We start from the raw sequence: 72,089 nt of genomic DNA on the forward strand, positions 1-72,089 counted from the left end.
GAACCACCCAAGCGGGACTCAATCCCGATTTAAATGTTAAAAATTCAATCTCAATTTATACGTATTATTGTGTGATCTGCTTAAATATTCTAATCCAGATAAACTTGTTTGAAGAACCAAATTAGCCAGAGTTCAGTTATCACGATTAGAAGATCTGGCATTTGTCAGATCATCTCAGTGAGGTACAAGGAACAGACTCCAGGGTTCCCACTAATATCACATCTTAACAATTCTGCCACAAGCACAGATTTTAGAAACTTTTAAGTAAGATTTGATTGAGTTCGTTTTACTTACAACTAATATGCAGATGAACAGTTTTAATAATGGAGTAACTGTACGAGTGTCCGCTGATCCAAACTCCACATAAATAAACTCCTCCATCATCTGGTGTCACAGCTGTAATTCTCACAGTCATGAGTTTATTATGTCTGTCATCAGAAACACTCAATCTTTCTTTCTTCTTCAATGTGCTGTAAATCGTCTCAATGGAGTCTCTTCCTTCTTTGAATATGATCTTGGGATCATTAATATGATTCTGTGAATATTCACAGCTGAAGGCGGCAGTTTCTCCACTGTTCACCATCACTCGCTTTGACAGATTACAGCAGGAATCTGTTTACATAAAAATAAAAACTTTTATACAGGCTTTAAAAATGATCAGGAATTTCAGTGCACCACCGAGACTTTGATGTTAAAATGGCTGACCTTCTTCCACATGTAAAGTCATATCTACGCCCCACTTGTAAAGAACACCAATCCAGTATTCTCCAGCGTCACGTTGGTTCAGTTCTCTGATGTAGATCATGAGGTTTCCCTCACTGTTACAAAACAGTGTGAATCGTCCATCGCTGATCCATTTATCATGTTTTGTATCATTTATTATTTTTCTCCACTCAGGTAATTTATTAAAGCGTTTAGTATTTGCACTAAACCAAAGTTTCTGTGAATCAACCAGCAGACTTGCTCCAGAATATCCAGTGACGCTAAAGCATCTCACTGCACCTGTCAATCAGATTGATACTGTGATCAGAAACCTCATGAACAGAAAACAGCATCATTACTGCAGTGATGAAAGAGAAAAGCTCTGACCTGAGATCAGGTAGAAAGTCAAGAAGATGAGGAGGATCTTCATTGTGAGTTGAGTTCAGTCTTCTTTCTGCTGAATCTCTCTGTCTCTACATCTGTCTGCTTTAGTTCCTTCCTCTTTCTTCAGCTCTTTATCAGTAATGAGCAGCTTTACTGGCCCCTCCCACCATCAGCACTGACTGAATATGACATAATCACACTGAAAGAGCGCCACCTAGAGGAGGTTACAGTGAAGGATACTGAGAGCTCACACAGGCTTCATCTTCTCTAAAGAAGGACACATGACACTGATCTGCATTATATTAACATTCCTCTAGAGGGCGACAGTATCAATGATGTGTCGATTCCCTGAGGTCCCCTAGAGACCATAACATAATGCATCTGATAATTTGAGTTTGGCATTTTTTCTCAGTTATAAGAAACTTTAACAGCTGATTAGGAGCAGATGAAACAGATCTGACTGGATTTGTTGTTGTGCTCATTAACAAGTCTGGTCATTATCGAATATTAGGCCAAAGTTTCATTCCTTCAGATTTTTCTCCATTCTGTCACTGATGGAGTTTGGGTTCTTGCCACTGTCGCCTCTGGCTTGCTTCGCCATACCACTTGATATTCATCAATTAACTCATTTAATCTTTACAATGGATCTGAATCAACACTAAACTAACTTCAGCCTGTTATCACTGTAAAGCTGCTTTGAAACCATTCATATTGTTTAAAGTGCACATTTGTATTGTTTAAAGAAATAAAGGTGAAGACTTGACATACATGACGCGATTAAATCATTTATAAATAAATCATCCGAACAGAAGATAATATATCATATATGTTCTGTATCAACTCAACTATACAACCACTACTTTCAATAAAACAAACAAACAAAAAAATGGCAAGTTTACAAATTTATAAATTGAACATGAACTCATATTTGCCTTTAGATGGAGCCAGAGAACACTTGTGATTAGGACTATCTTGTCACCGTAGTTGAGATTCATATGCTGAGTGATGTCTGTGTGTGTCTAAATATGGCTGCAGTTTGTAATGTGCCGTACACAATATGGTTAAACAATATCAGATGCTGGATCTTTTGTCTCTACATCTGTTTGCTTTAGTTACTTCCTCCACCTAGTAGAGGAGGCTACAGTGTCTGATACTGAGAGCTCATGCAGTTTATGTTCAAAATATAACAATTTTGTTTGTATTATTTTAATACAGCATTATTTAAATCTACAACTAGAGGGTGACAGTAAAATGTATATGTAAGTTTGAGATCCTTTGGAGCAATGCTTGAACCTGCTTCTAATCATTTGAGTTTTTGACATTTTTATCTGTTGTAGGAAACATTCAGAGCTTTTTTTTTTTTTTTTTAATATTATATTTATTGTAGTATTTTCAGATTTACATACATATGGACAATACAATCACATGACAGAAACAAACATTACACACCAAAAAAGAAAAAAGAAAAAGAAAAAAGGAAACCCAACAGACAACGACAACAACTCTCCTTCAGTTAGATTCACATTTGCAGTTAACGACAATGCCAGACACAAGCAGGGGAAGATTTTAGTCCAGCTTGATATGGAGGTAGAAATGTTGTAATAGACCAAAAGAGTTTAAGGGGAGTGACAACAAAAAAAGAGAATATTTTTCGATTAGAATTAAATAGTTTCATCACTTTTGGCTTTTAACAGATGATTCAAAAGAGGACTCCAAAAAGCTTCAAATGTATCAATTTTACCAGAGATACTGTATCTGAGTCTTTCCACATACAGAGTGGAGGAAAGTTCTGACAACCAGATCTTGAATAATGGCTTGGAATTTTTCTTCCAAACACAAAGTATAGTTTTTTTGGCAATAATCATACCATACTGTATAGGCAATCGAGAACCATGATTAAGACACTGCAGGGAAGCTGACCAGCCAAGAATTGCAGTCGCAGGATCTACTGGAAGCTCACACGAATAAGCTTCAGAAAGAAATTTAAAAACTTCTGACCAAAATTCAAAAAGTTTTGGGCATGTCCAGAAAAGATGACCAAGAGAGCCCTCCGCGGATTCACACTTATTGCAGAGGGGAGAGATAGTAGGATAGAAAGTGTTGAGTTTAACCCTAGAGTAATGCAATCTATGCAACACCTTATACTGAATAAGTTGATGCCTAGCATTGATAGAACAGGTGTATATGTTTTTAAGACATTTTCCCCAGTCCTCCTCAGAGATCTGAATATCTAGGTCCGCTTCCCAGTCGTTTTTCAAACGGCTAGTGGAAATATCTAGTTGCATTCAGAGCTTTTTAGTTGCAAACAGACCAGATCTGACTGGCTTTTGGGTTTGGTTGGATACTTATTTAAAATACTATCAAATTGATGTGGTTACATGGACAGCTGCTGTCAATCAAACGCTGATGTCATTTATGACAGTTTAAGACAAACTGGGCTTTTCTTCATCTCTGACTGTGGTCATTAAAACTACTGTTTTCAATAAAATAAAAACAAAAAAAGTATAGTTTACCCAGAAATGTAACATCTCAGCTACTACTGTAATTGTCATTCCCTGATGGAGGCAGCAGACACTAGTGGTCACTCCTGGGAGCCCCAAACACCTTTGACACATTTAGAAAAAAGCCAATTGGAATTGACAAATAAAATCTGCATCCCTGGCCATAAAAAGGTCCTGTGTGCATCACTCATTCAGGTTTGTGCTGATACAATGTCCCAACCACTTTAACAGCAGTTGAGATGTGGCAGGAGGGACACGTCATCTCCATTCCCTCCATAGGGGAATGGGGATTAAACTAGTAACTGAAACAACTAGCTCAAATACAGTCCAAAGTTGCAATGCCTAGGGGTCGTGATCTCCAGTCTTCCTTCATTAAGGAGACTTACCATGCAAAGGAGAAGGTCACATCAGCTGCAGATAGCCTTTTCTGCTAGTTACTTAAAATAAAGCATTTACAGCAGAGTACATTATGTTGTCAATCTATAATGAGAAGGGAGCACTAGTGAGACCACATCCTACACAACAGGGAGGTCTACACATGGAGAATACATCCTATGGACTTACTGGAGGTAGTAAAACACTCCTAAAACATAGTGAAGAGTGCTCCACCTATAGAGTGACTGGTGACAGAGTGAAGCATTATGGAAACTGAACAGTGGAGGAATACAAATTTGGGACCACCGTTAAGGAGTCAGGATGGAGCACTAAACAAATACTCACAAGTACTCACAATACAAATGCTCACTTGAAAGGGGGCACACTGCAGATAATGGGACAGGTGATGAGTTCCTCTGCCAAAGTCATCTACCAAATATGTTCTAATCATGGAGGGGTCCAAGTTTTGCTGACCATGGGAAACTCAACTTGTATCTAAAAGCAGACATTATCACCTCGGATAAAGGTGCTGAATGCAACCAGTGAACCACTCTACCCATCGTTTGAGCCAACTCAGGACTAAATTAGTTCCACATGGAGATTACAAAACCTCGGAAAGGTGTTGGGTCCAAGTCTTCTTGTAGAAGGAAAGCAGTGACCCAGTACCACATCTCCATGGTCTTGTCATTTACAAAACTATATTGATATTAGTAATTTGATATCTTAGCATGTCTTAGAGTATGACAGTTGTAATGGCAAAATAATTAACTCCGTCGCTTGACTGAATAAGAGACAAACATTAGCCAATTATAATTATAAAGGTTTATTTAATTAAAAAAAAAGTTTCTTGCAAGAAAGAGATTCGGTTGATGCAACCACAAGACCACACCAAGCGTACACTGAAGTCACAACAGAAGTCACAATCTCTTATACTGTTGGCAGCGTCCTCCCCCCTCAGTACATTTCCATACAGGCCGTTGTTTAAGTCAGGATGTCAGGTAGCCCATGTATAGCTCATAGTACACATATATCATGTACTGCATATCTCACACCATGGGAAGGTTAACATATGGCTATAACAAGATTTGCATTTTGCCACAACACAGTCAATATAACAATGCACTGCATAATTAGACGTTTATAATTTAGTCCCATCACGTTGTTTGAATTTGTAAAGATATTTTGAGATTCGCAAGCTCAGCAGAGCGACAGTTAGTTAAAGAACTGCTGTCAAGCTCCAAAAAGTACATACATACAACAGTATTATAGGAGAAACAACTTTAAATACCATCGATTAATCACAAAATTTACAATTTGAAAAGCAGGTATATATTTTTTAATGAACACTTATAAGTCGATAGGACTGACATCTGAGGCTGAGACTGACATATTTATGACTGCAGATTTTTGTACTTATTAGACAAATGGGAATCTCTAGGAAACATTTCAGAGGAGACTAAATACAACTTAAGTAAAATTTTGGAGAAAGTTAAAGTTTGTAAAAGTAAAGGAGTAAAAGTTTGGAGAAAGTTATTAATATTATTATTTTTTGCCCACAAATTCAAAGCATTTTTAATGGAGTGGAATATCTGTGACAATGGGTACTAAAAACTATTTATTTAGTTTGAATCACATCTGCAGGAAGCTGAAGGGCATCTTGGTTTGACCCAAATAATGTGAATACAAGAACAAAGAAAACCACACGCTGAAGAGCATTTCATGTTGTTGATCTTTATCAAACTGCAATTAATAAACCCTGCAAACACAAAGCACTGAGACAGAGATCATGCCGATAAAAATAAATGACAAATGTACAGAAAACTCTTGGTGTTGCTTGAAATGGTATTGACATTTTATGTTGTGTTGGTACATTTATGTCAATGTAGTAAACGCACAAAAAGAAATGTATGACTTTTAAATATTTTTTTTGTTGTTACAGATATTCTGTCATTGAATTGTGGACTGTTTTGGTTGATCTGTTTATATAAGTCATTTTGTTCATGACTGAGTGAATGTTGGAGCTGAATAACTAAATGAGCAGTTCTTAGTATTTATCTTCTTCAGTTCACAATCAACGTTCATCTTTTTATGTCTCTGTTTGTCTCACATTGGGTTTCCTGAATACGTGTTTAATCTTTACAATCAAACTAAACCAAGATCCTGGACCTTCTGCTGTTTTCTGTGGCTTTGAGCATCTGTCACTGTGCACGGCTCTGGGTACACTATTATTACAAAAAGGTTTGCAGAGCATGTTCTCGCTAAATTGCTCCAAATACTTTTTTACTTAGATAGTACTTTGTGGGCTGTAATTTAAATTGTTACCAGGGATTTTTATCATCTAACTGTAATCATAAGCAAATACTGGTGTAATGTGTGCTGATGTGTGAGTAAGTCGAGTCTTGTGTGGTAAATGACCGTGGTGTAATCAGAGTAAATCTGGTCCTTACTGAAGGAGACTGTAGCGTCACTGAGAGACTCTTCATGTTTCTGGAAACTGACAGATGCGTACAGGAGCTCAGCAGAGGGGATTGTGGGTAATTCATTATGAATCTGAGATGATCCAGGATCTGTAAGAGACTCACGTGTGCAGTCTGAACATGATGACTGTAAGTAAACAAACGTTATTTATATAGCACCTACATTAAAACAAAATCAAAATGTGCAACAATTTTGACTGTAACAACACAAACAACACAAAAAAAAAAAACATAAAAGGTGAACATAAAATGATCAACTAAAAGCTTGTCTGAATCTTCAGCTGCTTTTTAAAAGAATCAAAAGATTCTGCCACACGCAATGACAGGGCGTTTCAGAGTTTAGGGCCAACTGCCTGAGTTTTAGGGCAGGTTTTTAGAGACAATGAGAATATTTTGACCTGACGAATGAAGAGTACGGGAGGAAGAGTAAGGGCTCTGTGATATATTGGGGCTCTGTCCCTGTAGTGCTCTAAAAGTTAGAAATACAGTTTTATAATCAATTCTATATTTGACTGGAAGCCAGTGGACTGTAAATAAAATCAGTGTAATGTGCGTGTGCCCTTCTGTTGGATCCTGTTAAAAGCATGGCTGCAGCATTTTGTTCAGCAAAGATATGCTAACTGGAGATGGATAAAATATATTTGAAAATGAGAAAACATCTTCTAAGCAGACAACATTTATACAAACAAACACACAGACACACACAATGTAACTCACCATTGTATCTTTCATTTTCTTGTTTGATGTTGAGGTTCTTTCTGATTACAACAAATCAACATGAAGCATCAGTAACACATTGTACAAACTAGATTAAGATGAAACAAAGCATCTGAGACAGAAACTAATTGAGTTTTTATTGCTGCTAACAGTCAGAAGATTGAAGTAGCTCAAATAACTATAATTATTAATTGGTCTCAACAGATAATAAATGATCAAACCTCGTCTCTTGTGTCTTAATTTACACACAGTCAGAGTGAATCCACCGATCAGCAGCAGAAACACACACACACCAATAATGATGATCATGGAGAAATCTGGAAATAAAACCCAGAAACCCAGATATATACATGAATAAAATAATATCTACACAAAAAATACAATATATGACATATACCATGGATCTCCTTGGTTACTGGATCAGTCTTGCTGCAGACAAGACTGGTCACTATTGTGATGGGTTGCATTGGGTTACATTGTGAAGTCAGTGTGAGCAAGTCTAGTAATCCCAAGCAGTGATGCGCGGGTTAATGTATAAAAAACCCGCACCCAACATTTTCAACTAACCCACCCGCAACTCGGACCGCAAAAAAAATAAAAATTGTACCGTCAATTTATTAATTTATTTCGTTTAATTTTCTTAAAAATTTAGATTCTGCATGTGTTTATCCAGTCTAATCGAAGTGTGCGTTTCTCTCCCGATTTTCCCAACAAATATCCTGCCCCCTCAGGAAAGTACATAAAACTGACATTACCGGAGCTATATGCGTTTAAATGTAGCCTATTGAAATGGTACAATGGCATTGCTCAGTTCAACGTATTGGGAAATCAGACATTTTGTCCCGCGTCAGAAAAGCGGTTAATAGGGTAATAAGGTGCCGTTGGTGGCCTAAAACAGAGGATTAGCCTACTTATTTTAGCTTTCCTCGCGCTGTGTAAAAACTATATTGAATCAGCCATCCCCGGGTTCAGCCGGTTTCTTCTAGCCTCTGACTCGACCTGTGGAGCTGAATGTGCGTGGATCAATAGGAAATTGTGTCTAGTACTATATAAATTACAAAGGTTTAATTGGCATCTTTATTTCAAATGACCCGACTGTCTCCGACCTGAATATCATTAAAAATATTTTTGGATAACTCGTAACCGCGGGTGACCACAGGCACCCACTCATTTCGGATCAACCAGCGCATCACTGATCCCAAGTCAAGTGGTCCCAAGTCTACGTCTGGTGGTTCTTAAGATCATGTGGCTCACTTTCCCAGAGGCAGCAGTGTCTGCTAAAAACCATCTCACCCATCGGCATATGCTCTTGAACCCTCTGCCTTCCCTGTCAATGACACACTGCAAAATCCCCAGTGTTAAATTAACACTGCTCAGTGTACATATGTGTCCACACTACAGGGTGTTAAAACTAACACTGAAGAAGTGTTAACGTTAATGAGATAATTAAGAGATTAATTAAGTAATGATTGACCATTAGTGATGAACACCTGATGATAATGAGCAGATTCACTGAAGGACAGAGAACACAAGAACTACAACTTTATTTATTTATTTGTTTATTTGTCAGGGACAATGCAGTGCACATTATTACACACATAATTATCATAGACAAGCCATAACAAAAAATGTGTAGATGTGTTGCATAAAAGGTTTCTAGCCAATAGGCTAATTTGCAACCCCAGTCCCTGGTCAGGCCTTTCTAAAAACATCTACCCAATTCATTTACACAACCACTTTACACAAGACAACACATCATATCCAACACAAAGAATCCATTACAACAAAAATAGCTCAATGTCCACATATTTGATTTTCTTTCAGCCCGAATTTCACCGTTCTATTAAATGTTTTCAGGTCAGTTTCTGTTTTTATTTCTGTTGGTAAATCATTCCAAAAACCGGTCCCTATCACTGAGAAACTTGACTGGTCAGAAGTGGTTTTGCGCCCCTCTGCTATGCGTTTGCCACCCACTGCTCTCCTAGTGGCAGCTTTCCTTGTGTTTATTTTTGTCACAAAAGGACAGAGTATGGTCGGAGCTAGATCATTTATACATTTAAAAATTAATTTAAGAAAAGAAAACTTGATAAAACTATCAAAAATTAAAAGCTTATACTTCTGTACAATCAAGCAGTGATGCCACTTAATTGGTTTCTGATCTATTATTATTTATGTAATGATATAATGGGTTTGACTGTTGTATGTGAAGCTTAGCCCCAAACAGTAACACCATACGATAAATGAGAGAGTATCATAGCATGAAAAAACAGTAAATTTGCTTTAACAGATGTATGATTCCTAATCATTCTAAAACAGTTTAGATTTTGCCGGACAGTTTTACATAGGTTATTAATATGAATTTGCGTTGGGGGTCCAAAGTAATACCTAAACATTTAAATTCCTCAACTTCCTCTATGGCTTCTTGGTCTATTTTAATAATACATTTAGCTTTTGTCTAATTGAGAAGCACATATAGATAAAGTCTTTTTGACGTTAAGCATCAGATCATTGTTTTTAAGCCATTGGGATATACCCTCCATTTCCTTAGTCAGGATTTCTGCTACTTTAGTCGGTGTCCTAGCTGATGCATAAATGACTGTATCGTCAGCATACATTTGACAGTTGGCTGACCGACAGCACGTAGGCAAATCTTTTATATATAGACTAAAGAGCAGAGGCCCTAAAACGGAGCCCTGTGGAATACCCATTGTGCATTGTAATGACGTTGAGAGTTCGTTGTTTATGGTCCAGATATGATGCAAACCAACCTATTGCATGTTCAGAGAAGTTGAAGCTGGCAAGTTTATTCAAGAGTATGGTGTGGTCACAGTGTCAAAGGCCTTTTTTAGGTCAATAAACACAGCTCCCACAACATAACCCTTATCCAGCTTACTCTTAATGTTCTCTGTTAGGTAGCAAATAGCCATTTCTGTAGAATGCCCTACTCTAAACCCAAATTGCTTAGAATTGATCCAAAAATTTTGGATAAAGCCGGCAAGTTTTGAGATTGGCCTATAATTGTTTGCTTGATTCCTTACGCCCGCTTTGAAAATCTGTGTAATGATGGCTTGTTTCCAACTTTGTGGGAATTTGCCTACTCTGATGGAAAGGTTTACGACAGGGCTATTCAAATCTTACCCTGGAGGGCTAATGCACTGCAGACTTTAGCTCCAACCCTGATCAAACACACCCACCTGTGATTTTCTAATGATCCTAAAGACATTGATTAGCATGTTCAACTTGTTTGAAGAACCAAATTAGCCAGAGTTCAGTTATCACGATTAGAAGATCTGGCATTTGTCAGATCATCTCAGTGAGGTACAAGGAACAGACTCCAGGGTTCCCACTAATATCACATCTTAACAATTCTGCCACAAGCACAGATTTTAGAAACTTTTAAGTAAGATTTGATTGAGTTCGTTTTACTTACAACTAATATGCAGATGAACAGTTTTAATAATGGAGTAACTGTACGAGTGTCCGCTGATCCAAACTCCACATAAATAAACTCCTCCATCATCTGGTGTCACAGCTGTAATTCTCACAGTCATGAGTTTATTATGTCTGTCATCAGAAACACTCAATCTTTCTTTCTTCTTCAATGTGCTGTAAATCGTCTCAATGGAGTCTCTTCCTTCTTTGAATATGATCTTGGGATTGTTAATATGATTCTGTGAATATTCACAGCTGAAGGCGGCAGTTTCTCCACTTTTCACCATCACTGTCTTTGACAGATTACAGCAGGAATCTGTTTACATAAAAAAATAAAAAAATAACACTTTCATACAGGCTTTAAAAATGATCAGGAATTTCAGTGCACCACCGAGACTTTGATGTTAAAATGGCTGACCTTCTTCCACATGTAAAGTCATATCTACGCCCCACTTGTAAAGAACACCAATCCAGTATTCTCCAGCGTCACGTTGGTTCAGTTCTCTGATGTAGATCATGAGGTTTCCCTCACTGTTACAAAACAGTGTGAATCTTCCATCGCTGATCCATTTATCATGTTTTGTATCATTTATTATTTTTCTCCACTCAGGTAATTTATTAAAGCGTTTAGTATTTGCACTAAACCAAAGTTTCTGTGAATCAACCAGAAGACTTGCTCCAGAATATCCAGTGACGCTAAAGCATCTGTCAATCAGATTGATACTGTGATCAGAAACCTCATGAACAGAAAACAGCATCATTACTGCAGTGATGAAAGAGAAAAGCTCTGACCTGAGATCAGGTAGAAAGTCAAGAAGATGAGGAGGATCTTCATTGTGAGTTGAGTTCAGTCTTCTTTCTGCTGAATCTCTCTGTCTCTACATCTGTCTGCTTTAGTTCCTTCCTCTTTCTTCAGCTCTTTATCAGTAATGAGCAGCTTTACTGGCCCCTCCCACCATCAGCACTGACTGAATATGACATTAATCACACTGAAAGAGCGCCACCTAGAGGAGGTTACAGTGAAGGATACTGAGAGCTCACACAGGCTTCATCTTCTCTATAGACGGACACATGACACTGGCTGAATATGACATTAATCACACTGAAAGAGCGCCACCTAGAGGAGGTTACAGTGAAGGATACTGAGAGCTCACACAGGCTTCATCTTCTCTATAGAAGGACACATGACACTGATCTGCATTATATTAATATTCCTCTAGAGGGCGACAGTATCAATGATGTGTCGATTCCCTGAGGTCCCCTAGAGACCATAACATAATGCATCTGATAATTTGAGTTTGAAATTTTTCTCAGTTATAAGAAACTTTAAAAGCTGATTAGGAGCAGATGAAACAGATCTGACTGGATTTGTTGTTGTGCTCATTAACAAGTCTGGTCATTATCGAATATTAGGCCAAAGTTTCATCCCTCCAGATTTTTCTCCATTCTGTCACTGATGGAGTTTGGGTTCTTGCCACTGTCGCCTCTGGCTTGCTTCGCCATACCACTTGATATTCATCAATTAACTCATTTAATCTTTACAATGGATCTGAATCAACACTAAACTAACTTCAGTCTGTTATCACTGTAAGGCTGCTTTGAAACCATTCATATTGTTTAAAGTGCACATTTGTATTGTTTAAAGAAATAAAGGTGAAGACTTGACATACATGACGCGATTAAATCATTTATAAATAAATCATCCGAACAGAAGATAATATATCATATATGTTCTGTATCAACTCAACTATACAACCACTACTTTCAATAAAACAAACAAACAAAAAAATGGCAAGTTTACAAATGTATAAATTGAACATGAACTCATATTTGCCTTTAGATGGAGCCAGAGAACACTTGTGATTAGGACTATCTTGTCACCGTAGTTGAGATTCATATGCTGAGTGATGTCTGTGTGTGTCTAAATATGGCTGCAGTTTGTAATGTGCCGTACACAATATGGTTAAACAATATCAGATGCTGGATCTTTTGTCTCTACATCTGTTTGCTTTAGTTACTTCCTCCACCTAGTAGAGGAGGCTACAGTGTCTGATACTGAGAGCTCATGCAGTTTATGTTCAAAATATAACAATTTTGTTTGTATTATTTTAATACAGCATTATTTAAATCTACAACTAGAGGGTGACAGTAAAATGTATATGTAAGTTTGCTGAGATCCTTTGGAGCAATGCTTGAACCTGCTTCTAATCATTTGAGTTTTTGACATTTTTATCTGTTGTAGGAAACGTTCAGAGCTTTTTAGTTGCAAACAAACCAGATCTGACTGGCTTTTGGGTTTGGTTGGATACTTATTTAAAATACTATCAAATTGATGTGGTTACATGGACAGCTGCTGTCAATCAAACGCTGATGTCATTTATGACAGTTTAAGACAAACTGGGCTTTTCCTCATCTCTGACTGTGGTCATGAAAACTACTGTTTTCAATAAAATAAAAACAAAAAAAGTAGTTTACCCAGAAATGTAACATCTCAGCTACTACTGTAATTGTCATTCCCTGATGGAGGCAGCAGACACTAGTGGTCACTCCTGGGAGCCCCAAACACCTTTGACACATTTAGAAAAAAGCCAATTGGAATTGACAAATAAAATCTGCATCCCTGGCCATAAAAAGGTCCTGTGTGCATCACTCATTCAGGTTTGTGCTGATACAATGTCCCAACCAAACCACTTTAGCAGCAGTTGAGATGTGGCAGGAGGGACACGCCATCTCCATTCCCTCCATAGGGGAATGGGGATTAAACTAGTAACTGAAACAACTAGCTGAAATACAGTCCAAAGTTGCAATGCCTAGGGGTCGTGATCTCCAGTCTTCCTTCATTAAGGAAGGAATTCTGTCATTGAATTGTGGACTGTTTTGGTTGATCTGTTTATACAAGTCATTTTGTTCATAACTGAGTGAATGTTGGAGCTGATTAACTAAATGAGCAGTTCTTAGTCTTTATCTTCTTCAGTTCACAATCAACGTTCATCTTTTTATGTCTCTGTTTGTCTCACATTGGGTTTCCTGAATACGTGTTTAATCTTTACAATCAAACTAAACCAAGATCCTGGACCTTCTGCTGTTTTCTGTGGCTTTGAGCATCTGTCACTGTGCACGGCTCTGGGTACACTATTATTACAAAAAGGTTTGCAGAGCATGTTCTCGCTAAATTGCTCCAAATACTTTTTTACTTAGATAGTACTTTGTGGGCTGTAATCTAAATTGTTACCAGGGATTTTTATCATCTAACTGTAATCATAAGCAAATACTGGTGTAATGTGTGCTGATCTGAGAGTTAGTCGAGTCTTGTGTGGTAAATGACCGTGGTGTAGTCAGAGTAAATCTGGTCCTTACTGAAGGAGACTGTAGCGTCACTGAGAGACTCTTCATGCTTCTGGAAACTGACAGATGCGTAGAGGAGCTCATCAGAGGGGATTGTGGGTAATTCATTATGAATCTGAGATGATCCAGGATCTGTAAGAGACTCACGTGTGCAGTCTGAACATGATGACTGTAAGTAAACAAATGTTATTTATATAGCACCTACATTAAAACAAAATCAAAATGTGCAACAATTTTGACTGTAACAACACAACACAAAAAAAAACATAAAAGGTGAACATAAAATGATCAACTAAAAGCTTGTCTGAATAAAAGTATCTTCAGCTGCTTTTTAAAAGAATCAAAAGATTCTGCCACATGCAATGACAGGGCGTTTCAGAGTTTAGGGCCAACTGCCTGAGTTTTAGGGCAGGTTTTTAGGGACCATGAGAATATTTTGACCTGACGAATGAAGAGTACGGGAGGAAGAGTAAGGGGTCTGTGATATATTGGGGCTCTGTCCCTGTAGTGCTCTAAAAGTTAGAAATACAGTTTTATAATCAATTCTATATTTGACTGGAAGCCAGTGGAGTGTAAATAAAATCAGTGTAATGTGTGTGTGCCCTTCTGTTGGATCCTGTTAAAAGCATGGCTGCAGCATTTTGTTCAGCAAAGATATGCTAACTGGAGATGGATAAAATATATTTTAAAATGAGAAAACATCTTCTAAGCAGACAACATTTATACAAACAAACACACAGACACACACAATGTAACTCACCATTGTATCTTTCATTTTCTTGTTTGATGTTGAGGTTCTTTCTGATTACAACAAATCAACATGAAGCATCAGTAACACATTGTACAAACTAGATTAAGATGAAACAAAGCATCTGAGACAGAAACTAATTGAGTTTTTATTGCTGCTAACAGTCAGAAGATTGAAGTAGCTCAAATAACTATAATTATTAATTGGTCTCAACAGATAATAAATGATCAAACCTCGTCTCTTGTGTCTTAATTTACACACAGTCAGAGTGAATCCACCGATCAGCAGCAGAAACACACACACACCAATAATGATGATCATGGAGAAATCTGGAAATAAAACCCAGAAACCCAGATATATACATGAATAAAATAATATCTACACAAAAAATACAATATATGACATATACCATGGATCTCCTTGGTTACTGGATCAGTCTTGCTGCAGACAAGACTGGTCACTATTGTGATGGGTTGCATTGGGTTACATTGTGAAGTCAGTGTGAGCAAGTCTAGTAATCCCAAGCAGTGATGCGCGGGTTAATGTATAAAAAACCCGCACCCAACATTTTCAACTAACCCACCCGCAACTCGGACCGCAAAAAAAATAAAAATTGTACCGTCAATTTATTAATTTATTTCGTTTAATTTTCTTAAAAATTTAGATTCTGCATGTGTTTATCCAGTCTAATCGAAGTGTGCGTTTCTCTCCCGATTTTCCCAACAAATATCCTGCCCCCTCAGGAAAGTACATAAAACTGACATTACCGGAGCTATATGCGTTTAAATGTAGCCTATTGAAATGGTACAATGGCATTGCTCAGTTCAACGTATTGGGAAATCAGACATTTTGTCCCGCGTCAGAAAAGCGGTTAATAGGGTAATAAGGTGCCGTTGGTGGCCTAAAACAGAGGATTAGCCTACTTATTTTAGCTTTCCTCGCGCTGTGTAAAAACTATATTGAATCAGCCATCCCCGGGTTCAGCCGGTTTCTTCTAGCCTCTGACTCGACCTGTGGAGCTGAATGTGCGTGGATCAATAGGAAATTGTGTCTAGTACTATATAAATTACAAAGGTTTAATTGGCATCTTTATTTCAAATGACCCGACTGTCTCCGACCTGAATATCATTAAAAATATTTTTGGATAACTCGTAACCGCGGGTGACCACAGGCACCCACTCATTTCGGATCAACCAGCGCATCACTGATCCCAAGTCAAGTGGTCCCAAGTCTACGTCTGGTGGTTCTTAAGATCATGTGGCTCACTTTCCCAGAGGCAGCAGTGTCTGCTAAAAACCATCTCACCCATCGGCATATGCTCTTGAACCCTCTGCCTTCCCTGTCAATGACACACTGCAAAATCCCCAGTGTTAAATTAACACTGCTCAGTGTACATATGTGTCCACACTACAGGGTGTTAAAACTAACACTGAAGAAGTGTTAACGTTAATGAGATAATTAAGAGATTAATTAAGTAATGATTGACCATTAGTGATGAACACCTGATGATAATGAGCAGATTCACTGAAGGACAGAGAACACAAGAACTACAACTTTATTTATTTATTTGTTTATTTGTCAGGGACAATGCAGTGCACATTATTACACACATAATTATCATAGACAAGCCATAACAAAAAATGTGTAGATGTGTTGCATAAAAGGTTTCTAGCCAATAGGCTAATTTGCAACCCCAGTCCCTGGTCAGGCCTTTCTAAAAACATCTACCCAATTCATTTACACAACCACTTTACACAAGACAACACATCATATCCAACACAAAGAATCCATTACAACAAAAATAGCTCAATGTCCACATATTTGATTTTCTTTCAGCCCGAATTTCACCGTTCTATTAAATGTTTTCAGGTCAGTTTCTGTTTTTATTTCTGTTGGTAAATCATTCCAAAAACCGGTCCCTATCACTGAGAAACTTGACTGGTCAGAAGTGGTTTTGCGCCCCTCTGCTATGCGTTTGCCACCCACTGCTCTCCTAGTGGCAGCTTTCCTTGTGTTTATTTTTGTCACAAAAGGACAGAGTATGGTCGGAGCTAGATCATTTATACATTTAAAAATTAATTTAAGAAAAGAAAACTTGATAAAACTATCAAAAATTAAAAGCTTATACTTCTGTACAATCAAGCAGTGATGCCACTTAATTGGTTTCTGATCTATTATTATTTATGTAATGATATAATGGGTTTGACTGTTGTATGTGAAGCTTAGCCCCAAACAGTAACACCATACGATAAATGAGAGAGTATCATAGCATGAAAAAACAGTAAATTTGCTTTAACAGATGTATGATTCCTAATCATTCTAAAACAGTTTAGATTTTGCCGGACAGTTTTACATAGGTTATTAATATGAATTTGCGTTGGGGGTCCAAAGTAATACCTAAACATTTAAATTCCTCAACTTCCTCTATGGCTTCTTGGTCTATTTTAATAATACATTTAGCTTTTGTCTAATTGAGAAGCACATATAGATAAAGTCTTTTTGACGTTAAGCATCAGATCATTGTTTTTAAGCCATTGGGATATACCCTCCATTTCCTTAGTCAGGATTTCTGCTACTTTAGTCGGTGTCCTAGCTGATGCATAAATGACTGTATCGTCAGCATACATTTGACAGTTGGCTGACCGACAGCACGTAGGCAAATCTTTTATATATAGACTAAAGAGCAGAGGCCCTAAAACGGAGCCCTGTGGAATACCCATTGTGCATTGTAATGACGTTGAGAGTTCGTTGTTTATGGTCCAGATATGATGCAAACCAACCTATTGCATGTTCAGAGAAGTTGAAGCTGGCAAGTTTATTCAAGAGTATGGTGTGGTCACAGTGTCAAAGGCCTTTTTTAGGTCAATAAACACAGCTCCCACAACATAACCCTTATCCAGCTTACTCTTAATGTTCTCTGTTAGGTAGCAAATAGCCATTTCTGTAGAATGCCCTACTCTAAACCCAAATTGCTTAGAATTGATCCAAAAATTTTGGATAAAGCCGGCAAGTTTTGAGATTGGCCTATAATTGTTTGCTTGATTCCTTACGCCCGCTTTGAAAATCTGTGTAATGATGGCTTGTTTCCAACTTTGTGGGAATTTGCCTACTCTGATGGAAAGGTTTACGACAGGGCTATTCAAATCTTACCCTGGAGGGCTAATGCACTGCAGACTTTAGCTCCAACCCTGATCAAACACACCCACCTGTGATTTTCTAATGATCCTAAAGACATTGATTAGCATGTTCAGGTGTGTTTGATCAGGGTTGGAGCTAAACTCTGAACCGCATTGGCCCTCCAGGGTAAGATTTGAATAGCCCTGGTTTACGAGATGGGTTATTGGTTTAATCACGGCAGAGCAGTAAGTTTTAATAAAATCAGTGTCCAACCCAAATATATCCTTTGCCTTAGATTTATTTAATTTATTAATAATTTTATGAACTTTATCCTCACCAACCTCTTTAATTTGAAAAAAATCTGATTGGTCAGACTTTATGGTCTGTGATAGGGTTGCTGGTTCAAAAGTCTCAGCAAGCTCCTCCACAGACTGAATAAAGAAATTATTAAATGCATTTGCAATAATTGAATTGTTAGTGCTGATAACTCCATTCACTTCCAACTCAGCTATTGTTTTTTGTTGACTAGGCTTAAGTCTAGTAAGGCTATTAAGGTGCTTCCAAAGGGATGCACTATTTCCTCCCGATTCCTAAATCAATTGCATAAAATAAGCTGTCTTTGCCTTACGCAGTTCTCTGACTACTGCATTTCTCCATCCTTTAAAGATGAGAAAGTCAGTATTTGTTTTGGAGAGCAGAGATTTTTTTCAATGCATAGTCTCTTTTTTTCTATTAGCTGATGAATGTCATTATTCAGCCATGGTAAGGAAGCTTTTCGTTGCGCCCCTTTGAATATCTTACTATATTTTCCAATCAGATTTGTGAGGGTTTTCATCAAGGAGTTACAAAAATTTTCTAGATCATTTGATTGAACAACATTATTCCAATCTAGATTATCTAAATCATTTTTAACTTGTGTCACTTTATTCTTGGGAATACCAATGTTCCCTGGGTTACTTTCATTCATAAATTTGGGTAAACGCTGTTTAGTAAGTTTCTGTACAATCATGGTCATATTGTAATCAGAGAGGCCTGTTAGTAAATTATAAGTTCTAGTGATTCTCTGTGGTTTATTAGTGACTACCAGATCTATCATAGTTTTACTCGCTCGTGTGATTCTTGTTGGACCTTTAATCATCTGATGAAAATTGTGTTTTGACAACAGATCATTTAATTTTTTACTACGGCTTTTCTCTAGCCAATTAATATGAAAATCACCAAGAAAAACTGATTCAGTGCAAGTGTTAACACATTTAAACATTTTGTCTAAATTCTCATAAAATGAAACATCATGTGATGGTGGGTTATACAGCACTAAAATGTTAAATTTAATCCTAGAGGATAATACAACATTTAAAGCCAAACATTCTAATGGTGTATCCAATTCAATTTCATTACATTTCAGGGTATCTCTAACATAAAATAATACTCCTCCACCACATTTTTTAGATGTTCTATCCTGTCTATAGCAAGTGTATCCAGGGATATCAATCATACTGGTCTGGATATTACTGTTCAGCCAAGTTTCGCTCAATGCTAAAAAATTTAAATTAGAGTCGATTAACAGATGATGGATCTGATGCCATTTAGGCAATACACTCCGAATGTTCAAATGTCCACCTAGAATACCCTTAGGCTAAGACATTGGTTCCCATATTACCCGTCCGTGATTCACACCTCGGCGACAACGTCCGTCCCTCCAGAGTTCAGCCACTGCACGCGCAATCCACCCTCCGGGGAAAGGCCAGCAGGAAATTGGCCTGAATTCAACTGCACGTCCCCAGACAGCAGAATCAAAGCCAAGAGAACACCGAAATCACGCCAACCACATTCTCTTCATCTCCGACAATGCCGCTCCCCCATCGCGCCACTATAGGTGAGTTCAGTTTGTTTTGTGTTCAAGCAGATGGCAAAGTTCCTCCCCCTCCTTCATCAACTCTTACAGCTGATGACTTTGCATCATTTTTCACAAACAAAACATCTCTCATCAGCGACCAGTTCTCCTCATCACAAACTGACACGCACATCTCAACAACTAACACGAACACGCTTCCATCCTTCTCTCCGCTCTCCGGGGAAGATATTTCTAAACTCATCCTTTCCAAATCACCCTACTACCTGTCCACTTGATCCTATACCCACTCACCTCCTTCAGGCTATTTCTTCTTCAATCACTCCTGCACTCACTCACATTGTCAACACTTCTCTTCACACCGGAACCTTTCCCACAGCATTTAAGCAGGCTCGGGTAACTCCACTGCTTAAGAAACCCTCTCTGAATCCAGCACTTTTAGAAAACTACAGACCGGTATCCCTTCTGCCTTTCATTGCAAAGACACTTGAGCGAGTTGTGTTCAATCAACTCTCTGTGTTTCTTGAAAAGAACAACCTACTGGACAACAAACAATCCGGCTTCAAAAACGGCCATTCGACTGAGACTGCCTTGCTCTCGGAATATCAAAAAAACAGTGTTTTTCATTAGGAAGCGCTGGTTGAGTCTGAGTCACTATGCCCTTCAGAGAAGACTGACAAGGATGGGGCATTAGGGTGTGACTATGGCCAAAATGACAGAGAATATAAAATAGCACCTATAAATACATGAACTATTCCTAAACCTAAAGATTTCATCACCGGATTCGGACCTCTGATGGCAGAGGGAGAATCATGGGAAGTGGGAAATGCCTTTAGGTCATATCCGACCTCCACTGAAAATAAAAGATGGGTTCAGAGTACAAGTGGAGGAAAAATACGACAAAAGATCAAATTCCAAATATACTGAAGATGAGGAAATAACTTGTAGGAAGAGGATTTATTATAAGAAATCTATGAACCAATCTCAAAAGTGGCGAAGGCAGAACGTTTTTAACCTGCCCTGGTCTTGTTCTCTCACCAAGAGATTAACATCTAGCCAATTTTAAGGAACCATGTAAAAAATAAAATAAAAATAAAACTTGCATGTGAACCTACTGCAGATGAAATCTTGGATATGCCAGGAACAAGCTCAAAAGGCAAAAACAGATATGTTAGCAGAACAATTAGATTGTATGCAAAAATCATTGTGTTACCTTCTGTTAAATGAAAAGCAAAAAGGCAGAAAGGAACCAACAATAAATGATGTATGGAAACTGAGAGAGGCCATTCACAATGAGTCGCTGCCTAATAAAGGCAAAGCTCCAAGAAAAGAACAGAAAATTAATAAAGAAGAAATAAGAAAAAATGGTAAAGACAACAGTAGATTGGAAAATTATAGAAAGAGAATAGAAGATGAAGAAGAATCTTCTGACTCTGTGTCCGGATCTGGTTACACAGATTCTGAAAGTGAGGAGGAAAGAGGAAACAAAAAATTGTTTCCGCTTTAGCCACAAATAGATGGCTCTTATGGCAGCCATTGCAAGGCAAGAAAGGGGAAGAGCAGACTCAGAATCAGATGAGGAAGCTAGGACTCCTAGGCCTAGGTGTGGACCTGCAAGACAGGCCAAAAAGTAGCAGCACTACTTCAACCAAACAATTACGGATTATGAGATTTCCAGTGGAAAAATAATAACAACGTGATAAAAGCTAAAATGATAGCTGAATTAGGGGAAACACTCAAAGTCAGCAAAGCCTGTTGAACAAATGATTAAATATGGATTGTCCTTAAGACTGGAAACCTTGAATGACCATCACTCACAAGTGATTGGGATAAATGAAGAAGCTGAAAATAGGAAAGAGTTGGAGATTATAAAAAACCCATGATTGTGGCCATATCTTTCTGAAAAAGCTAGAGGGTTGGACAGAGGTAAAAATGTTGGCCAAATTAAAATATTAATTGTAGACCTAGCAGGTTGCAAGGTGATAGCAAGTTTGGGGTCAGAAACTGACTGGGCAGAATTGTCTAGATTTGTAGCAAGATATGACAGAGAAACAAATAGAAGACAAAGAATAAGAAAAAGCTCAGGTCAAGAAAGAAATAGACCAGCAATGGGGACTAGGGTCAAACAAAAATCTAGTTTTCAGAAAAAATAAAGTCAGAACAAATGAAAAGCATAGAACAAGGCCTAATGATGATGAGCAGCAGAAACCAGCTTATCAAAAATATAAACCACAGTCCAGGCCAGACATCTTTACCCACAAAAATGGGTAAAGATGTCGGATGAACAGCAAAAAGTCCACGGGAAAGAAATAGAATAAAAATAGGACAATGCAACCCCAGGAAAAGCGACTATAGTGTCCAAATTAGTAGAAGAAACGGAATATAGAGACTTTTATATAAATTATAAAGGTAATAGATTAATTTTGGACACAGGAGCAGATATTACAGATATGATCTATAACAGAAATTATTCCTGTAATAAGAGATAGGTATTTTTTGGGAAGGACTACACTGCATAATAGACAGCTCCAATTTGATGAGTCTAAGTGATGCTATTTTAATTAAAGAAATGACAGAAAAAAGTTAAGAAGACTACTGGAGAAATATAAAAGTAACTGCGCAAAAAGCAAAAATTATTGTGGGAGATTGTCAGATAAATATGAATACACTATCGTAGGCAGAATACCCGCACCACAAAGACAATACCCACTAAATAAGGCCGCTTATGCAGAGATAAAAGAGACCATAGAGGAATTAACTAAAAAAGGAGTTATAAGTGTACAGAAAAATTGTTCTACAAACTCGGCCATACAGGCCGTGAAAAAGCCGGATGGGAGTTTCCGCATAGTTACAAATTGTAAAGCTTTAAATAAAGTAACAGTGCCAGACACAAGATATCTAATTAATGCAAGAGATGCAACAAATTGCTTAAATGATGGAAAGATATTGTCCAAAATCGACTTGGCCAATGGGTTCTGGTCAGTTCCTTTAGCTAAAGAAAGCCGAGCGCATACAGCCTTCACTTTTGAAGGTAAACAATTCATTTTTAATGTATTACCACAAGGCCTCTGTAACACGCCAAATGCATTCCAAGCAATAATATTGGAAATCCTGGAAGGATTACCAGTAACAGTCTATATCGATGACGTGTTAATAGCCACAAAAGCAGTGGAAGAGCACATGAAAATATTGACCGAAACAATAGGGAGACTAGCGGACGCAGGCTTTCTGTTGAACTTGAGGAAGCTCGAGTTGGGAAAAGAAATGGTTGATTTCTCAGGAACTGATAGAGGCATAGCAAAATCAACCCAAGAGAAGTTGATGGAATTAAAAATGATAGAGATCAAAAATGTAAAACAATTACAAAGTCTATTGGGAAGATTAAATTTTGTACGGGATTTATTTAAAGGATATAGCGCATAGGCTAAAATGGTATATAAAGCTACGGCTGGCGATAGCTTTAAATGGGATGAGAACCTAGAAAAGATTAAATGTGACAATTGATATGGCATTAAGCTCAGGACGAATTGTTAGAAGAAATCCTGACAAAAACCTTGTAGTCAAAATTGATAATATGTCTGATGACATGGAAGTCGTATTATATAATGAAGGTGATTCAAAGTCACCAGTGATGTTTATTTTGCATGAAAAATCAGCAAACTAGAAAAAGCAAGAAAACATGTCATCAATAGACATCCTTGCCATAATAGCAAAAAATCTACTAACTATAAAATCAATAGCTGCGGAAAGATTGATATTGGTAGTAGCTAAGGGTAAGGGTATGGATTTATTGGTGAGAGAAGCTAAAAACCTGGTGAATGAACAAAAAATGGTTCATGCCTTTACCTGGGCAAAATGGAAGAAATTGATAGCCTATAGGATAAACAAATATAATTTAGAAACGAAAAAACTCCAAGAAAAGAAAAGCAAACCATCATAAATCCAAAGCAGATATGCTTTTTTACGAATGGTAGTTCAGAAAAGAATCAGGTTTGGTATGGGTTTTTAGTTAAGCGGAACGGTAAAATTATTCACAGGGAGAAGGATAGATTAGAGGATGGAAAGAGTGCCTAGAAGGCTGAGGTGACTGCTGTGGATAGGGCGATTCCACACATGAAGAACAACAATCATAAAGATTGTATATAGTGACTGATAGTGAATATGTATACTTAGGCATTGTAGAAAACCTAGATACATGGGAACAGAATAATTTCCATAATGCTAAAGGAAAGCCATTAGCACTGAAAGAATTAGGGAGGCATATTAGAGGCAATTATAAAATTGTGAAACAAAGAGTATTTCATCAGTCAAGCCACACCGTGCAAAAAACGGAAGCAGCAAAGGGGAACAAAGAAATTGACGAATACATAAGTGTACGTGTGGTTACGAAAGAAAGTGAGGGGCCATATTGCAAGATTTACATGATAAACTTAAACCATCATTAGACAACACATCTTGCAACAAATATTGTCACCAGATGGGCTTGATTGTGCAAAATCTAAAAACAAACTATCAGAAGATTAAACTTAAGTGACCTGATTGTAGGACAGTAATGACCAGTGTTTATCATGATTTTGGGAAAATCAAAACTGATAAAGAAAAGGTGGAAATAAATTTAAAATTCGGTGGACCATTGCGTCCTAGAACCAAGAAAATTAATGTCTATTTAATAGTAGACAATTGCTCGAACTTGTACAAATATTCCAAAGTCAACAGGCTATAAACACGGTAGTGGTAAATAGCTTAAACAAATGGATAAAGTACAGAAGTCCACCAGAACGAATCTGTGGGGATATTGCACAGAATTTAACTGGCCTAATGATGGAAAACTTTTGTAAGGAACAGGGCATCACCTTAATAAAGGCAGTTAAGTATCAGCCAAATGGAATAGCTGAGAGTTGTGTAAAACAGTGAAAAAATTGGTTTATCTAAAATCAAAGTTTTGGTGACTGGGTCTTACTACTAATTGCAGAATGCATCCATTTTTTTAATTTTTTTTTTTGAATTATGGGGTTTCAAAGCCTAGCCAAATTTTTGAACCAACTGACACAAGCAAAACTGTGTTTAAGGTAGGCCAAAATGTTTATATCTTACTAAAACAAAAACAGGGTCATTTTCGTGGGAAAACGGGTACTGAAGATAAAGTGGTCGAACTAACCTCAAATACTACAGTGAGACTTGAGGCAAACGGAGTTTGGTCAATCAGAAATCTTGTGGGTAGCAAAGACTAATTTTAATTTATTAGATCATTTTATAAAATTAAAATGAACAGACTGAGAGTAACTTTTCAACAGGACATTAAATGTCAAGGAGAAGGAGCAGTAGTAGTTTGTAAAGATTTTAGTGTTTCTTTTCTGGTAAAGACGTGGCATAAGGAGTGTAGAGAGGGTTCTTACTCTACACGTCGAAAACCAACTGATTGTGTAATCTGTGGCAAACATGATGTTTGCAGCCTCCTGTGGGAGGGACCCAGAAAGGTCAGACAAAGTCAAGCTTGGCTAAGAGCCAAGTTGACTATTGAGCCTAAATGGTTCTGTGATGAGAGAACCGTAGGTCCATGTGCGTTAGGGGACAATACAATCTGTGGAGCATGTAGAAAACGAATGCAAAATTGGATTGTTTGGCAGTACGAACTAACCACGGGAAACTGGATGTAAAAACTATGTAGATTATAAGTTAAAATACAATCTTAGGGGCAAAAAATGTAAGTGTGTCCTAAATGAGCAAGGACATCTGACCAAATGTGTCAGGTGTGCATTGCTCCTAAAAAAACGCTGGATGATAGTGACCAGTCAAAAGGGAGTATGGCAAACAAGGAAAAGTGGTACTAGCCTCGGATGTTTAATGGAAAATAAAATAATGTCTAAATGGGAGGTAAATCCATTAGCCTTAATCACTGATAAAGAAAAGCCTTTCTTATGGGATAGGTTGTTCACTTGTGGAGAACAAGTGCCGTTAGATTATGACCCACTGAGAAAAGGGGGAGTTCTAGACAAAACATTATCTAGAGACACTAACCTGGGTCTATGGATGGAGGTAGTTAAAGAATCATTAGATGACGGAGAAAGTATGGTACAATGCAAAGAGCAGGGGAAGTATAGCAAAATAGTGTTACATAATTTGATAACAAATATGATAAAAGAAATGTCTTTCCAGGAAGAATTCCCTATATAATTACCAAGAGAATATAGCTACAAATGTCAGAGAATCCAATTTGACCATACTAGCAGGAGTTCAGAGAATATTTACAGGTTCTGAAACAGTAAAAGTTAAAACAGACAAAAGGAGTGTGCTATAATCTCGTTAACAAATAACTTCTGATTATATGGGAATTGGAAGATCTATAGAGGGGGTGAAAGTCAAAAGAACAATAATCCCAAAACATTGCTCATTGAGTAAAATGGCTAAATGGCTAAGAAAGAAGCTAGGGAGAGATTACGTTATTTGTCGTCTTGTGTCTCTATTCTCTGTTTTTCAGCGACCAGATGGAGAAAAGAAGAAGTACGCTGAGGAACGAGGCTAAGAGGCTGAGATATGAGAGGACAACCTTAAGCTTGTTCCTGTTTTCTACACTATTGTCTATAATAATAGTCATTATTATAGTAAGCCTGGGCATATAACTTAAAAGACAAAACAGAGAAGTAGGAGTAGCTTCCTGTTCTAACATTGAAAAGGTTGTTAGTAAAATTTGTTATAGATAAAATTTGACTTTCAAGGATGAAATATATAGCCCAGGTAGGACAAGAGATATGTTCAAGAGCTATATTAATAATATAGACAAATCATTTTAGAACTGTAGTGGTACAAAACATATTAGTACCATGAGAGGGCCAGTTCTGTATGGAGATAAAATAGTAAAGAATAAAACCAGGTTACATTGGAAAAGCCTAAAGGCCCACAATCAGACCCATGTCAAATCGATGGGTTTGGTTTATAATCTTTCAGACATAACAAACCTAACTTATAGCTTTCAGGTGTTTAAAATTTGAAACAGCCCTATTTTGAAAATATCACAATTTGACAAATGAGATTGTTTGACAAAAAAGGTTATTCCTGTAATACAGAACACCTGGAAGGCAATAACATATGCGGAGAAGGCCATTTCTATGGATATAGAAAGTAAAGGCAGAAAAAAGAAGCGTAGAGCTAGATCTGCAGGAAAAAAGGTTAGATATAAAATTAATTTTTTTTAAAATGACTAAAAACACCTGGTCGACCCAGTGCAGGCCATGAAGGATTAAACTGGGTGACATGAGAAAATATGGTTTTGCTACTTGATTTGAGTAGAAGCAGAAAAAAAGAAGAAAAAAAATTGTCAATATCTGACTAAGAATACTGTTTTTAAGCTCCAAGCCTGAAAATTAGTTATGGTAAATTTGGGCATATATTGCAATTCAGAATATGGTAAAACTAAAGCCTGGATTTGTTATTAGAGCTCGAAAATATGTCAGGTATTATGGATTATATTTTAAACAAAATAACTGACTAGTAATATTGATCTGCTCTGGTTCTTTATGGTAGGGAAATCAATAGGCCACATCGTTTGACCGATACAGAAGGTAGCGTGGGGAGAGATTACAAAGTAATGATAGCTTCTAATAATTTTAATATCAGAACATCAAGTCCTTTGTCTAGGTATAGTTTAAGACCTGATGGTTCTGAAAACGAAAAAGATCAAATGAATTCAAACATCTGGAATTTTGGAATTGGAAAGTTTGAATTCAGAAGGAATGAGGAATGAAAATATTTGTGGATCACAGCAAAAGAGCAGATCAGTCACCTTAGTATGTTCGACCATTGGACTGTGAAAACGCCTGGGACAGTTTTTAGCCCAAATCGAACATGGTTACATATAGAAGCACATTTTTTTTTTTTGTACATTAAAGGATTTAATGAAAATAGGACAAGAAAAACAAGGTAGCGAGTACAATCACGCCAGGGGCTCCTTTGATGATGATAGCGAAAAATCAAATAATGAAGAAATGTGCATTTTCTTCGTTAATAAAGAGTCAACAAGAACTAGGAGGAATGTTTGATCTAGCCGATGACTACCTCGACGGCCTTTCAATGGGTCCTAGTTTCTTATTTTTGCTGATTTTTCATCTCAATTGGTAAGGCCATATGGAGGAAATTTGTTTACCATATACTGGAGATTGCAGAAAAAAAAACATTCTGTGGGTGCTCGATAATGTTAAGGAGTTAGCTGTCTCTGTAAGGGACTTGTTAATGAAACATTGGCACTACATTAAGATAGCCGCAATTTGCCTCACTATTATCTTCACAATAATAGTAAGTGTAATCATGATCATCAAATTTTCTAAATTGAGCTTGGTCTGTAGCCGACTTTCGAAAGTGAATAAGAATCAGATGAAGAGGCCTGGAACTGTAGCTTCCGCTATACGAGAGGCCCCAGATATCATATAAGAAGTGACAAGTTCAGGTTTAAAGAACTTACCACAAAATTTAAGGTGCAAGAAACTCTTGTGTGTCTGTACTAACAAAGTCTTGACTAACCTTACAAACTCAAAACTGCAACAGCAGCCATTACAAAGAACAATGGGTATGCGGTGCTAACGGGAACATGAATTTAGTGAGTGTAATTTGTATTAATAAATGGTTGATTATGTATTGGCTCTCTGAATTTTTCTAGAATCACCGCAAACAATTCATTTTAATGTGTTTGAGTCTAGGACTTTTCAACATATTGAACGATTGTTCTTTTTTCTCATTTTAGTACCTCAGCTGTTGCGTAGTGCCAGAGATGTTAAACTATTTGGCCAAAGAGACATTTTTGCAGTAATGATTTTTGCCAATGACATCTTTGTATACAAAAAATTTACAAAATGTTACATTACCATTAATTGGGTAAAATACATAGGAATAGTAATTGCTATCCTGACGTATATTTTTCTGATCACATTAAGTTATCAGATAAATTACATATTAGGAACTCTTGTCTTGTGAGAAAGCTGGCTGTGTTGTATTTTCTAGTGATTGTTATGGCAGCCAGTTCTCATCATATAGAGGAGCTAGAGTTATTAATGTTCTCAATAATTGTGGGCGTAAATGACTATAGCAGATTATAAAAGTTTATGGACAAATTTAAATTTTGGTGTTGTTAAGATAACATAAATATACCATATTGATAGAGATAAAGGATTGAAAAAAAAAAAGAAAAAGCCTTCTCAAAAAGAAAAAAAAAATCATTATTTAATATTTTATTGTTTTTTACGAAATTACCATAAATTTGTTTCATTTTATATTGGTATAAGTGTGATTACCATAAGCAGCAATAGATGACTTTTGGTAGATGAATAGATGATCATTGGTGATTTTAAAATATGATGTCATTTTGATTTTCTTTACAATGAAATTAACTTAAATTTTTCATTTTTTGACGATTGATTTATTTGATCGATATGATTTAGAGAAAACACAATCAGATGCTGTCGGCTGCTCGATGATCAGAATATAATTATTGTATAGTGGCATAATTCACAGATCTTATGACTCATTTTAACATGAGCAATATACCATTATCTTTGTTCTAATGTGATTCTAGAAAAGATCCAGCACAGTTTTAATTTGAAAACCTGAATTTGTTTTAAACCAAATTGTACACTAAGCACTTTAATAATCTGCTGAGATCTTCAGAGATGTAATGTCTTCTTTTATCTTCATTTCATTTCATCTAAAGGCGGGCGTACACGGTGCGATTTTTGCTGTCATACGAACTCGCAGACGATTGTTTGTTCTCGGGAGAAATCGCGTGGACATCGTGTATGCTCGTATGGTCGCGGCTCGCACCGTGTGAGAGGAAATACGAGACGAGCCGAGCACGTTAAGAGCACCTCCCGACCTTACGATCATTTTTAAACATGTTTAAAAAGTTCGGGGAGTCGGGCCGATTTTTACCAGCATATGGCTGCCCCCTATTGCCAAATCATGCACAAGCACGTCACATACGCTCAATCTATGACTATTATCTATGACTATTAGCTCAGTGGCTGCCACATACTGCGTTCACACACACACACACACACACACACACACACACACACACACACACACACACACACACACACACACACACACACACACACACTTTCTCTCTCTCACGTGCACTCTTCTCTCTCCCTCTGGTTGTTTCGGTTAAAAGGAATGGCTTTTCAACAAATCATTTTCACACCTTTTTTCTTTATTTTTTGTATCTGAAGCTATAGCAGCAACATTGAAAGCTCCGGTGTCTGTGTTACATGAAAACTCGTGTGATCGCGGCCGGCTCGCGGTGCAAACAGTCGTGCTGTGTACCAGCTGATTTGATGCGATGATCAAATTAAATGACTCGTAGCGTCTGCAATATCTCACGACCTCCCGAGTGTCCGAATTCGCACAGTGTATGCCCGCCTTAAGGCTGTGGCTGAAGTCAGTTGTAGTTCTTGTGTTTCTCCGTCCTTCAGTGATTCTGCTCATCATCAACAGGTTTTCATCACTAATGGCCAATCATTACTTAATTAATATCTTAATTATCTCATTAACTTTAACACTGCTTCAGTGTTAGTTTTAACACCCTGTAGTGTGGACACATATGTATACCGAGCAGTGTTAATTTTACACTGGGGATTTTGCTGTGCAAGGAGGTCATCTCTGAACTCTCTGTACTTCCTGATATGACTAAGGAGGCTGTTCATGCCTGCTCTGTCACATTCATTAAGGCTGTCTGTTTCAGCTTTACTATAGCCTTCCGATCCACCGACACCACCATTTTCTACTGAGGAGGTGGTCATCTCTCGACTGGCTCTACTCTGGTTGTCTCCATCTTTGCTTCCCCTGCTACAGCCAAATGATCTTCAATGTGAAGATCTGATCAGATCTTCAATCTGGTCCAAGGTCCAGGTCAGCCACCATACCATGATCTACGTCGCCAAGCCACTTTAATCACTCCTTAGTGTCACTTTGGTAGATCCGACCCGAGTGATTTTTCAACTACTGATATTTGAATATTTAAATCTGACTCTAAAACAATGCAATAGGGGTGACCCCTAATAGTCGAAGATTCGATGCATCGATATGCAGGACCGGATTCGACCACTGATCTCATGGTCGAATCTTCGCGTGTGTTATGAAATGAGGATCATACCATTTTGGTAATATGGGGTGCTCAATATTAGTGTTATAAAGACGTGTCGCGGGACTCACGGCACTGAGCGATCGCCCCTTTAAGAGCACTGAGCTTCGCACCGGATGCGCCGCGCCTTTAAAATTCGAACACATACACCGACGGCGGCATTCGACGCTTGTCAGCGGCGATTAAATGTATATTTCCCTCAAATCGTGAATGTACATACTGATTTCACCCTGTGCTACAAGATACACTCATCGTGCAGCTCTTCTGTCAGAAGTAGATTCAAAATTGAGCTTGCGCATATATAACGTTCACGTCTGCCTGGTGTGAGATCCCTGAGACACGGCGCTGAGCTTCAATCCGGTGTGCGACCCCATTTAGGCACAATCGGCTTAAGGACGTGCATATAAACGCACTCAAAGTGTTCTCTTTTTCTCTCTAGGCAGGTATTTTTTTAGGTTTATTTATCAAAATGTTCTTTTATATATTTGTGTGATGTTCCGTGCTTCGATCGCGGCTTTTAAATGTTATGAGAGAGCGGTTAATTTACGAATGTGTAGTGTAGCCTAGTTTTGATGACTTTTGATGACTTTGATGACTTTGATGACTATTAAAAGTGGTGGCTGTGTGCCGTGTGTAATGTAAAATAAAAATAGTCTTAGCCTCCTGCTGACTAGTGTCCTGCCCTTCCCAACCCCTTTATACCATTTATTTTTTTAAGGTCTATGGTTTACACACACACAGATGATTCGACTATCGGTCGACCATAGAGAGATTCGAAAATTCTGATTCGAATGTGTAAATCCTTAGTCGGGGACACCCCTACAATGCAATTAAAATAAAATATCTTACCCTTTATAACAGTGAGATTGACTTTAGTGGTGATGTGAGCTCCACACCAGTATATCCCAGAATCCTCTTCTCTCAGATCAGTGATGTTCACAGTAAAACCTCCAGTAGATGCTTCATCACTGAAAGACACTCGATCATCTCTGATCGTCTCCAATGAAACTCCATCCTTCACACACATGGAGGGTTCATGTGCTTTGCAGAAGCATTTCTGATGTTCCTCATGATGTTTGCACTGGATTGACATGTCGTCTCCTTCATACTTAGTCAAGTTCAGCTCTGGAAATGATTAGAAATATAAGAACATCAGTTCACAGCCATAGTTTGACATATTGAGATGAATAAACCTTCCTCACCCTCGTTCATGATGACGATCAGATGAGTGTAAAGATAATTCACGTGTCTCTCTAATGTCACTGCACACCAGTATTTCCCAGCATCCTCTGCTGTCAGTCCAGTGATGGTCCCAGTGAAGACACTTGCAGTGGCGTCATCATTCAGAGTCAATCTGTCAGTCTTGGTCTCTTTCTCTTCTCTCACAGTCTCACTGAGAGTATTTCTATCTCTAGTGGAGCACTTCCCCTTACAGAGAGACTTTGACTTTGATTTATAGATTGAATCATAAGGGCAGAAGATCTCAGCAGATTCTCCTTCACGTCTCACTACTGGAGACACTGCAAACACACAAACACAGACATTTAACACACATGATTCTGAGTATACTGCATTAACTACAATGAAATGCTCTGAATTCACTTACTGATGATGCTGAGCTGAATTTTGGTGGTCAGGGAGATGAAAGTCAAATATGTGTCTCTGGTTTCTGCTCCACACCAGTAAACTCCAGCATCTCTCACGCTCACATTACTGATGCTCACAGTAAAAACTCTCTCTTCATTTCTCTCAGATGAACCACTCATTTGTGTCACTGTAGATGTTCTCAGTGTAGATGTTCTCTGGCAGATGTGATCATCAACCTCTTTGCAGAAATAAGCTTTATGCCCCTTTGGGATCTGACAGGTAATGTTGACTTCTTCACCAGGATGAGCAGATTGAGTCACAAACATTTCTTCTGTAAACCAAGAGAAATTACATTAAAAGTAGATTTGTTTTTCATATACAAGGATTCTTCTTCTCTGAACATTTATCGGATTCTTTAGAGATGCATTCTTTAAACTATATTGTCAAAAGTATTGAGACATCCCTCTAAATCACTGATTTCAGGTGTTCAATCACTTTCAATTCGATCAATCACAATCACATGGCCACATGTGTATAAATCAAGCACTAGGCATGCAGACACTTCTACACACATTAGTGAAAGAATGGGTCGCTCTCAGGAGCTCAGTGAACTCAAGCGTGGTACCGTGATAGGTTTCCACTTGTGCAATAAATCCATTCCTGAAATTACCTCACTGCTAAATATTACACGCTCAACTGTTAGTGGGATTATAACAAAGTGGTAACAATTGGGAACGTCTCGGTTACGTATGTAACCCTCGTTCCCTGAGGAGGGAACAGAGCGTAACGTCAGTGACTGAGAAGCCAATCATCTTCGAGATCTTAGAAAACGGCCAATGTCAGTGCCAATGCCATGGGCATGCAAGATTTGCATGCGTAACTCCGCCTACCCACATGGGTATATAAGGAAGTAGCTGGCATGATCGCATTATGTTTACCTGCTGAGGAGCCAAGACTGAACTCTCGGCCATTCCAGCGGTACAGACGATGTGGCAGCGGGACGTTACATCTCCATTCCCTCCTCAGGGAACGAGGGTTATATACGTAACCGAGACATTCCCTTTCGTTCAGTCACTCCGACGTAACATCAGTGACTGACGAATGGGGGTCCCAATGTAATCATGCCACTCGGCTGTCTTCCAGTGCCCTGCGCAAGCGTGAGTGCCCTGAGGCAAGATAGGACGGTCAAAGGCCTCTACTTAACGCAGGAATACCAAGGTACACTGGGAGGCATATTCCAGTTGGAGATATGCAACAAAATGCCTACCTGTAGGGAGGACTTAAGGATACACGTATGACCCGAGGGGCTGCATACGGAGAACACTGGGGTACCAGCTGCAGGTGGATTTTTAACCCCAGGGGGTGGCAAGGTTGCCAAGGGAATACACCCGCTCAAGGAGACTTACGGTGGAATACACATGTGGGGGTCGCCGGAGGGGAACCATGCACATGGGGCACCTGGCCGGACACGAGTGTCTGGGCTAAGGGCAGACTTACTGGCGTCGGCAGTGCTGGAGGAGCTCAGGGCTCTCGAGGAGCTCACCTGAGAAGAATATCGCACGTATCCAGTCCGTGGATTGGAATGGCGAGCAAGCGAAGACACCTGAGCCAAAACATTAACGGCCACTTGTAAAGGCGAGTACATAGTCGGATACAGGCTCCACTCGGAGATTGTAAAATCTGGCGAATGTGTTTGGTGTCACCCAGCCTGCAGCTCTGCAGATGTCTGTCAGCGGAGCGCCATGCGCTAAAGCCCAAGAGGAGGCCACACTCCGAGAGGAGTATGCCCTGACCCCAAGGGGGCATGGGCGCCCCTGCTGCTGGTAAGCCAAAACAATGGTGTCCACTATCCAGTGAGACAACCTTTGCTTTGAGAGAGCCTTCCCTTCAGCTTCCCACCATAACAGACAACAAGCTGGTCTGAGGTCCTGAAACACTGCGTCCTGTCTACATAAGCGCGGAGGGTCTGCCCCCTCCAAGGGCACCGCTTGCAGGTTCACCACCTGGTCTCGGAACGGAGTGGTGGGAACCTTGGGCACATATCCAGGCTGGGGTCTCAGGATCATGTGAGAGTCACCCAGCCCGAATTCCAGGCACGCTTCGTCAACCGAAAATGCCTGTAGGTCCCCTACCCTCTTGATGGAGGCCAATGCGGTCAGGAGCACGGTCTTCATCGACAAGCGATAGCGGTCACATAAACCTTCAGGGTGGAAGGAGACAGCCTTCGATCCAACCCTTCTTGGAGAAATGAGAGCACGGAACCGATCGGGCATTTCCAGGGGTCTTCTTGGCGAGAAGAACACCAACTGACGAAGAGGTTCCACTTCAACGCATAGGCCTGTCTCGCTCTGGACTCGACCCGAGCGGAAGTGATGGTAGCCACCACCGGAGGTGGTAGGGTACTCAAACCTGCTGCGTCCCATCCAGGAGCCACACGTGGAGGTTCCAAAGATCGGGACGCGGGTGCCACAAGGTGCCATGTCTCTGAGAAAGGAGATCCTGTCCGGCCATGCCAATACGGGGCGACCAACATGACCTGCTCCTTGTCCTCTCTGACCTTGCACAAAACACGTGCAAGAAGGCTCACTGGGGGAAACACATATTTGCCTAGGCCCTGCGGCCAGCTGTGCGCCAGTGCATCCGTGCCGAGTGTGCCCTCGGTCAGGGAAAAGTACAGGCTACAATGGGAAGAGTCGTGGGAGGCAAACAGATCTACCTGTGCGTCCCCGAACTGATCCCAGATCAGCTGGATTAACTGGGGATGGACCCAGGGATTGGCTGAATCCGGGAGAGCTCGACGGCTGCACGGTTCAGGATCCCTGGGATATGGACAGCACGAAGGGACCTCAGGTGCTTCTGACTCCATAATACGAGATGGCAGGCGAGTTGGGACATGCGGCGGGAGCGTAGACCGCCCTGGTGGTTGATGTACGCTACAATGGCCGTGTTGTCCGACCTGACTAGTATGTGTTGACCCTTCAGCAACGCTAGGAAGTGGTGCAGGGCGAACCGTACTGCCAGCAACTCGAGGCAATCCACATGCAGGCGGCGCTGGCTATCTGTCCAGTAGCCCGCGGCCGTACGTCCATTGCACATGGCACCCCAACCTGTAATGGAAGCATCTGTTGACACAACAACATGCCTGGAAACTCGTTCTAAGGGCACACCTGCCCGTAGAAAACTGAAGTTCGACCACTGGGTGAATGTCTGTCTGCATGCCCGAGTAACTGGGACCCGGAGCGTGCCAGACTGCCATGCCCATCTCGGGACTCGATCGCGAAGCCAGTGCTGAAGCAGTCTCATATGAAGCAATCCAAGTGGCGCCACCGCGGCTGCGGATGCCATATGTGCCAGGAGCCTCTGAAACAATTCAGTGGAACCGCACTCTTGTTCTCTAACTGACGGAGGCAAGTCAGCAGTGACTGCGCAAACTCTTTTTGTAAGCTGCGCGCACATGGCGACCGAGTCGATCTTCATACCGAGAAAATAGATCCTCTGCACGGAGCAGAGTTGCTCTTCTCCCAGTTGACCCGAAGGCCCAGACGGGCTAAGTGGTGGAGAACCAGGTCTCGCACCCCTGCTCCCGAGAGTGGCCCAGTATGAGCCAGTTGTCGAGATAGTTCAGGACGCAAACCCCTTGCTGCCTGAGTGGCGCAAGAGCTGCCTTGACAATCTTCATGAAGACGCGAGGGGACAGAGCTAGCCCAAATGGGAGTACAGCATACTGATATGCCCGCCCCTCGATGCAAACCGCAGGAACGGTCTGCAGAAGGATGGACACATGGAAGTATGTGTCCTTCAGGTCGATCGCTGCGGAAGCGGGGAGGAGCTCGCGCGAACTGAATCACGTAGCCGAGCCTGATGGTCCATGCGACCCAGCGGGACAGTCCCGGCAGCTGAAGCCACGCTCCCAGGGAGTGTACCAACTGGGTCATATGGAGCACCGGTGTACCCTCTGTGAGGCAGCGAGGCAGTGTTACCGGCCCGGACTCGGGTGGCATAGCGGCCCGGTGTCGGGGCACTGGTAACGACTGCGCCCTGACAGAGGAAACCAGGGAAGGACTCGTGTTCCACTGGGGTCTGCTCTGCGAGGGGGCTGGCGACAGAGAGGGACGAGAGTGGCGTGGCCCAGGGGCGGGGCGCACTGTCGTCACCGGTCTCTGGGTGCTCAGGGATGGGTTAATCAGTTCTTTCTTACAAAGGGTGCTGCTGACCCGTGGGCCGGCAGCTGAACAAAAGATTCTCCCCCGGCCCTCCACCGGGGGAAGGGGCGGACCTGCCACCGTCCCCTGAAAAGAACTGCCCATCCCAGAGCTGTCCGCGTCAGGAGCGTCGGTGTAGCCTGGTGTTCAGCAGGCTGCGGGGCTGGTGCGGACTGGGATGGCTTCCTGCGGCATGCTCCGCGGCGTGGCCCGGGAGAAGGCTGCTGCTGTGGCCACACGGGAGGGGTCGCAGGAGGTCGCCCTAGCGGCGAGAAGGCTGAGGCAGCTGTGCCGGCAGTGCTTAAGTGCAGCAGCGGCCACCGGGGCAGTAAGTGTTTTTGATGGCCTCAGTCTGCCTCTGGGGACGGCCAAGAACTGTTGGGTGCAGTCCTCGACTGTGCCGCCGATAAGGCCAGCACTCATGACAGGGCGGAGTTCCAAACCATGGCTGTCAACTCTAGGTCAGATTCTACAGTGCTACCACACCCGTAGGCGGAGCATAGCCGAATCGTCATCCCCAAAGGACTCTAGCCCACCTTGAGATGCGGCAATCAACCTCTCGCCGCTATCTGGAGTGTGAACGAAACAAACTTTTGTCAGCAGACGGTCCCGCTACTTCAGTCCAACACTCGCTGGAAGCGATGTGCGAAAGGGCGGGAGTGGCCCGAGGAAAGATCGTTGGGGTTCTTAATACCACAGCACCGCCCTCAGGTCACCCTGGCCACCAGCCAAAGTACCACCTCTCTCGGAAATGGTAGATCGGGGTGTGGCAGAGGGGACTCTCTCTCTTACAGAGATCATTGAGTCTCGACCACAACATCGCGATGGTCATGTTCCCGCAGAGGGAACACAGCACATCCACAAACACTGTCCAAGCGTGCTGGGCCCAAACACGTTGAGCAGTGAATGCGTCCCAAAGACAGCAACAGATATCGACCGCACCTGGAAGTGCGCGGGCAAACCGTCTTGATAAAGACGTGCTACACGCAAGCTCTTTTTGTGAGAGGAAGCTCTGCAGAGTGCCGAAGCGCCCAGGGAAAAAACACACAGCTGTTGCAAATCACTGCACAGATCAGCATGCAGGCAATATGAGATCGCCGGAATGCGCCGTTACATCAACACCCTGGAGAACCGCTCGTCTCGAAGACTGAAGAGAGGACTTCAGAATTCAGGCTTGCAGGAGTGAAGAGATGCTCTTGGCTCCGAAGCAGAAACATAATGTGATCATGCCAGCTACTTCCTTATATACCCATGTGGGTAGGCGGATTTACGCATGCAAATCTCGCATGCTCATGGCATTGGCACTGCCATTGGGCGTTTTCTAAGATCTCGAAGATGATTGGCTTCTAGGCGAAACCCCCATTCGTCAGTCACTGACGTAACGTCGGAGTGACTGAACGAAAGGGAACTACAGTAACTCAGCGACAAAGTTAGGCCATAAAATCAAAAAGTGGGGTCAGCGCATGCTGAGGTTCACAGAGCGCAGAAGTCACCAACGTTCTGCAGAGTCAACAGCTCCAGACCTCCAAACTTCTATGGCCTTCAGATGAGCTCAAGAACAGAGCGTAGAGAGATTATTATTATTATTATTATTATTATTATTATTATTATTATGTAATTTTATATAATATAATTATACACAAATATTATTAAATTTCAGACGTTACTTTTTTGCCAGATTTGATTGAGAGTTTGATCTACTTACTACTAATATGCAGATAAACAATATTAATAATGGAGTAACTGTACGAGTCTCCACTGATCCAAACTCCACATAAATAAACTCCTCCATCATCTGGTGTCACCGCTGTAATTCTCACAGTCATGAGTTTATTATGTCTGTCATCAGAAACACTGAATCGTTCTTTCTTCTTCATTGTGCTGTAAATCGTCTCAATGGAGTCTCTTCCTTCTTTGAATATGATCTTGGGATCATTAATATGATTCTGTGAATATTCACAGCTGAAGGCGGCCGTTTCTCCACTTTTCACCATCACCCTCTTTGACACATTACAACATGAATCTGTAATTCATATAATGAAGAAATTTAATGCATATACGTATATATATATATATATATATATATATATATATATATATATATATATATATATATATATATATATATATATATATATATATATATATATATATATATATATATACACACACACACACACACAACTTTGATCCTAAAATGACTGACCTTCTTCCACACTGAGAGTCATATCGATTGACCATTTGCCATCAACCTCAATCCGGTAAATTCCAGCATCTTGATTGTTCAGTTCTCTAATGTAGATCACAAGTTTTCCATAATTATTGCAAATTAAAGAGAACCTTCCTTCATTTATCCATCGATCATGTGTTGTATAATTTATTATTACTCTCCACTCTGGTAATTTGGCCACATATTTAGCAAAATCACTAAACCAAAGTTTCTGTGAATCAACCAGAAGACTTGCTCCAGAATATCCAGTGACGCTAAAGCATCTCACTGCACCTGTCAATCAGATTGATACTGTGATCAGAAACCTCATGAACAGAAAACAGCATCATTACTGCAGTGATGAAAGAGAAAAGCTCTGACCTGAGATCAGGTAGAAAGTCAAGAAGATGAGGAGGATCTTCATTGTGAGTTGAGTTCAGTCTTCTTTCTGCTGAATCTCTCTGTCTCTACATCTGTCTGCTTTAGTTCCTTCCTCTTTCTTCAGCTCTTTATCAGTAATGAGCAGCTTTACTGGCCCCTCCTACCATCAGCACTGACTGAATATGACATTAATCACACTGAAAGAGCGCCACCTAGAGGAGGTTACAGTGAAGGACACTGAGAGCTCACACAGGCTTCATCTTCTCTTTATAAGGACACATTTCTATGTATCAAATTTATCAGCATTATTTAAATCATCCACTAGAGGGCGACATTAAAATGTACACGTAAATTCATAGAGGTTCCCTAGTGGTTCTTAAACCTGTCCTGGGGACTCCTCATCACTGCACATTTTGTATTTCTCCCTCATCAGACGAACCCAATTCAAGTTTTGTAGTGTCTACTGCAAAAAAATACCCATCAAATTTACGGTAAAAAAACGGCAGCTCTGGTTGCCGGAACTTCACCGTAAAAAATACAGCAGTAACGTTTTAGGTTTTACGGGACAGCAAAATATAATTTAAAGGTTTATAATGTGGTAATTACGGTTAAAAACAGTTTATTTTACAGTTAAAAACCCTATAAATAGAAAGTTTATATTGAAATAATTATGTGTACACAGGACACTATAAAACAATAACGGTAAAAAAAGTTTATTTAACTGAAATAATATTAAATTACCAACTTATTGAAATGCTAATGGTAATTTAATATTATTTCAGTTAAATAAACATTTTTTTTTACCGTTATTGTTTTATAGTGTCCTGTGTACACATAATTATGTCAATATAAACTTTCAATTTATAGGCCATGTCTTCTCAGCTTTCATTCAGTCTATTGCCTCTATTGTTTAGAGGTGCAAACTGCCCCATTCAGTTTGTCTCCCCGGCACACATTCACACTTCTGCGGACTGGTTATGGCTCTAATTATTATTCTTTTGTCTGCATTATAATTACTAACGATTCTCTATTCAAACTGTTCTATTCAAACCTAATTTCTAAATCAAACCTCTCACTTTACCTTCTCTGAGACTCTATTAAATGAATTTTGTCCAAATAAGCATTTCAGTAGTTTTACATTTAGAAAATGTTCATAAAAATTAAGTATATGCTCAGTGGCAGGTGCATCTAGGGCAAGCTAGCATGTTAGCTTAGCACACCAGCAAAACAACAACAATTTATAAGATTATAATCATGTTTTATTCAAAACTTACTTCATATCACTTTATAATTTATAAGTCGAGTGTTTTATATAACAATATGTGATCTCATGCCGCTTCGGGTCAAAAAGTCTGACAGAAAATACACAATGCTGAAAGCTATGTGGAATAGCGTTGCATTATAAATATAATCTATTATGAAACCACCCAACATGGCATAAAGAACACAGACCAACCATATATTGCCGCGATTGTGTGTTTATTGTCTTCAAACGTGTCTATCTGCATGAAATAGTGATCTGACGATCTCTGGAAGCTGTTTTGGTTATGTCAGATACTTCCTGAATGTCACATGGTGTGTCTGTTCTTCATCTATTCCATATATGGAGTGCATTTTCAGTAGTACAGCTTTCCAGCGCCCTCCGGCTGCCAGAATGAATTGAAAACACAGCTTATCACAGTCTACTGTGCTCATAATGATACATCTGCGGATTTTGGATAAAGATTGAATAAATAATACTTCTCTTTATAGAAATTTGACTCAAACATATGAGAATCTATCAATATTTCTCCACATCTGCACACATTTGAAGTAAAAGCCCTGAGGGAAGTTCTTTTGTCGAGTCTTCATGGCGACCACAGAGGAGTTTTTTATGAATGGGAGCAAATGACGCGCATATTACAATCAAAAGGTAGCGACGCCCAAGATCATATTCATAACTCCTGGCACATATTAACACATTACGGTCACTATAAGACTTTGAGAATAAAACAGAAGTAAAAAAAAAAATATAACTTTAGTCTTAGATCTTTTTAATGATGTCAAGGTAATTACTTACATCTGATAGTAATTTTGAGCTAATTTAAGCAAAGAGAGCTTCAGTGCGTCCTCGTCCTCGTGAACGTTAAGAGGTTAAAGTACCATTGAAGCAGTGTTGAAGTTAATGAGATAATTATGTGATGATTGAGCATTAATGATGAACACCTGATGATAATGAGCAGAATCACTGAAGGACAGAGAAACACAAGAACTACAACTGACTTCAGCCACAGCTTTAGATGAAATCAACTGAAGATAAAAGAAGACATTAAATCTCTGAAGATCTCATCAGAGGATTAAACAACTCTGAGCAGATTGTGCAGATAGTGCAGTTAATTATTACGGATATTATGGGATGGCTTAATGCAGCTCAAGAGATGCAGATAATTTGATCTTGACTGTTAAGAAACTTTAATTAATATTGTCACATAAATCTGCTTCAAATTAAATTAAAAATGAAATTACAACATTAAAATAAAAAATGTAAAGTGTGTACAAATATTATAAAATAGTGAATATAAATAATTGGGAATCATCAAAACAGTGCACATTTAATGGATCTAACTTTTATGTTGGTTTGGTCGTTTGTCTGTTTCCTTATAAAGGTCCAGAAATTTGTGTTTTTTCTTCTTTTTTTTTCATTGACAAGTTTTTTGCCAGGTGTCTTTTTTAATTATATGATGTAATTACGTTGTTTTGACGCCAGCCAATCGCTGCATTGCTGATCGTGGTTTCGAGAATTGATCATCTGCCCTCTTCAGGCAACACAGGCACGAGCAGTGATCTCAGGTAACTTAATCCAGATATTTTAATCCAATCTGCAAATTCATTTAAAGAACAAAATTAGCCAGAGATCAGTTATCATGATTAAAAGATCTGGGATCTGTCAAATCATCATACATCAGATGTATTAAGTGAGGTACGAAGAACGGGCCCCTTATCAGACAAATCTAAGAAAAAAATGGCATACATGTCCATGTAAGAGTCAACTCTTCCAAATGCTTCCCACTTTTTAATCCAAAACAACGAAAAAATAAGGAACAAAACAAAAAATCCTCCGTTGTTTGCATGAGCGTTTTGCGTTAGAGTAATCAATCATGTCCATTTTCAATGAAATATCGATTATAATCAGTTTCTGGTGATATCCCCTACAAGAATAGTCTCTTCCGTGTAATATAAATCCTCTCAGGTCTCTCTCCTTCAATCACAGCCTTTCTGAGAAGTCGTCATAGACAGGAAGCAATTTACTGGCTGCGAAAGCTGTCAGTCAAAGCTCCTATGGATTTCATTTGATAAAGCCAGTCAATGCCTAGCCAATGTCTTGCCAGCAAAGTTTTGATGGATGGATGTGTTTACGCACACATCTAGATAACTCCATACTGAGCAACTACAGACCAATCTCAAATCTCCCCTTCATAGGCAAAATCATCGAAAAAGTTGTTTTCAATCAGTTGAACAAATTCTTAAACTCAAACGGATTCTTTGACAATTTTCAATCTGGTTTCCGTCCACATCACAGCACAGAGACAGCGCTCATAAAGATTATAAATGATATTCGCTTGAATACTGATACAGGCAAAACATCAATTCTGGTTCTACTCGATCTCAGTGCTGCATTCGACACTGTTGACCACAACATACTTCTAGACAGGCTGGAAAACTGGGTCGGGCTTTCTGGAATGGTCCTCAAATGGTTCAGGTCATACTTAGAAGGGAGAGGTTATTATGTGAGTATAGGAGACCATAAGTCTGAGTGGACGTCCATGACATGCGGAGTCCCACAAGGGTCAATTCTAGCACCTCTCCTGTTTAACCTGTATATGCTGCCACTGAGCCAAATAATGAAAAAGAACAATATTGCTTACCACAGCTATGCTGATGACACCCAGCTCTACTTAGCACTGTCACCTAATGACTACAGCCCCATTGACTCCCTGTGCAAATGCATTGATGAAGTTAACGACTGGATGTGCCAAAACTATCTTCAGTTAAACAAAGACAAAACTGAAATCATTACATTTGGAAACAAAGATGAAATTCTCAAGGTGAACGCATATCTTGAGGCTAAAGGTCTGATAACAAAAAATCAAGTCAGGAATCTTGGTGTAATTTTGGAGTCAGACCTGAGTTTCAGTATTCATGTCAAAGCAATAACTAAATCAGCATACTATCATCTGAAAAATATTGCAAGGATTAGATGTTTTGTCTCCAGGCAAGACTTAGAGAAACTGGTTCACGCTTTCATCACCAGTAGGGTGGACTATTGTAATGGACTTCTCACTGGCCTTCCCAAAAAGACCATTAGACAGCTGCAGCTCATACAGAATGCTGCTGCCAGGATTCTGAGCAGAACCAGAAAATATGACCATATCACACCAGTCCTCAGGTCTTTACACTGGCTTCCAGTTACATTTAGGATCGATTTTAAAGTACTATTACTTGTTTATAAATCACTCAATGACCTAGGACCTCAATACATCGCAGATATGCTGATTAAATACAAACCCAACAGATCACTTAGATCAGCAGGATCAAGTCAGTTAGAAATACCAAGAGTTCACTCAAAGCAAGGAGAGTCTGCTTTTAGCTATTATGCCAGCCGTAGTTGGAACCGGCTTCCTGAACAGATCAGATGTGCTCCAACAGTAGCCACATTCAAATCCAGACTCAAAACACATCTGTTTAGCTGTGCATTTACTGAATGAGCACTGTGCCACTGTACGTCCGACTGATTGCACCTTATCTATGCATCATTTTTTAAATAATTTTTTATAACTGTTCTAGTTTACCTGTTCTTTTCTTTGGTTATCATAATTTTATTACTTTTAATTCTCTTTACATTGTATTCTTTTTCTTATGCATTTTTTAGCCCTATTTTAATTCCTTTCTATGTAAAGCACTTTGAATTGCCATTGTGTATGAAATGTGCTATATAAATAAACTTGCCTTGCCTTGCCTTGCCTTGTAGTGCAGCGCGCAGACTCTATGACTGACTGTTATATAAAACACTGTTGTATAAAACTTTGTTAATTCTGTAAATAGTTGCATATAATAATTCAGCATTGTCATTTCTAATACCTTGAGTATCTTGAATAATATGGTGCCTTTTGAGGTGCTTTTTTTGGAAGGGGCTGTACTCTGGATTCCTGGATGTGAGCAGGGTGAATGTCTATTGAAATTGTGTCATTTATGTAGTAAAAATGTGAAATTATTTCAGAAGTTGGTGCCTTCTAGACTGAGAAACGCTAGCAAATGTATTTTTTGCTCATATGGATAAAAGACAACAACTCCCAGAATGCACCTGCTTTGCTGCCCTACAAGGTCACTCCCACCGGCTACATCACTTGCCCACGGTGGCACCACCCAACTGTCATTTAGATTTTTTAGGAAGTCATTTACAAGGGGGTAATCTAGCACTCTGAAAGCGTTCCACCCATAGGGGCGGCCATTGCTAAACAAGCCATCACCTGCTGTTAGCATCCCATTGACTCCCATTCATTTTTGAGTCACTTTGACAGTGAATAACTTTACATCTGAGACGTTTAAAGACTCCATTTCTCCATTGTTTATTTCTAAAGAAACACGACAATGCATAAAAGGCTCCGTTACCTTGTATCTTACACTATCGCCCCATAGAAGCTGTTTTTGTAAAAATAGGCTAACTATTGCGTCATAACCAACGCGACTCTGTCGCACAGTTGAGAAATTACCGTATAGACCTGAGGAGACGCTCAGAAGCAATCTTTAACTGTATATGAGACCATCGGGGGGACGTGGAGACATAAAGCCTGATAAAGTCAAGGGGGAAGAATGAGGAGAAGCCGATAGTGAACCAAAAGCAACGGGAGAAAATATTTAAACAACGTGATTCAGATTTCACTTTCCACAACTACTAGAAGACCTACAGCTGTCAGACAGGAGGCTCATGTCACATCTACGTCCTCAAGCTCAGTCTGAGCCTGCGCAGTTCGCTCAGCCATCAGGAAGTGAGTGCCTCTGATTGACCTCAGTTTCCGCCGTTGAAGTCTATGGGATAGCTCTGTCCATTTCTTTACCTGTCTATGGTCATTTAGTTCAGTTAGAGAACAGACACTACAATTAAAAACTGAACGGGTCTACTCAGTCGTCGCAAACACAGAAGAAGTCAGATCTCATTAATCAGAGAGTTAGAAGCTGACAGACAAGATTATCGCGGAAGATTTGGTTTCAGAGAGAATGTAAAAGATTTTTATCTCTTAAAACAGATTAGCTTATAACGCTTGTCTATGGGGCACAGAGTAACTGAAATTAAACCGCTAGTTAATACCACTAACAAGGCTAAAAATAGCCTCACACTAAGATGGTAGCACAATGAGGGTCCCTACATGCAAACCGAAGCATTGAGAACTTTTTAAAAGTACAAACAGTTTAATAAGAAGATACTTTATAAAGACAGTACATTACGCGTTTACAGACAGCAGCCATCTTGGAAAACAGTCTCGACGAGTCAAACCATGAATACTGTGCTAAGTGAGCTGATCAATAGGAATTAAAGGGTTACTTCAGCGATTAGCATATGGCTTTCATATTCGATTGATTGTTCCCCCCTCCCCTCCCCTCATATCCCCCTGAGACAAGAGAGTTATGCATTTTATTTCTGGAAAAATTCCTCTGATGATGCAAATTGACTCAGGCATTCATGGAAACTGAACTATGCTGAGACAGAGAGCAATGTAAGCGTTTTAACTTTTTAAATTAATTTCTATGAAAGTTAAGCTTCCAAAGGCATGAACTGAAACGCGCCAGACTGAACACGCGTTGTGAATGTATGCCAGGAATGTGGTCACGATTACCTCAGCTCTCATCAAGAGAGCTCATCAGCTCATGATGTTAAATGTAATCTGACTCCTGCAGTTAGTGCTCAGCAGTGATTTGTACTCGAGACTCGGACTCTGTCTCGAGACCATATTTTAATGGTCTCGGTCTTGTCATGGACTCGTGTGCCTTTGGACTCGGAATTGACTCGTACTTGAACATGTTAGGACTCTGACTTATTTCCGAGCTCACTCTAGTCCCATTTAAAATATTCACTATTATTATTTTATGTTAATATTTCTAGTTAATAATTGATGTTTGACACTTCCAATGATGTGTGATTTTCTTAAGCACAACTGCACGTGTCGTGACTAACACAAAGGTAGCAGGACTCAGGTCAGGAAGGATCATGTGGAGCGAGCTATTGCTCTGATGAAAATGTCTGCTACGTCATCTGTTATTCAGTTTGCATATAAGAGCCACAAAGAGTTCATATGTAGTAAGACTCTAAATAAATGAAAACATTCTGTGATGTGTAAATTCGTGAAAAGTGTAAAAACTCTTTACATTCGATTTCATGAAAACGCATCCCAGAGAACAATTTACTCGGTAACCATGTGCCAATCACCCCAGGTTCATTTTTCACCTGAGTTGTCCTCTAAGGGAGTTTTTTATTGTACCGTTTTGTTGTTGTATTTTTCATTAAGAATAAAAGGTTAATGAACCCACAATTCAAGCAACCTGGCCCTGAATTGATGCTAATTCTGAAAGTAAAAAAAGATTCAACCATTCATGCAATCATTTGAATATACCACCGGGTTTCTATTTCATATGCTCAGAATAAGAACTTTGATATATTATAATCACGATTTTAATTGTTCATATATTAAACAAATTTACAGCAGTTTTTTATGGCGTGGAAAATGCTACGAGTGGGCAATGGACAACCATTTCCTGTTGTCGTCACACCTGCAGGAGGCTGAAGGGCTTTGGTGTGACCTAAAGATCTCATCTTGAGCCTCTCATGTTAATATTTTCCACACAGTATCAAACAGCCCTGCAAACACAAAGAACTTTTACAAGCAAGTCTCTTTAACGGCTTAAAAAGAAATACTTTTAAAGAGCATTTCATATTGTCCAAGTCATATTGAAATAAATGTAAAACATTTTATAGACATTTTCTGTCATTGTTTTTATTTAGTTTTATCTGAGAAGTTAAAATGTCAAATCATACAGATAATTTGTTGATCATAAATATTTTCAATCTTTCGAGTCTCATTGATCACTTTCAGTAAATGTTGAAGGTGAACTACTGAATGATCAGCTCTTAGTCTTTAATGTCTTTTGTTCATCTCGTGTCTCTCTGTGGGTTTTCTGAGTAAGTGTAAGAAACCCTGAACCTTCACAAGTTTCCTGTGGCTTTGAACTGGACGGAAAAAAACAGCCTGTTCACTCACACTCACTCACACTCACTCACACTCACACTCACACTCACACTCACACTCACACTCACACTCACACTCACACACACCTCCAGTGAAGTAACAATGTGTCTATGATTTCAGTCTTCAGATTACTGAAACAGACTTTCCCTTTGCAGAAAGTATAACACTTTTTTTATGTAAGAATCGTATTGTTGATGTAAGATTTTAAATATCTGGTTTGGACAATAATGAAAAAAAAAATAATAATAATAGCACAAAATATTAGTTTTTTTATTAAAGGTGCACTATGTAGTATATTTGCAGTAAAATATCCAAAAACCAGTAGGCCAGTGGTGTTATATATTTTGTTCAGTTGAGTACTTACAATATCCCAAATATTTCCAACTATTTGTAAATTTTGAGAAAATTGTTATTTTAACCAATGACCTGGGACGTTTCAGCATAGCGTTTGAGGGAGTCGCCTGTCAATTGTGTCATATCTGCGTTACCCTCGGTTTTCCGGTTCTATTTGGCAGAAGCGCTTTACTCTTAGCAGTGTGAACATGTCACAGCAGCCGCTGAGCAAACACACAGAGTAACGTCATACAATCATTTTAAACACACTTAAATGTATCTAATGTGATAAACAGAGCTGTATTACCTTACACTCATGACCGGAAAAGCAGAAATAGTGCACCCAGCGACTGTGTCCCGTCCCATCATTAGAAAAGTCCCGGGGTTCGCGAGGCGGGTATTTGTTTAACAATCGCTCCAGCGGCCATGCTCAGCTCCTCAACACTTGGTCCTGCTCTGCTTTACACTACAGTAACGTTAATAACCAATCGCTCCAGCAGCCGTGCTCAGCTCCTCAACACTTGGTCCTGCTCTGCTTTACACTACAGTAACGTTAATAACCAATCGCTCCAGCAGCCGTGCTCAGCTCCTCAACACTCGGTCCTGCTCTGCTTTACACTACAGTAACGTTAATAACCAATCGCTCCAGCGGCCGTGCTCAGCTCCTCAACACTCGGTCCTGCTCTGCTTCACTACAGTAACGTTAATAACCAATCGCTCCAGCAGCCGTGCTCAGCTCCACAACACTCGGTCCTGCTCTGCTTCACTACAGTAACCTTAATAACCAATCGCTCCAGCGGCCGTGCTCAGCTCCGCAACACTCGGTCCTGCTCTGCTTCACTACAGTAACGTTAATAACCAATCGCTCCAGCGGCCGTGCTCAGCTCCTCAACACTCGGTCCTGCTCTGCTTCACTACAGTAACGTTAATAACCAATCGCTCCAGCAGCCGTGCTGAGCTCCACAACACTCGGTCCTGCTCTGCTTCACTACAGTAACATTAATAACCAATCGCTCCAGCGGCCGTGCTCAGCTCCTCAACACTCGGTCCTGCTCTGCTTCACTACAGTAACATTAATAACCAATCGCTCCAGCGGCCGTGCTCAGCTCCTCAACACTCGGTCCTGCTCTGCTTCTCTACCGTAACGTTAATAACCAATCGCTCCAGCGGCCGTGCTCAGCTCCTCAACACTCGGTCCTGCTCTGCTTTACACTACAGTAACGTTAATAACCAATCGCTCCAGCGGCCGTGCTCCGCTCCACAACACTCGGTCCTGCTCTGCTTCACTACAGTAACGTTAATAACCAATCGCTCCATTGGCCGTGCTCAGCTCCTCAACACTCGGTCCTGCTCTGCTTCACTACAGTAACGTTAATAACCAATCGCTCCAGCGACCGTGCTCAGCTCCTCAACACTCGGTCCTGCTCTGCTTCACTACAGTAACGTTAATAACCAATCGCTCCAGCAGCCGTGCTCAGCTCCTCAACACTCGGTCCTGCTCTGCGTTACACTACAGTAACGTTAATAACCAATCGCTCCAGCGGCCGTACTCAGCTCCTCAACACTCGCTCCTGCTCTGCTTTACTACAGTAACGTTAATAACCAATCGCTCCAGCAGCCGTGCTCAGCTCCTCAACACTCGGTCCTGCTCTGCTTTACACTACAGTAACGTTAATAAACAATCGCTCCAGCGGCCGTGCTCAGCTCTTCAACACTCGCTCCTGCTCTGCTTCACTACAGTAACGTTAATAACCAATCGCTCCAGCGGCCGTACTCAGCTCCTCAACACTCGCTCCTGCTCTGCTTTACTACAGTAACGTTAATAACCAATCGCTCCAGCAGCCGTGCTCAGCTCCTCAACACTCGGTCCTGCTCTGCTTCACTACAGTAACGTTAATAACCAATCGCTCCAGCGGCCCTGCTCAGCTCCTCAACACTCGGTCCTGCTCTGCTTCACTACAGTAACGTTAATAACCAATCGCTCCAGCAGCTGTGCTCAGCTCCTCAACACTCGGTCCTGCTCTGCTTCACTACAGTAACGTTAATAACCGTATCCATGAACAAGATTTCTGCCCGTGTCCTATTTTCCACCGGCTGTGAGGTGAAGACCACATGTCCCAAGATACTGCGCTCAAACTTTGTGTCATCAAACTATGCCTTTGTTTTAAATAGGCGCGCTCTAGTGGTCCCTGAAACTTTTCTGTGGTTTTGAGCTGGATGGAAAAAATGTCTGTTCATCGTGCAAACACAAAAACAGCTCTGACATGCTAGTAAAATAATAATATATTATGTGTTAAGAATTCTCATGGGATCAAATGATGTAGCCAGTGATAGGAGGAGCCAGGTCTCCTCATGTGCACAAAATGATTGATAAGCTGCCATTGTTTGGTGGGTTTGTGAGTGCAGATGACATGCAGATGAAGCAGACTGTCCTTTTCCTTCTCTCCTAAATGAGAGAGATTTCTGTAGAGTTGGCATGTTCCTAACATTAAACCAAACAACTCTATATCTGATTCCATGCAACTATTGCAGAGCTTCTTTGTCCATCGATTGAGTGAATGCCTACTACAACATGAGGTAAAACGAGACAATATTAACTCACCTACATCACCACCTAAACTTAACAAAGTACTCTCCCTCCTCCACCCCACACCTATGCTACCTACACCATTTCCACAAGAAGGGATATTATCATTAGAGCCATGTTCTCTACAGTTGTCAAACGACACTACTGCTACACAGCATATTCTTTAACAGTCTTTAGAGAATCCAAATCAGTTTAGCAATCAGTTCAGGGACTCGACAAGGAGGCAAGATGGGATCAAAAGGCTGGAAGTTTAAAAAAAGTCAACAACCAAATCCTAAACAACAGGCAGAGGTATAGTCAATAAAGCAGGCAGAAATGTAGTAACAAGAAGGCAATGAAACAGGCAATAGGTATCGCTTAGTAAGGCAGTGAATAACTGGCAATATTTCACAAATGCTGCGTTCTAAGCACTTCTCCTCGGGGGAATCCCTGCCGCCATTTTGAAGTGCGTTCCACTCTATGAAGTGGACAAGGGAAGTTTATATGGACAGACCCTTAATCCCTCGATTTTGACAGAGTGAGCGAGTCTACTTCATATGTACACTTCAGGCAGCTTCATATACCACAATGCAACGCGATTGTGACGTCACTGCATATCGTGTTTAATTTACCTCACCACAAACAACTCTATGATGTTTTAATTATTTTTAAAAACATTTTAAACAACCCAAATACACCTATATACATATAGAATGCTGCATTAAACAATTTCGAAAAAATAAATAATAATAATTACACTCCATTGTGGATTCCAAGTGATCAAGGGCTTAGGGCATTCCAGTACAGCTCCTTCCACCAGTAGTGCACTCATGAAACGTAAGCAAACATCCGAGTGAAGGAGACGGAGGGAAGTTCGCGAGTGAAGGGCATAATAAAAACCAACTGGAATGCAGCAAAAGTAGCAGTGGAATTGCATGACTATTTATACAGGAGTGTAACAGGAAGTAACCAATGAGCAAGAGTCCCAGTTAGTATTCAGGAGAGGGCTCCCTCTGTTGGCTGGATGAATGAGTGCCAGCCTTTTCCTTTACACTTAGAGGTATTCATTCTGGGGATTCCCTTGGGTTCAGTCATTTACGATTCCAGGCTCTGGTATATGCTTCAATGAAGCGGCCAGGATGAAGAGGCAAAGGAATTGGCATGTGTCCCTCATGTTCACCAGTTTTTAATGTAATGTAAAGCACATCATGTTTCCAGTTTTGCTAGACATACTTGATATTGCTAAATGTCTGGAGGAGGAAGCAGAAGACTAAGTTCAAGTTCAAGTCTGCTTTATTGTCAATTTCCACATGAACAGTACATACATACAGTGAATCGAAATTGTGTTTCTCTCAGACCCCAGTGCATACAGATAACATTCACATTAAAGCCTAAAAAAATAACTAGATCAAATATAAAATGTAGGTACAACTATACAATAAGGGAATGATAAAAAAGACATATAATACATTTAAAAATAGAGTTAAATAACGCATCTCAAGGCAAATAACAGATATAGTGCAAATCAATGAAGTGAACAACAGTGCAGTGCAGTTTTTAGTGCAAAAAATAAAATAAAAAAATCACTTATTAAAAATATCTTATTAAGTCTGATTAAAGGGACCAAGACCATTTATTTAACTGACTGATGAGGTAGTGGAATGACGTCAGTTCCATGTCCTGGCCTGGAGACTCCGCAGTCTCCTCCCTGATGGTAGCAGGCTGAAAAAGCTGTGTGATGGGTGAGTGGGATCATCTGTGATGCAGAGCGCTTTGCGGGTGAGACGTGTACCATAAATGTCCTGGAGGGAGGGGAGAGAGACACCAATGATCTTCTCAGCTGCTCTCACTATGCGTTGCAGAGTCTTTTGGCAGAACGCGTTGCAGGCTCCATACCAAACAGTGATGCAGCTCGACAGAATGCTCTCGATGGTGCCTCTGTAGAAGGTGTGCATGATGGGGGGTGGGGCTCTGGCTCTCCTCAGTTTGCGGAGGAAGTAGAGACGCTGTTGTGATTTCTTGGCCAGTGCTGCAGTGTTTTCAGTCCAGGATAGATCCTCTGTGATGTGCACACCCAGGAACTTGATGCTGCTCACTCTCTCCACAGTCGCACCGTTGATGGTTGAGAGGAATGTGCTGAGTGTGTGCTCTCCTGAAGTCTACAACAATCTCCTTCGTCTTCTCCACATTCAGAGACAGATTGTTGTCACTGCACCACTTGGCCAGGCGGCTCACCTCACTCCTGTAGTTAGTCTCATCTTTGTTGCTAATGAGACCCACCACAGTCGTGTCATCTGCAAACTTGATAAAGAGGTTGGAGCTATGTGACGGTGTGCAGTCATGGGTCAGCAGAGTGAAGAGGAGGGGGCTCAAAGTCTAGTAGTTCAAGTTTCTGGCCAGTCAAAGAGGGCTACAGACCTCCCAAATCACTTTTTCCTACAGTCGACTTCTTGCAGAGTGTGAATCAAGAAGAAAGTTTTAAACAGCACTAGGTAACTTTTCAACCTTCATAATATATTTTCAAGACTCTTGTGATGATACATCGACTCACAATACGTTGAATGACACGTCTGCCATAGCCTGATTGGGTCTGTATCGTTTTTATCCTACTTTTAAACTTCGGGTAGTAACCCGAGAACAAAAAGAACTACAAAATTCGACTGCTTTACGGCATATACGTCACTTCCACCAACACCCACACTTACTTAAATTCGGATGTGCGAGCCCAACTTTGTTCGTCGGATAATATAGTCATGTCCAAAGCAGCACAGACAAATAAGAAAGAAAAGGTTTTGTTGGAGGAAAGAAATAAGAGGAAACTAAAAAGTGATGGGAATAAAGGCAGGACGAGGATCAACATGTGACCAACGTGAGCTGAAGGAGGCGTGCCCGACCGATGCTGTCCTGCTTGTTATGGTGATTACCTACCACTCAAACATTGAACTGAAGTATCATATAGATTCTGTAAAACGCTAACCAATAGACTACTATAATGACGCTGGCTTGTAAACGTGAGCATCGTGATTTTTTGGCATTTGAAAAAAATAAAACCCATGAAATTATATTCATATGACATGCTGAAACATGCCACTGACTGTACCTGGGATGAAGACATTTCACACGCGCCGCCAGAAGAACTCCTGCATGTGAACTCCTCCTGCAGTGTTCAGGGGGACTGTTAGTGCTGCACCGACCCGCGGGACGCTTTTATGAAGTTATTTGGCCCGCCCCGCACCACTGTATATATTTTTACAACCCGCTCCGCACCCGCGACCATTAAATAGACATACGGGGTCCGCGGGTTATGAGACGACACACGCATCACTAGTTCAGGGCTATCAGGGCTGTCATGTCAACAAATGCACGCGCGATGGCATCCCCTGTAGTAGGATGACAGAGCTTACGACAGTAGTGGAGGACATTATTTTTTCCCAACTGTAGGGGGACCCCGAGAGCAAAAGTTGCCAAGTGCTGCTTTAACCCCTAGGAGAGAATGATTCAGCCTAAAGCCCCGTTCACACCGCCAGCGATTTTGTCACTGCATGTCGCCAGCGCCAGAGATTCATGTCGCTAGTGGGCGTTCCCACTACGGGTTGCATATAAACGTCATTAAATATATTTGTACTATAGTACCATTTTTATTACTAGTGTTTTGCAGAACAGAGCAAGTTATTAGAATACATACACACTGTACTGTAATAGGTAGGCCATATTGCATGCAGTTTTGTCAAAACGTACTTTATATCCCCACAATCCCAGACACGTTTTTCCATGCATCATTTTTTTAAATGTGTCTCTGTATGTAGGCTACACAGAGACATATTATAAAGAACAGGGGGCTTGCTAAAAGCTAATATCAACAACTCCTCCGGACGCAGTAGCAGCAGTAAAGCAGACGGATCACGTGCACTCCACTGACTTCACTCCTATTGGTTGTCGCTCGCGAAAATCGCTTCTCGTTTGCATAAAGTTGAAATTTCTGAACTTTTGTCGCGTGTCTCGTGTCGCTTGACACGCCCACATTCTGTCGCCAACGGTCACTGTCGCTCGTGTCGCCGGAAGTCGCCAGCGCTCCATTGAAATGAATGGGATCATGTCGCTTTGTCGCTGCGTGTCGCTGGCGGTGTGAACGGGGCTTAACAGTTCATATTGCACTCAGTGTGCAAAGTCTCAACACACACACACACACACACACACGCACATCACCATGCATACTCATAAAAAAATTGCAGTATTTATTTTCATTTGCAGTTGATATGACAATGGAAAAATAATATATGCTCTGGTTGTTCACAATGTGCTAAAATCAAGTTATTAAAAAGGGATGAGAATGAGAAGAAAGAAAAAACTGAACAGAACAGAGTAAAAATTGCGGTGTCTCAACATTTGGAGTGGAACATTTATAGTATATATTTTTTGTTGCTTAATGTTTCTATGTCCTGTTTTCATCACAACAACAGGAGAAAGTTTAAAGTGTCTCATGATTCAACAAACTGATTAATCAAAAAACGAAAGTCTATTAGAATAATATAATTATAATAATAATTATAATTATAATAATAGCGTAATGTGTGCTGATCTGTGAGTTAGTTGAGTCTCGTGCGGTGACTGACCGTGGTGTAATCAGAGTGAATCTTATCCTTACTGAAGGAGACTGTAGCGTCGGCACTGAGAGACTCTTCATGCTTCTGGAAACTGACAGACCCGTCCAGGAGCTCAGCAGAGGGGATTGTGGGTAACTGTGCAGTAGACTGAACTGAACTGTGTGCGAGCATCACCTCGTCTCTTGTGTCTTAATTTACACACAGTCAGAGTGAATCCACCGATCAGCAGCAGAAACACACACACACACCAATAATGATGATCGTGGAGAAATCTGAAGATAAAACACACAAACTGTGTAAATAAGCCTCATACAGCTCATGGGGAGTTTCCTGAAAAAAAGAACGTTGATTCTTCACTACACTAAACTCTGGACCTTCAACTAATTTATGTGTTTTTTGTCCAATAAAAATATAAATATGTGATGGAAAAACGCAAAACATATCCTGTATTTATGGATTATAAAGATAAACTCAAATACTTAGATTTAAAAATAAGTAGAAAACTGTATACAATTTTTTTTCCATGATTCTGTACTGAAAAAGTCTCAGTTATTACTGAACGCATCACAAGCCTCAGCGGATGCTAGCAAGCAAAGTAGGCAATGACAAATGAACTCAACCCACTTGCAACCTTCAAATGCCCAGGTGGCATAACCTTTAGCCCCCCTCCAAGTAGGAGACTTATCATACAATGGCAAAGGTCACTCAGCTGCAAATAGCCTTTCATGCTGAACATTGAAGCAAAGTACAGCTGGGCATACATGGTTGCCAATTTTGAGAAGCGTCCCTTCTTAATGAAAAGGGAACACTTCGGAGACCACATCGTACCCAACAGGGAGGTCTGTATGTGGCGAATACATCCTATGGACTTAGTAGTACAACATAGGGAAGAGGCCGATACTTCTGTCTGACTCCAGCGAATACCATCCTTGTGGTTGATGCAGGCCACGGTCCCCACAGGCCAATGTTTGCCATCAGGACAAACACATGCTTGCCCTGTATCAGAAGTTGAAACCTCCACAGGGCCAGAATCAAAGCCAACAACTTGAGGCAGTTAAAGTGCCAATGCAGTCGATGGCCTGTATCTGCATGCCCATTGAATACAGCACCCCAGCCTGTCTTGGATGTGCCTGGACACTTGTTCTAACGAAACTCCTGTCTGTTGAAATGCAAGGTCTGTCCAAGGCCTGAATGCGTGACGACTTGCCCATCTCAGGACTCGGGCAAGAAGCCAATGCTAAAGATCATGCTATATGCCCTAGGAGCCTCTGAAAATGTATGAGAGGAACGTCTGTTCTGTTCTCAAATTAATTCAGGCTATACAGCTCTGAACAAGCATGATCTTCTGAAAGACATGCTATAATTGTGCCATTCTGAGAAAAGACATGCTCTGCACAGGGGAGAGCTTGCTTTTCTCCCAGTTGATGTGAAGCGGCTGAACACAGGGTTGAGGAGTTCACTCAAGCGCAATGCTCTCAGCTGCCTAATTGCCTTTAATTTCATAGGCCTTTTCTGAATATGTCACAGGTTATTGGGGCTCTCAAGAGTGACCACTAGTGTCAGTTTGACACAACGTCAAATCTGACTGTCAGAAAGGAACTGATATCATTATTGGTATTTTGTTTATATCTGAATATTTGAAGTCCTGAGAAAAACAAAACAAAACTAATGTATTCATTAAGTGAAGTTATTTTACCCCTTTTGACATTTAAATGCATTTTGGTGAGTATGTGAGCGCCACACCAGTATATCCCAGAATCCTCTTCTCTCAGATCAGTGATGTTCACAGTAAAGACTCCAGTAGATGCTTCATCACTGAAAGACACTCGATCATCTCTGATCGTCTCCAATGAAACTCCATCCTTCACACACATGGAGGGTTCATGTGCTTTGCAGAAGCATTTCTGATGTTCCTCATGATGTTTGCACTGGATTGACATGTCGTCTCCTTCATACTTAGTCAAGTTCAGCTCTGGAAATGATTAGAAATATAAGAACATCAATTCACAGCCATAGTTTGACATATTGAGATGAATAAACCTTCCTCACCCTCGTTCATGATGACGATCAGATGAGTGTAAAGATAATTCACGTCTCTCTCTAATGTCACTGCACACCAGTATTTCCCAGCATCCTCTGCTGTCAGTCCAGTGATGGTCCCAGTGAAGACACTTGCAGTGGCGTCATCATTCAGAGTCAATCTGTCAGTCTTGGTCTCTTTCTCTTCTCTCACAGTCTCACTGAGAGTATTTCTATCTCTAGTGGAGCACTTCCCCTTACAGAGAGACTTTGACTTTGATTTGTAGATTGAATCATAAGGGCAGAAGATCTCAGCAGATTCTCCTTCACGTCTCACTACTGGAGTCACTGCAAACAAAGATAAGCTGTACATTAATAATTGTGCTTATTAAATATTTCTATATTATTTGTAATGTAAACAATAATACTTCAACTACTCTGGGGTCTTTACTTCATACGTGGATTACTCAGTTAGCTGGATTTGACGTTAAATTGAAAGTGCTCTTTTCGATCGCACCACAGTGCCACCATGAACATCCTACTTTCTAACAAAGGTGATTTAACCATCAAGAACACACACACATAAGTACATCAACCGACAAACAACTGAAGCACAGAGGTATATACATATATATACAAAGGGAAACAAGGATAACACGATAACAAGGGGGAGTGGCTGGGGAAAACTAATCATGATGAAAAACTACAAAGGACTACAACACATGGCACAAGACAGGAAGTAACAAAAGAGTTCACAAACACACTGGGAATTTATGACAATGATGCTGTGTAATCTATCGCAGAGATTGTTCGGGGGGGAATAATTATAGGTGGTTCCTGTTCAAACCACCTGCTCCAAGTGGGACTCGAACCCCGGTCCGCCGCCATGAGAGTCGGACACTCTTACAAGAAGGATAAAGGCTACTAGAGTGTCTCTTGAGAACAGCGGAGTGAGGTTTACTTGCAAAGCAGCTACAAGCTGGCCTCTGTTACACATATGCACGCCAAAACTCATTTTGGTGTATACATTCCACAACATTGTACACTCATATTATTTATACGTAGTATTGTGTGATCAGCTTAAATATTCTAATCCAGATAAACTTGTTTGAAGAACCAAATTAGCCAGAGTTCAGTTATCACGATTAGAAGATCTGGCATTTGTCAGATCATCTCAATGAGAAACAACGAACAGACTCCAGGGTTCCCACTAATATCACATCTTAACAATTCTGCCACAAACACAGATTTTAGAAACTTTCAAGCTAAATTTGATTGAGAGTATGTTTTACTTACTACTAATATGTAGATGAACAGTTTTAATAATGTAGTATCTGTACGAGTGTCCGCTGATCCAAACTCCACATAAACTCCTCCATCATCTGGTGTCACAGCTGTAATTCTCACAGTCATGAGTTTATTATGTCTGTCATCAGAAACACTCAATCTTTCTTTCTTCTTCAGTGTTCTGTAAATCGTCTCAATGGAGTCTCTTCCTTCTTTGAATATGATCTTGGGATCATTAATATGATTCTGTGAATATTCACAGCTGAAGGCGGCAGTTTCTCCAATCTTCACCTTCACTGTCTTTGACAGATTACAGCAGGAATCTGTTTCCATAAAAATAAAAACTTTTATACAGGCTTTAAAAATGATCAGGAATTTCAGTGCACCACCGAGACTTTGATGTTAAAATGGCTGACCTTCTTCCACATGTAAAGTCATATCTATGCCCCAAATGTAAAGAACACCAATCCAGTATTCTCCAGCGTCACATTGGTTCAGTTCTCTGATGTAGATCATGAGGTTTCCCTCACTGTTACAAAACAGTGTGAATCTTCCATCACTGATCCATTTATCATGTTGTATCATTTATTATTTTTCTCCACTCTGGTAATTTATTAAAGCGTTTAGTATTTGCACTAAACCAAAGTTTCTGTGAATCAACCAGAAGACTTGCTCCAGAATATCCAAAAACGCTAAAGCATCTCACTGCACCTGTCAATCAGATTGATACTGTGATCAGAAACCTCATGAACAGAAAACAGCATCATTACTGCAGTGATGAAAGAGAAAAGCTCTGACCTGAGATCAGGTAGAAAGTCAAGAAGATGAGGAGGATCTTCATTGTGAGTTGAGTTCAGTCTTCTTTCTGCTGAATCTCTCTGTCTCTACATCTGTCTGCTTTAGTTCCTTCCTCTTTCTTCAGCTCTTTATCAGTAATGAGCAGCTTTACTGGCCCCTCCCACCATCAGCACTGACTGAATATGACATTAATCACACTGAAAGAGCGCCACCTAGAGGAGGTTACAGTGAAGGATACTGAGAGCTCACACAGGCTGCATCTTCTCTATAGAAGGACACATGACACTGACTGAATATGACATTAATCACACTGAAAGAGCGCCACCTAGAGGAGGTTACAGTGAAGGATACTGAGAGCTCACACAGGCTGCATCTTCTTAGTATTGTCACGACCGGCTCAAAGCCGCGACAAATAAGTGGAGGACATAGTAGGTTGGTGAGGTTTTGCAACATATAAGGTTTATTTACATAAGTAATAAAATATAAGATGTTGAATCAAGGCAAAATAACTAGAAATCTATGGTGAACAAATGATGAGAAAGTCAAACAGAACCAAATTCAAAGTAATATCAAAAAGAAGATAAACAAAATCATAACAAAACTGAAAAAGGGAGCAACCAACTCAGGACGGTCTCATGACGGTCTCATGACGGTGTTGCACAAGCTGGAGCTCTCTCAGAGTCCCTCAAGCCCCTCCTCGTTGACTCTCAAAGGCTCAACTTAAATAGAGGAAGAAACAGGTGCACATAATTTGCTCAAAGAGCCTGCCCAGGTGCACATCGATGAGTCTAGGCCACACCCACCGGTCGGCAACACCAATAGTAACAGGAGACCCGTCACACACCCCCCCTAAAAAGAAGAAAGCACAATTTTAAAACAAAAATAAATCCTACAATTCAAATATTCCTGTGGAAATCGTAAGGCCGACTTGTAAATCTCCCCAATCCTGTCAACTCGCTCTTTCAGCAGCCTGGCTCCTAGGACGCACATTTAAGAAAGAAACAGAGAGACAAAGTCAGAGGAAATACATATTTCAACAATCAAACCACGTGAACACGAGACAAGGCATCAGCAGTTACATTCTCTTTTCCTTTGATATGGTGTATGTCCAATAAGTAACTCTGAAGAAACAAACACCATCTCATCAGCCTTTGGTTGGGGTTTTGTAAGGAGTGCAAAAAAATTAAAGGATTGTGATCCGTATATACCACTAAAGGTCCCTCCGATGACCCAACATATACATCAAAGTGCTGTAAGGCCCAAATCAAAGCAAGCGCTTCCTTCTCAATCACCGAATAATTAAGCTGATATAAATTAAACTTTTTAGAGAAGAATCCGATCGGATGATCAATGTCATTATCCGACGTTTGTAACAAAACCGCACCAGTGCCCACATTACTGGCATCGACTTGTAATTTAAATGCTTTATCAAATCTCGGAGCTGCCAATACGGGAGCCTCTGTAAGGAGCATTTTTATCTTTTCAAACGCTTGCTGACAAATTTCGGTCCAGCAAAAATCTACTCCTCCCCGCAACAACCTAGTCAAAGGCTCAGCCACCGTAGAAAAATTTCTGCAAAAACAACGATAAAATCCTACCATTCCAAGAAATCGCATTAACGCTTTCTTTGTAGTGGGAGTAGGATATCTATCTATTGCCTCTACCTTTGCACGAACAGGACATACTTGTCCATGTCCCACCACCTTCCCTAAATAGGTCACGGTTGCTTTGGCAAATTCACATTTCAACAAATTAACAGTCAAATTAGCCATCATAAAGCGATCGAACAGTGCTCTAATCTGACTCAAATGTTCCTCCCAGGTTTGACTGAAAACGACAACATCGTCTAAATATACAGCACAGCCACTCAAACCAGATATAACTCGATTCATTAAACGCTGAAATGTTGCAGGAGCGTTACGCAATCCGAAGCTCATAACCTTATAGGAAAATAACCCTGAAGGCGTAATGAAAGCAGATATCTCTCGAGCTCTTGCCGTTAAAGGCACCTGCCAATAACCCTTTAGAAGATCAAACTTGCTCACAAATCTCGCATTCCCTACTTGATCGACACAATCCTCAATTTGGGGCAATGGGAAAGAATCTGGCCTTGTTATGGCATTTAGCTTTCGGTAGTTCGTGCAAAACCTAAAAGACCCATCAGATTAATTCACTAATAAAGATGGAGAAGCCCAACTAGAAAAAGAAGGTTCGGCGATGTCATTTTTCAGCATATACTCTATTTCTTCATCCAAATGTTTTTTCTTTTTTGCAGACACTCGATAATAACGCTGACGAATTGGATTTGAATCTCCCACATCAATGTCGTGCTCAATTAGATTTGTACGGGAAGGAGTATCAGAAAACAATGTACCATATTCTGTAATCAAGTCAATCAAATCAGTACGCTGTACCGTCGTCAAATGATTAAGACGATCATGCATAGAACTCAGTACTTCTGAGTTTTTAAGACGTCCTTGTAAAACACAATCTCCCGGAAACAATGAAAACAATGTACCATATTCTGTAATCAAGTCAATCAAATCAGTACGCTGTACCGCCGTCAAATGATTAAGACGATCATGCATAGAACTCAGTACTTCTGAGTTTTTAAGACGTCCTTGTAAAACACAATCTCCCGGATCAATTTCATCTTCCCCACCTACCAGAGTTGGAATTGATCCCAATTCATCACGGTCATTGCTAACAGAAGAATCTGTAAGCAAAACCGGTTTAATACCAGCAGGCACACTAATTTGGTCTTCATTTAACGCAAGGTCATCGCAATCTTTAAAAGCATAATATGGTTTCAAAAGATTTACGTGACACACTCTAGTCCGTTTTTTACGATTTGGCGTATTTATCAAATAATTCAGACTAGAAATCTGACTAGCCACACTAAATGGTCCAACGAACTTAGCCTGAAAGGGCGATCCCACAACAGGCAACAACGCTAGTACCTGGTCACCAGGTTGAAACGAACGCACTTCAGTTCGACGATCAAAAAGTTGTTTCATTCGATCTTGAGATTTTTTCAGCGAGGACTTTGCCAACTGACACGCCTCATAAATTCGCCTACGAAAATCACTAACATATGACAACACATTTTTTGGCGGATCAGACTTTTCCCAGTCCGCAGATAAAACAGCCAAAGGACTTCGCACATCATGACCAAAAACAAGGTCATTTGGACTGAACCCAGTACTTTCGTGCGCAGCTTCCCGAGCTGCCATCATCAACCAAGGTAGACCGGTCTCCCAGTCCTTACTCATTTGAACACAGTACGATCTCAACAAAGATTTCAGTGTTTGATGAAATCTCTCCAGTGCTCCCTGACTTTGGGCATGATAAGCACTGGAGAGATTATGTTGAATATTAAGCCGTTTCAAAACTTGACCAAACAAATTAGAGGTGAAATTACTTCCCTGATCAGATTGAATAATTTTTGGTATTCCAAAGACTGAAATAAATTGTGTCAGTGCTTTTATGACTAGTTTTGCCGTTACAGACCGCAACGGATATGCAGCCGGATATCTAGTTACTTGGCACATGATTGTAAGCAAATACTCACTACCTGCCTTGGACTTAGGTAATGGCCCAACACAATCTATAATGAGATGCTCAAATGGTTGACTAATGGCTGGAATTGGATAAAGAGGAGCAGATTTCAAAGTTTGATTTGGTTTTCCAGTAAGCTGACATGTGTGACAAGACTTAATGTATTTGGACACATCACGTTTCAATTTCGGCCAAAAGAAACGCTTCAAAAGTAACTTGTACGTCTTTCACACTCCCATGTGGCCGAAAGTGTCATGTGCGGTCTGTAACACTAGTTGCCGAAGACACTGAGGAATTACAATTTGCACCATCGGATCACCAATCGCAAACTCTGCCTGAGGCACCCATTTTCGAACCAGCAGTCCCTCATCTAGGTAATACCCAGATGAAAGATTCACAACTGCATCTTGAGAGACAACTCGGTCAAATAATTCAACAAGAGTCGAGTCAGCTTTTTGTTTTTCGATCAATTCATTACGTGACACTGACAAAATTGAAGGGATTTCTAATTTTATCTTTTCAGATTTTCCCTCAACTTGTGTTTTACTCATAGACCGGGTGATCACGCAAGACGGTAACGGATTCAAATGACAGGCCAAACTTTCATCACCATCTAATTTTAAGATGTTTGGACATGATGTAACCACTAAATGTGGTGAATCATTTCTCCAAACACGATCACCAGCCAGATCATTTCCTAGAACTACGTGTATTCCCTCCACAGGCAAGCAGGAACGGACAGCCACCTCCACTTCGCCCTGAATCAACTCAGAGTGCAAAATCATTTTATGAATTGGGACAGACATAACATTCAGGCCAATGCCCTTCACCAACACATTACTTCCAGTATAAGAATTCGGTGAAAAAGGCAACACAGACTCTAGCACAAATGTTTCTGAGGATCCTGTATCCCGTAGAATTTTAACTGGTACATTTTTCCTTCCATCTACCAGTCTAACATAACCTTCTGTAACAAATGGAGTAAACACTGAAACACACGGCGAGCAATTCTCCTGCATACTGCTTATTGTTGAAGCAGTCACCGCTAAAACAGGCTTTATAGGAGACAAAGAATTAGATTTCACGTTAGAATGATCAGCTTTTGCTTTCAATAACGGACATTCATTCTTCCAGTGACCAAATCCATGACAATAATTACACATATTTACTTTATCTTTTTCTTCAAAAGAAGTGTGCAACTGTGTGCTGGGTAAATCAGGCACAAACCTGGAAAATGCGCTGGACTTTCGCCATGGTTCTTTTTGAAAATTCTCTCCAGCGGCTCTGTAACCAAAAACAGTGTTATGAGTCAAAGAGAATTCATCAGCCATTACGGCCGCCTCATACGCGGTGTCAGGTTTACATTCGTTGATGTAAGTCGCAATACGACCTGAAACTGAACTCTTGAATTGCTCAAGCATCATTAATTCTTTTAAATCGTCAAGTGTTTTTACCTCAGAAGCTACACACCAACGATTAAAATGAACCGAGATCTCATGTACAAATTCAACATATGTCTGCTTTTCTCTTTTCTTCCAGGATCTAAATCTTTGTCTGTAAGCTTCTGGAACCAGCTCGTAAGCCCTCAACACTGCCGCTTTTACCGCTGTATAATCAGAAGCGTCCTCTACGCTAAGGGAAGAATACGCTTCCTGGGCTCTGCCTGTAAAAACAGACTGCAACATAAGAGTACGCTCTTCATCTGGCCAATTTCGTGCATCCGCAACACGTTCAAACAAAACAAAGAACCGCTCAACCTCTTTTTCATCAAATTTAGGAATCAGCCTCAAATTACTCACGGTATCAAACTTGCACGCTGTTGAATCAGGTACGGGTTCACCAGTTAAAGAAAGTTTACCATCTCTTATTAGATCCAAACGATAACGTTCTAGATCAAACTGCTGTTGTTGTAATTTGATTTTCTGTAACTCAATGTGATTTTGTGCGTCTAACATTTTTTCCTTCATTTCAGCCTGAATTAATAACAATTGTTTTTGTTGATCAAAAGTTAAATGAGATGGTGATGGTGTCACATTATCAAAAGTTGACGCATCTTCCGAAATTTCAGACTCTAAAACTCTGCGTTCAAGTAACTCCATCTTTATCGTAGTTTTAAGATTATCCTTCAGACGTTTGTCCTGACTTGACAAATTAATTTTATAATGAGTTGCAAGTTCTACTAGCTGATCTTTAGAAAAATCATTCAACAAATCTTCAGACGGAGCACTAATAAATTCCTCCACATTTGAGGCCATTTTAACAACCAACATACAGCTACTTAAGTTACAACAAAAAAAAAAAATTGAGGGAGAGAAATTGGACAAACAATTCCCTCTAACTAGATTTAGAAACTACCTAAACTCATCCCTAATCTTCGTACAGTTACTTGCAGCGGGTTTTTATACACTATAAACCAGCGTTTGCAATAGCAACCGATTAACGAGTCACCATTACAAAACACGGATGTGTTCCCGAGACAAATGCTCCAACTGCTTTCACCATACAAACACAACAAACTAAAATAAAAAATATTGGAGCATCCGGTTAAGGATACTCCACTAAACCTATCTAGGGAAAAGTCTAATCCAAAACCACATCTCCCTCAAATATACAAAGAGTAGCCATACTTACCATACTTGAGTTGAAAAAAAAAACTCCCACAAAACAATCAACAAAAACAAAACCATCAAACCAACCACTATAAACCTCCAAAGTTTTGAAAAAATAAAATAAATATATAACGAATTTATGATTCAAAAAAAAAAAAATGTAAACAAATTAACTCCTTTCCAAATCAAATCACATTAAACTGGAGCAATTAACTCCCAAATTTGTTTCTTACAACAAACCAAATTTAAACAGACCTAATCAAACAAACCAAATAAACATTTATCAATTCACACAGACAAACAGGCCTATTTGTATGTCATACTAAAAGAAAACCCTGTCGTTTGGCTGGACGAGCCCCCATATTTGTCACGACCAGCTCAAAGCCGCGACAAATAAGTGGAGGACATAGTAGGTTGGTGAGGTTTTGCAACATATAAGGTTTATTTACATAAGTAATAAAATATAAGATGTTGAATCAAGGCAAAATAACTAGAAATCTATGGTGAACAAATGATGAGAAAGTCAAACAGAACCAAATTCAAAGTAATATCAAAAAGAAGATAAACAAAATCATAACAAAACTGAAAAAGGGAGCAACCAACTCAGGACGGTCTCAGGACGGTGTTGCACAAGCTGGAGCTCTCTCAGAGTCCCTCAAGCCCCTCCTCGTTGACTCTCAAAGGCTCAACTTAAATAGAGGAAGAAACAGGTGCACATAATTTGCTCAAAGAGTCTGCCCAGGTGCACATCAATGAGTCTAGGCCACACCCACCGGTCGGCAACACCAATAGTAACAGGAGACCCGTCACAGTATCAAGATGAATAGGGGGTGACAGTATAATTTAATGTAAGTCTTAATAATTAATTTTAAATAACTTTAAATAAAAGATTTAAACAAAGCATAATTAAATGGCTAAAAACAAGATATAGTTCAAAATATACCACATACAGCTGACATACTTCACACATCAGGAAATGTGTCTTATAAAGGCTAATTCAATTTCATATACAGAGAACATTATCCTTTATTAAATACTTTTATCTTTCTGTCTCTTAGTTTTATTTAGCTACGCTAATTATATTCCTGTTCTGCTTTATCTTGAGATGCTAATCTTTTATCTAGGTAACTAAAGACTCCATCTCCAGTCTGAATCCAGCCTCTTATGAAGACTTCAGATGACCAACACCTGTGAAGGGATGACTCAACTTGCCCACAGAGCTCACCACAGACAGACTGTGTCGGTTTAGAACTGAGATCAGCAACCAAGGATGACTTTCAACATATTTCATGGTTAGGGGTTATAGTTAAAAGTCCCAATCGGCTACATATACTATGAAAGTGTTACAGAAATCAATATGAGTTAAACAGCTGGACTTTATTTATGACTGCAGTTGGTTGGACTGCTGGTTTGAGATTCACATCCCTCTAGCAGATATCTCAGATTACCTGACTGAAAACTTTTGGAGGAGGACCAGATAGTTTATAAATAATATTTTCTATTTTTTATATATTATGACAAATTCACACCCTCTTTTATGAAGTGGAAAGTATGTGTCCATTGCTAAGATAAACATCTCGTTCTTATCACACAGCTAAAGAGCTTCTTGGTTTGACTCAGAGTTAAATAGAGCAAAAGAAAACCACGAGCCGAAGAGCATCTCATGATGTTGCACAGGATCAAACAGCACTCAAAGACATTTACAAGCAATGCTCTTTAACCTAGTTAAAACTACTGGGTTTATAATGAATATTCACAGAACAGAAATTCATCTGTCTGATGATCTCGTCCATAACATCACAACACAACATTATAAACTGCCACTTCACATTCAGTAATTCTGTTAAATCTCTGTCTAGATTGACATCTAGAATACTACTCTTAATATTACAACCATATGAAGATACACTTTGTCGAATTTAGCTAGAAAGATAATGATAATAATGTTGAAATGTTTATTTCCGTGAAATCTGGAATGACAAATGTACATAACGTTAAACAGTACAAATGTATCACAATTTAAAAAAATTGAACCATTCTCTCTCACTGATTTTTTTAGGCTCATTATTTTGATTTAGTTTGATTTGTTTTTATAAAAGTAAAATTGCCTCGTCAAAATAATTTGCTGATCATAAATGCTTTTGAGGTGAATTACTGAATGATTAGCTCTTAGTCTTTACTGTCCTCTGTTCATCTTCTGTGTCTGTTCTGTCTCATCATTTTGTCTCACGGTGGGTTACCTGAGTAAGCCTGTTTAATCTTCACAATCAAACTAAACTGAGACCCTGAACCTTCACCAGTTTCCTGTGGCTTTGAGCTGGACGGAAAAAAACAGCCTGTTCATGACACAGACACAAAAACCCATCTCGCATTTAAAAGCATTTTAATATAGCAACAAGAATTTTTTAACAATGGAAAATATTTAAACTCTTCATGGCAAAGATATTCAAACACTTTTTATAACTTTTAAGATGAAAAGCTACTCTTAATCTGGCAGTTCTCATTTTAACCAGTCTGAAATGCCATCCAGAAAAGACTGGAGGCAGGATGTGAGGGGTACCTAACAATTCATCCAACCCATTCAGTGCTCAATCAACCGACACGGGACAAGTGCAAATCCTGAAGGGAGGGTAAGTCACACCCAATAATGCAATTGTAACATGTATGGCCTGTGTTTCCAGTTCTGCCCAGTGTAGTTTTCCTCAGCCAGTCTGATTAGTCATTATTTTCATCTGTTGTCTTGTTAATTATCTTCAGTTCTACCCACAAGATTCAGGAGGTGAGAATAACATTTGAATAAGATTTAATTACAGTTGTTTACACTGAGTAACATAAATGAAATTATACAGTTCTTTGGCGTAGGCCCTGTCCATAGTTCCTGCCTGAAGATGAAGGACCGGTGTATGAACAGGGACCGACCTGGTGGTGGTGGGGAGGATGGGGGTGAATGGCGGCATCGGTATCTGCGAACGTAGTAATGGGTGGGAACAGAACTTATATGCTACAGATGACGAATAATGATTGGCTAGAAAATTAATGAATGACGAGAAATAGGAGTCTTCCAGGTAGAACTACACTAGAGCTTCCATTTCCCTTTGTTTGTCAGATTATTAAATACCCCGAGTTCTCCCTTTCCCTCTGCTTGTCCTCGTTGAAATAGTGTTTGGTTGTGCTTTCCTGTGTTCAGCTCTAAGGTAATTAGAGATTGTTCCAGTATTTTCTTCTTCATCGTTCACTTTGATCACTCAACCATTCCACAACAGAAGGAAGAACCTAACCGGTACAGGACTCACATGCTGTAATGCTGCTGTTGCTTGAGCAGGAGCAGCTAAGATTCGAGGCCCACATACAAAGATTTTTATATCTGGCAAGCCATAAAGAAATCCCTGATGATACCGTGCGCCCTTTTTTTGGTCGGTCTTAACAAGCGCACAAAGACTCGCCTGCCTGTTGTGGGTTCTTAATTTGTCAAGTGGGTGTTGGTGAACTGGGGTTCATCCTACACCTTCAGCCCTGTTTAAGATGATATCATCAACAACACCACCCCGAACATGTCGCCAGAGACCAGCCATCTACCACCGACTGCAACTGGCATGATGGAGTTGCCTGTTTGCACCACAGACCGTGGAGACCAGCCTGCTGCAATTGCCGAGACCAAACCAGGCGGAGTCATCGCTCTAGAGTCCGTACCACTGCAAGAATCAGACCAGGTGCGTGAGCCGGTAACATTGTGCGTTGCTGAGGGAGTTCTTTTAAAACGCCAAGGCTGGAAAGAAAACCTTGCCCAACACCCCACCACTGTGAATGGGATGTTTGTGGCCTCAGGTACATATTTGGAGAGACTTAAGGACATTTTTTAGGTGAATTTAATTGACTTTTTTGGAGAAATTATTCCCAGTCCATCAGTAACTCCAGCATCTCCTGTCTCTCCAAAAACCCTGCCTGGCCTCCCTCTGCCACTTCTTCAAACAGCCAGTTTCTCGACCCTGTCTCTGCTGGTGTCCTTCAGTCCCTCTGCATCTCCAACATGGTGTATGGATCTACCTAACTTCTTCAGGCTACCAGCTCCACACAGTCCAGAGCCTCTGTGACCATCCTCAGCCTGTAGACACATCGGCTCCTCCATAACTCTGCTCCACCGGGCTTCCTTTTCCCACTGGCACTGTCTCTGTCCTCTGGTTCCCTTGACAGGATATACGTCCATAATTGACAAAGGAAATACAGAGATTGACACTAAGCATGTTCATGTGCTTGTCCCTCGGACAAATCATTTATTCACTTGTCCGAATAAAAAATGTGCTTGTCCAGAAAAAAGTTAGATTTTTTATTTATTTTGTGTGCGTGTGTGTGTGTGTGTGTGTGTGTGTGTGTTGTAAATATAATTTATTCGGAAGCAATATTCTCACCAGTGTTCAATCAGCTTTGACATATTTAAATCTGCATATTTGTGATTTTTATTTTTTATTATTGAATAATTTAATTTGTGATATTTTTACCTTTTATAAAGAAAAAATGGGGGCATTTCCCCCATAATATTATTAAATATAGGCTATGCGTCAGGTTTAATTCTATATTGTTAAATTTGATCAATAAATTCAATTAAAATAGGACACTATAGGGCTGTTACCAATCAAATTAAATAAATTAAAAATTTACTGGAAAAAAAAACCTGGAAAAATTGTATCCAGTGCATATCTAACTGGAAATGTCTTATGAAATCAGTGTCATTTTCAGTAGTGATGGTGTTCACGAAAACAGCTTTTTGCTCAAGTGTTGTAACGTTAATTTCTTCTCGAGAGGCTGCACGAGCGTCAACTGCGCAGCCTTATTATCGTCAGTTCATTATATATTAATATCCACTATCGATCGGCACTTACACTAAATTAATGCACAATCATTCTTGCATTTTGGTGATTCGCTAGTTATTTTTTGTTTTAATCAGGCTCTTGTCCGTTGGGCAAGTAAAATTCTCTTTCACTTTTCACTTTGAAAAATCCACTTGTCCCAGACAAGCGAACAAGCGTTAATGTTGAGCCCTGAAATACATCCTCTGCTGTACTTTTTGATGATATGGAAAATGTTCCTCTCCTACTTCAGATTCCTGCAGATGTTAGTGCCAAGGATCTAGTATGATTCGGTTTAATGGTCACTATACAACCATTATTAGTGAAGACAAACAAGAACGTTTTTTCTTGAAGTCAACAATCATCTCTACAGTCTTGCTGATGTTTAATTGGAGGACAGCTGGTCCTTCCTATAAACAGAATCATCTCCAACCCAAATAATTGTAGTTGCGGAGCTGCGGAGTCTTTAACCCTTTTCAAGAAACTACTGAAGACACATATTTTTTGGCAACACAACCCATTAATAAAAAAAAAAAAGTACTTTAATCATGAACAACTTTAATCGACCACTTTAATCTCTTCTGGAGTCAGAGACAACTGTTTACATCAAATGGCCACCACCAAAACAAACTTGGTGCAAGAGTGTTAAAGGACAATATTTATTTTTCCGTTCATTAACCCACTCAACCTGGATGACACACACACCTGTGCAGAGTATGGACGACCAAAGGACTTTATTTCGGCACCTGAATAGACATGCGGTTCACACCTCCCACAAGGACAATGATAACACCACGCAGCCACAACAACCACTGCTCACGGACACATTCCCAGCTGATCCCTGCCCACAGAGCTCACCACAGACAGATTGTGATGTATTTCAACTGCTCCAAGATTCAGTGACACCGATCGAGGCAATGAACCGCAACATCACCCTGGACTGCCGAGGCACAGGAAAGAACGGGCATCATCGGGGGTCAGACTGGTGAACTGTTATGCTTTATGACTGGTCTGAACATTAAGCTGAATGATCATTAAGGTCACTGCTCTTTTCACACTGCATGACTATCTGGGGTATCATTCAGTCACTGCTGTGTTCACACTGCACGATGGTTTGACGACAGAGGAGTTCACACTGCATGACTGAACAAGAGGAAGAATCGCCAACAACTCTCTCTCTCTCTCTCTCTCTGGTTCGCAAACTACGTTTCCCAACTACACGTGCGTTGTGCTTTGTGATAAGTAAACAACGCAAGATCACACGTGCGTCAGACCAGAGTTCTCGCGGGAGGCTTGGAATTGTTATTAAAAATGATAAACTGCATAAAGTTTGCTTCAAACTGTATGTGCGCTGATTTGTGGAGAAAAAGAAAAAAGATTATGGCGGAAGAAATAGTTGGAGAGACAGAGGGAGCCAGGATTGTGTTCTGCAAAGACAGTTTGAGGTAAATAAACAATTTTGTAATGTGCTGCTGCTGTGGCTGGATGTGCAAATGTTTGGCCTTTGTTTCTGTTTGATAGAATTGTAAATATATCTATTAAAATATGGATATTCTGCTCTATACCTCCTCCCTGAACCTCCCGCTGCCCTATCTCACTCTTTCATTGGCTGTCGGTCATTGCCGATGTAATTTTCATTCAGAACTCATTTCACACAGCAGGAGTTTGAATCACAGACATGTCCAGATATTTAGCATGCCAAATATTTCGCAGGCGTCTGCGACTAGTCGGCGATTCTTTCTGATTGCGTCTTTGATTATTCACTCTGCGTGACTGTCACTCGCGTGCACGAGCACCGGTTTGCCTATGATCTCTGGCATTTGTCGGCGATTTCACAAAACCTGTCGGCGACTTAAAATCGGGGCAAAAATCGGGCAGTGTGAACTAGGCTTTACTCACAAATAACTGTTAAATGGTCATGCTATTTCTTAAGACATAGTCTTAACATAATGGGTTCTTGTGTGTGTGTGTGTGTGTGTGTGTGTGTGTGTGTGTGTGTGTGTGTGTGTGTAGGACAGTATGACCTCATATTAAT

At 40.1% G+C, this 72,089-nt stretch overlaps 2 protein-coding genes across 2 annotated transcripts in view; both read right to left on the bottom strand.

Annotated features, from left to right (window-relative positions):
• Positions 1 to 13,886: 13,886 nt before the first annotated feature.
• On the bottom strand, positions 13,887 to 38,905 carry LOC137073722 (polymeric immunoglobulin receptor-like). Its single transcript, XM_067442427.1, has 8 exons — positions 38,774 to 38,905; positions 38,273 to 38,590; positions 32,385 to 32,696; positions 31,981 to 32,298; positions 31,628 to 31,903; positions 14,915 to 15,010; positions 14,694 to 14,734; positions 13,887 to 14,102 (listed from the first exon to the last, which is right to left on the bottom strand). The coding sequence occupies exons 1-8, from the start codon at positions 38,793 to 38,795 to the stop codon at positions 13,887 to 13,889; spliced, it is 1,599 nt and encodes a 532-aa protein (XP_067298528.1). The 5' UTR covers positions 38,796 to 38,905.
• Positions 38,906 to 69,174: 30,269 nt separating this feature from the next.
• Positions 69,175 to 72,089, bottom strand: part of LOC137073723 (polymeric immunoglobulin receptor-like) — an 18,636-nt gene continuing 15,721 nt past the window's right edge. Inside the window, exons 8-9 of the mRNA XM_067442428.1 lie at positions 70,801 to 70,895; positions 69,175 to 69,393 (exon numbers count right to left, since the gene is read on the bottom strand). Coding sequence (XP_067298529.1) covers positions 69,175 to 69,393; positions 70,801 to 70,895 — 314 coding nt within the window. The remainder of the gene's footprint in view (positions 69,394 to 70,800; positions 70,896 to 72,089) is intronic.

The sequence above is a fragment of the Pseudorasbora parva genome, chromosome 4 (genome assembly GCF_024679245.1).
Source record: "Pseudorasbora parva isolate DD20220531a chromosome 4, ASM2467924v1, whole genome shotgun sequence".
NCBI classification, from domain to species: Eukaryota; Metazoa; Chordata; class Actinopteri; order Cypriniformes; family Gobionidae; genus Pseudorasbora; species Pseudorasbora parva.

Excerpts from the sequence above, each read along its gene's own strand:
- LOC137073722 (XM_067442427.1), bottom strand. The coding sequence starts at position 38,795 with ATGACTCTCAGTGTGGAAGAAG. Across the intron at positions 32,697-38,272 it reads TGTTTATCTGCATATTAGTA|AAGAAATGTTTGTGACTCAA; the intron begins GTAAGTAGATCA and ends CTTGGTTTACAG. Across the intron at positions 15,011-31,627 it reads CAATCTCACTGTTATAAAGG|ATTTCTCCATGATCATCATT; the intron begins GTAAGATATTTT and ends TTTTATTTCCAG.